Here is a 72,089-nt window from a genome sequence, read left to right as displayed (position 1 = left end):
TAGTAGAGAATGACTGGGTGCTTCTTAAGAAGGAGATAGATTGTGCCACCTTTTAAATTGTGTGCTTTTTAATCAATTCCAGAAGATATTGAGTGAGGTTTCATATGTGATTTTTGGTTATTTTTGTTTAGCGTGACTTAACTAAAACATTTCATTTCTTTGTCACATCAAAATGTCAATTAAAATGTTGGCCATAAAACTCAGTTTTGTGATTTCTGAGCCCACACCTAGAGGTGGCATGCTTTAAACTATAATTTCCTGTTTTCCCTATAGTCTGTCTTGCTTTCCTTTACCCGATTCCCTCTACCTCCTCTTTTCTCACCAATAAATCCTTATCTCAAAAGATGAGATTCACATCATTATCAAATGATGAGTTCAACAGCCTTCTGCCTCTTTGTCCTCTGCCTGTGTGTGGTGAAGAAGCAAGAAGGTGCCTTTGGGTGCCTGTGTAATGATCTCAGATTTCCCAATATCCAGAACTGTAAGCTCTAAATTCTGTTTGTTGTAAATTTTCAGTCTCAGGAAGTCTGTTATAGACCAGAATGAAGAAGACAGATATTGGTGCAGGGAGCTGAAGTGTTATGAAACAATTGATAATGTGGAAAGAGCATGGCAAATAAGTATTGAAAGAAGTTGGAAGAACATAGGTGGCGGGGGATCAAGCCCATATTATCACAAATACAGCAATATGTGCATTTATTATGAGAACCCTGACTAAGAGGAGAACTATGAAATTATCAGTAACTTATGGGAGATGAATTGAAATGTTATGAGTAAAATATTTGTAGACATATATGTTCTGTATGCATTCTGGTAAAATCTGAGGTAGAAATGAGAAACAAGATGTTGGAAGCCAGATATAAGTCCAATCTTATGAAGAGCAAATAACACCAGTAAATCGTCAGTATAGAAGAACAGGACAAAGATTATACAAGAAAGATTAAATATAGTTAGAAATGATCTCAGTGTTGGAGTATGTGATTAGCATGCAAGACGGTCCAGGTTTAACACTTAAAAAAAGCAGAATGAATAAAAAAATAGAAATATAAGGTGAATTCACCTTTATAATGTTTTCTATTTATCAATGATGAGCATACATCAAAAATAGAAACCCTTGGCCTAGTTGACAACAGTGAATTATGTGAAGTATGTAAGAATATCTTCAGATGTATGTAAGAACTCATGTAAGAAAATTTGATACAGATTTAAAATAATTTCTTTCTAAAAATGAAAACATATCTTACTTCTTAATTGATTCTCTGAGCCAATCTTACCTTACTTTCAAATCAGACATTACATGAAAAAAATCTGCAAACAAACATCTCTTATCTTACAGAGGCAACTATTATCATATGAAATCCAGCAAAATACTGTAGCATGCAGGGCCTACTTGTTGGAGTTTATATCCTGCCCAGTGTCCACAACTGGTAAGCTCCGAAAGAAAATCACACAGAGAGTCTATATAAGGTTATAAAATCATTGGCCCATTAGCTCAGGCTTCTTATTAGCTCTTGTAGCTCTTGTAGCTTATATTAACCCATTAGTCACATGGCTCAGTACCTTTTTCAGTGGGGCAGGTCACATCCTGCTTCTTCAGTGATCTGGGTAGAACTGCTAGGAATGGGCTTCCTTCTTCCCAGAATTCTCCTGTTCTCATTGTGCCACCTCTATTTCCTGTCTGGTTTTCCTGCCTATACTTCATGCCTGGCTACCAACCAATCAGCGTTTATTTAAAACATAATTGACAGATATAGAATTGTTCTCCCGCACCAAAATACAATAGAATTTTTGATCATCTTTAGCTGGGTACTATCTAGATGTGGTAAGCCAGCTCAACAGGTTAAAACCAATGAACATACATTACATCAGCTCACTAAAAAGAAAATTTTATATCTATCAGCTGATTATATCCATCAGTCAAGAAGGTACTTTGACCAAATGCAAAATTCAAGCCTGATTTTAAAATCCAGCATATAGGGAAAGTGGGAAAAATGCTTCAGTTTGGCAAAAAGCATATGCAAACAACATGCAGGTGACATCTTTTAAAGTATTGAATGACAAGAGCAAAGCAAGGATCCCCCTTCTCATTACACTTACTCAACACCCAACTTGAAGTTGTGGGTAATAAAAATGGTAAAAAGTGCAAATAATATATATATATATATATATATATATATATATATATATATATATATAAAGCAATAACTAAAAAGAAGATGATTTCTCATAGATAATATGATGCGGTATACAGAATATCCAGAAGAGTTCACAATAAAGTTGCCTTGAACTAATATGAATATAAGAAAATTTCCCATTATAAGATTAAAACAAAAATGTTCTTTTATACCAACAAGGAATAAGTGAGTGGTATTTCAGATGTAAAGCACATTATTATTTACATGAATACCAATAAAAACAGTTAAGTGATAACATAATAAAATGTGTACAGGTTTGCTAATGTAAAGAAGACTGTAAATTTCTGATAGAAGACATTAAAGAGTATGTACATAATGAGTTCAATGACCGAGAAAAAAGTTCCCAGCCCAGGAAGGATGCCTTTGCACTCTCAGTCTAATGCTGAAAGTCTTGGGGAGTTGCTGGAATTGAGTCCTTTATGAAGAGCTGAAGAGCTGGCCTCTAATGTCAGCAGGTGCCAACAGCAATAGAAGCCATCACTGTGAAAAGTATGACTGACACTTTGTGTGCTGCCTCCATCCCACTTCTTCATGGAGCAGTTTACCCCATAGATAATCCCATCCTTATTCAGAGCAGGGGCTTCCTCACTGACCTGTCAGCCCTACTTGAAAAACTCTCCATAGCCAGAATCTTCTGTCTAGTTATGTTGTCAGTTCAGATCAACTATCTCACTTGCTCCTACAATTTGATCATTATAGATTCACTATAACCTTAACAAAACACTTCCAATTTTTTTGAGAATAAGAAACCAAAGTTTATATGAAAGAAAAATGATACAGAAGAACTAGTATATAGCATTAAAGGAGAAAATAGAATACTGACACTTCAAACTTAATAAAAAAGATACATCAATTAATGACACATGGTTGATGGAGACTTGAAATCAGTGGAGAACAACAGGATTCAAACACACGTTACCTAAATAGGATTAAGTAACCTTTGACCAAGTAGCAAAGACATTGTAATAGATGAAAAGGTAGGTTTTTATCTTTGTAAATATCCCTGGAGACACGTGTATCCACATTCATATATATTTAAAAATTGATGTATAACTAATTCTTTAAAATATGAACTCAAAGAAAAACATGAAAGAAAAATCACAGATGACATCTATGCATCTACTGCCACAGCTAATACATTTATTCTCTTCAGGTACCCTTAATGTATATAAACCCAGGAAAAGGGTATTTTAAAGTCTATTTCATAAATTATTAAAATTGTTTAAGTAAAGCCTAGATGATATTTGATCCCTTGAATCAAATATTTTAAAGAGACTATAAACATCTATAATACTGAAGGCAATGTTCATTTAGAACGAAACTCCTTAATTCATCATATGATTTTAATTAAGCTATCAAATTAAATGCTAACTACATTAATCTTAATATTCCTGAACATGTTCAGAAAAAGTAATAAATGAAACTTTATTTTTTAAAACACTCAACGATATTAAACACCCCAAATGAGATGTTGTATGTTAATAAGGTATTTTGATATAGGCATTATTTTTAAAACAAATTTATGTCAATTAATTTAATTAAATGGTTTATATGTATATCAAAAGAACATTGATCCTATAATTCGTGATCCTAGAGAAGCTAAATAAGAAGGTGAACCAAAAGAAAAACATATAGCTATCCTCCTGGATATTGGAAGTAGACAAGATGGTCAAGCAAAAATTGGGAACTTGGGGGTGGGGGTGGGGTGAGGGTAAAGGGAAATGGGGAGAAAAAAGTGAGAAGGGGAGGATGGGGAGAGCTTGGGAGGGTAGGGATGGAGGAAGGGTAGATATGGGAGCAGGGAGGTATATATCTTAATTAAGGGAGCCATTTTAGGCTTGGCAAGAGATTTGACTCTAGAGGGATTCCCAGGTGTCCAGAGAGATGTCCCCAGCTAGTTCCTTGGGCAGCTGATGAGAGGGAGCCAGAAATGTCCCTATCCCATAGCCATACTGATGAATATCTTGCATATCACCATAGAACCTTCATCTGGCAATGGATGGAGATAGAGACAAAGACCCACATTGGAGCACTGGACTGAGCTCCCAAGGTCCAAATGAGGAACAGAAGGAGGGAAAACATGAGCAAGGAAGTCAGGACCGCGAGGGGTGCACCCACCCACGGAGACGTTGGGGCTGATCTAATGGGAGTTCACCAAGGCCAGCTGAACTGGGACTGATGGAGCATGTGATCAAACCAGACTCCCTGAACATGGCAGAAAGAGTGCTGACTGAGAAGCCAAGGACAATGGCACTGGGTTTTGATCCTACTGCATGTACAGGCTTTGTGGGAGCCTAGTCAGTTTGGATGCTCACCTTCCTAGACCTAGAATGAGGGGGGAGAACCTTGGACTTCCCACAGGACAGGGAACCCTGACTGCTCATATGACTGGAGAGGGAGAGGTAGGGGAAGTGGGAGGATGGGGGAGGGAAATGGGAGGAGGGGAGGAGGTGGATTTTTTAAATAATAATAATAATAAAATAGATTATCAGAAAAAAATAAACAAATGAGATTAAAAAAAACTAATCCCAATATTCAAATGATAAATTTAAGATCTTAATTAAGGCTGTAATACACAGAAAATAATAAATACACCTAATAAACATTTTTAAAACATATTCATGTTACTTTTCCTTTTCAGAATTAAAATTGTAGAAGATACAAACCCACAAATTTTAATATTCATCATGTTGGTAAGCTCACATCCAGTGCAGCATGGATACCGAACCTGGCGGGGGGTGCTGGGACTTAGACAAGGAGGCTTCTTTTCAGGTGGAAGAGCAGCAGCCTTTATTTTCTCCTGAGCTAAAGAAAGCCTTTGATACCTCTACTGCTTCTGTGGAAAACCAACAGAAAGAAAGAACACAAACATTTCTGTCAATTACAGACCACAAAAGAAGCTCTGCTGTCGGTCAGGGGTAGTGAGGGCAGCTAGATCACAACAACTCTCTCCATTTTATTTTATTACTTTGGGTGGAATACCTTGCCTGTCGTGGAAAATAGCCCTCTAATATTCCCGGTCTTAAGTGGCATCCTGCCCCCAAAGTATTGTTCGTCCATGGTTACTCAGACACATACCCCTAAACCAAGTATTCCCAGGACTGACAGTACCAACAAGCCAGATCACCACTGCAACCATCTAGCATGCACCAATTCGGTGGTAAATTAACAAAAGAAGTATTCCAACCCCTCTCATATGACGGTTGAGTCCCATAACAGGAACAGAAGCATGCAATACAGTGCCAGGAGTAACACACATAACATGATAAAAGCTAGAATATGTCAGCTGTTGAAAAGTCCAAAGATAGTCCACTTGCTCCTGAACCAGAGCCATTTGTTGGTTCAAGGTTCATATGCCCAATTGAATATGTCCATTAAGATAGATTTGAATGTCCAAAGTATTGCTGACTCTTTCAGCCAGTTGGTTGACAGTCTCAGCCATCTGCACAGTCTGGGAGAGAGCAACTCAGACAGCAGTATCTGTGCTGGCAGAAATAGCAATAATGGCAATCACAGCTGCGGTGATTCCAAGGTCTCTCTTCAGCCCATCTTCTATGATCCAACACTTGTTGCCATATTTGCTGATACTCTTGACACCCTGAGATGTCCCCCAGGCCGGGCACCGACTGGGGCAAGACAACATGCCTTTCGCCACACCCACCTATCAAAGTTCTGCTCCTGTTGCCTTCAGGCCCCAGTCACATTCTCTCTGGGTCCAAACTGCTGCATGGAGCAGAGCAGAACTCAGGGAAGCAGGCTCACTGTTTCTTCTCTGGAACCAATGAAGGGCCCCACTTTAATAATCTTTTAGAGAATTTGGGCATCGACAACCTGTCTGGCTACTTCCTGCTGAGCGGGGGTGCTGCATTCTTGGGAGTATTTTACATCAACATTTCAGGGGTTCTCAGTGATTCAAACCACATAAATTTGCAATGAATCCACAAGTTCTCATCCTCTGTGGAAACAAAAGCAGAACTTCTTTTCCAAAGTATCAAATCATTAGGCCCGTATTTTAAAGTCAAAATACCTTTCTTAGCAGTTCCCAGAATCAAATGTCTTTCTCTAGTCCAGAACACAAAAGACAACACAATCAGCATAATAACATACATCTGTACATATTTTATCTTTTTGAGGCCCTCAATTCACCCTCCTGCCTCCTCTTTATTACTTTGCTACTGGCCAGTTTTCCAGAGGGTGTCCCTCAGAGTGTCTCTGGGGATGAAGAAACACATACTCCTTTTAATCTGACTTGGCTTGTTCCCAGTGTGGAACATTTAAACCCCTCCCATAAGAAACCAAGGGCTAAATTGAGCTATTGTTTGTACAAAATCTTCAGCTATCTTCCTTGTTACTTCCGTGCCTTGTTGCTTTAAGAGTTTCAGTTACTTTTTGAGGCCTTCAATTCACCCTCCCGCCTCTTTATACTTGCTATCTATCTATCTATCTATCTATCTATCTATCTATCTATCTATCTATCTATCTATCTATCTATCTATCTCTATGTGTGTTTTGTGTGTGTGTATTTCTGAGGATGGGTGATTGAAAGAGTGAAAACACCAAGAGTGTCCCCAGAAAGTAACCTTAGAATTTTAGATTGTACTTACAATAGTGACATGGGATAGGCGTGGTTGCAACTCATAAAATCCTAGCACTGATGAAGCTGAGGCAGGAGGATTGCCAAGAATTTAGCACCAGCTAGGCTTGCGTTATTATACCCTTATACCTTATCTAAAAAAGATGAGATAGGCCAGTTTACCAAGCATAATGTTCACCTTACATTGGTATATTGAATGACTGCCCCCAGCAATATTTGATTCTGACAAGAACATGATCACAGTCAATGCCTTTGATCTCTCAACCGGGTCTTTGTATAAACTTAGAAGTCTAGCTTCCTGCAATTATCTTCCTTGGTGGAAAGGTTGTCAGTGTTAGTGTCCAGGCAAAGTGACCTCATTTGTGACATTCACAGATGCCCAAGGACAAGAGTTAAGACATGTCTGAACTTGTTGAGCCATAGATCTCAAGAGAGATAGAGAACAAGTGTGCCCTGGATTTACTCTGCCAGCAGATAGGAAAGTGCTGCCCTAAGACTGATTTACATGCTTCCCAGCAGAAAAGGGTGAGAGGTTAGGAGTGTTTGTCACGAGCTATTGCAGGCTATGAAGCAATTATAGCTTACTCTGAAAGCTGTAATTTCTTCTGTAATTTCGCTTGTACAAAAATGGCTATGACTCTCCCTGTTACCACATATTTTCATTTAATGAGTACATGTAATCTTATGATTGCATCTCAATCTTAAGGGCACACACTTCTGTGGACTGTAAAATAGATGACTTTTCATTTAGCTATGTAGCTTTGATACATAGAATATATACTGGGACATGCATCATAACTAGTTCTATTGACCCATGAAGACTACAGACATCTAAAAGCCTGCCTTGCTAACACATGATTAACTCACTTTCTCCTCAGAACAAGTTTAACTAGACTAAATACTTTTTAATTGTAAAGAAAACTTTACAATTGACACAAGGTTAGAGTCACAGATGTCTAACAAAGGTTACTAAGAAAAAGCATGGCAGTTTTTTACTTGCCAGTCTGTGAATAATGGATCTGTGTCTCAAAGTTGTCATTGGGCACTGTGCATGCCCCCATCTTGTCGAGGTTGTCTCCAATGGCCTTTGACCTTTGTATTGCCATGGTGTGTGGCTCATCTCCTTATCACTTCAAGGCTACTGTGGAGAAGAGTTTTTAGAATAGAAAAAGAATCTAAAAGAAGCATGGTGAAGTTAGAGGTAGGGCAGGATTATTAGAGTAGAAACAGACCAATAAAGAACACAGGAAATGAAGAGCATGCACCTGTCTGTGTGAAGTTATTATAGAAATTCTTTATATCCTCTTTGCTCCTGAGAAGCATTTCAACTTTGGAACCCTAGGTAGGAGCTGGAATTGGTCTCTCAGCCTCTACAGGGTTAACACCTACATGAAAGATAATAATATGTCCTTGTGATCTTATAAACTCTGGGTATTTTAGAAAATTGTGTCTCCACCTAGGGTCAGAGTTACAAGTCAGATACCATTATTTTGAATAAAACTAACTGATGTTACTTGAAGATCAAGATATAGGCTTCTCAGCTCCTCTCCAGCACCAGGTCTGCCTGCATGCCACCATGTTGCACCATGATTATAATGGGCTAAAACCTCTGAAAAGTAAGCCACCCCAATTAAATGTTTAATGTTTTTCCATTATAAGAGTTTCTATGATCATTGTGCCACTTCATAGCAATGGAAATCCTAATTAAGATACGGTCCTAAGAAGAAGTTGATGAATTATACTATTGAATTTATTAGCCATTGTGATGGGTTTGATTTTTTTCTTTTATTCATTTTCAGTAGATAAGAAAACATTTATATGTGAAATATATTTGGAATATTACACCAGAGTTAAAATCAGGAATACTGTATTCCTAGGAAGTAAAGACAACAAATGAGGGGAGTGAATATTTTAATCAACAAAAAATCTACGTGTATTATCATATTTGACTAAACTGATTATGTGTTTTCTCCTTGTGCCAATACCATCTGTACTTTATGCACTGTTTTGTTTGATGCTTACAGTATTTGAAGCAATTTTGTATCTTTTAACTCTAGCCTCTCTTCTGGAAATTCCTATAACCTCATGTGGAGAATCTTGCTTGCACAGCAGGAATGGATATATTCTAAAGAGAAACTGTGCTACATTTTAGCTACCAGATTATGAAAACAATGGGCCATCAAGAACTTGAAATTTCCAAGGAATCTCGGGCAAGGAGAAGAGGAAGCCTAAATCCTGCCCAGCCAGGGCTGAAACCTCTTCTCTAGGAAGGAGATTTGTGGCTTGTCAGACTTTCTTAAAGAAGGGACAAAGATAGCAAATAGCCAGCAGGTGTGCTACTCTATTTAAACTTCAGCTCTTCAGGTTCATGAAGATGGACTTGCAGGGTATTACTGGATCTTTTTCCTTTTTCACAATGGGGTACACTGAACAAATCTTGTTTTTCTGTTTTCTTTTATTGTTAATCAAGGACAGGTGTCCAAACCTGACTCACTGGGGCACATGGTGTGTCCCTCAACCTGGGCACATGGCCAGTTCTAATCCTTAGGAAGGCTGGCCTTTGACAGCTAGATGACTATAACTCTTACTTTGGTTCCTCATTTGATCTGTGTTATTAACTCAGATTTTAGGTTGAGGAAGTAAATGAACAGTTATATTACAGAGGAAATTAGATAACAATATAGCATTCTTTCGAATGTTCTTTTAACAAAATTGTATTTTCCCATTTTCTAAATAATTAATAAAATGATTAGATAGAAATCAGAATATTGCAGGTCTTGTATCTATAGCTAAGTATGACCTTAGTTTTAATATTTATGAAGGGACATAGGGCTCTATCTGGCTTTACTGTGATAGACTCTACTTCGTTTTTGAGTGGAAAAATACTAATTTCTGTACATATTCAAGTATTTTCTTTAAAAAGCATTATTACTAAAAATATAAATATTTAAAAATTCTGAATAAGAATACTACAAAAAAACTTTAAAAATCAAGAAAGATATGATTTTAAGATATAAAACACCATAAGCCGGTATATTATTCTGGGTTTCTATTGCTGTGAAGAGGCACTATGATCACAACAACTCTCATATAGGAAAACTTTAAACTAGGGCTAGCTTACAGTCTCAGAGGTTTAGTCCATTGTCATCATGGTGGGGGCATTCAGGCAGATAGGGTGATGGAGAAGGAGAGAGAGTTGTACATCTTGATCCACAGGCAGCAGAAGCAATGTATGTCACAGTGAACACAGTGTGAGCAAAGAAGATCTCAAAGCCAACCCCAAAGTGACACACTTCCTCCAACAGGTCCACACCTACTCCAACAATGTCACATCTCCTAATAGTGTCACTCACTATAGGGGCCATTTCCTCAAATCAGCAAGTGAGGCCTAGTGCCACATACTTTTAATACTGAATTTTGGAGTCAGGGACAAGCAGATTTCTGTCAGTTTGAGGTCAGCCTAGTCTACATAGTAAGTTGCAGGACAGCCAGGGCTACACAGTGAGACTCTGTCTCAAAGAAATCAAAGCGGGGACAGATATAAAATACCATGAATATTATTATTAGAGATTTATGTGTTTGTATCATTTGGGTAAGACAATCTTTGGTATACCTAAGATAAGTAAACAGAATTTAAGCTCTAAGTTGTAAAACATCTGATAAGGTTGCAGAGCTTTTTCCTGACTGTACCTTAACATTTTTAATATCAGCAGCAGCAGCAGCAGAAATCCAATTGATTGGAGCCTTTTTTTTTTTACTTTTTTTAAGGAAAAAGAATAGTTTTATTGTAACAAATAAGTGCCCCTGAATGCAGCTTATTTTGGGAGATTTGAAATAAGTTTGGCAATTTAAAAATTATATTTTTTTGTAAAAATTATGCTGAATGAAAAAATTCCATAATATAATACAAACACTTTAATATTTTGTCCTTAACTGTATAAATATTTATAATTGTCCATGGTTATTACAAATTAAAAGTTAAGAGAACTCACCCTAGTATTTCCATATTTCATGCATTCTGCCCCTGTCTTTCTCTGTCTTCTATACCTTCACTTTACCTCCTCTCTGCATTCTCATTCTTAGAAATCTTCATTTCAGGTTTCCTTTACTGTTTCCATTTATGACAGAACACATGCAATATATGATATATATGTACATCACATATATAGTGAACATGTATACAATATAAAGTTATTAAATGATAAAGAAACTATCAATTCCTATTACTTACTGTAGAGTGAATGGAACCAGCAGACATAATCTTGAATTAAGTCTAACAGATTTTTTCTATTTTTCTTATACTGAACATAAGTTTCTTTCATACAACATATTAGGATTACAGGTTCCATACTCCAGCTCTGCCCAGACCCTCCTCACCTTCCCTCACATCCAAATTCACACCAAATTTTCTCTCTCGTTAGAACAAATATTCATCAAAAATATTAAGCTAAACTAAACTAAAGGAAACCAGAAAAAGACAAAATCCCCAAACAAATAGAAGAATAAGAGCCAAAGACAAATCACAAGAAATACATAAAGACTAAGGAACACATCATATGCTTGCACACAGAAATCTCATAGAAACACAAAACTAGAAACCATATATATATATATATGTATATATATATAAAACATATACTTTAAAAATTAATAAAAAAGCCCTAACACAGCATTATGACACAAACAATGCATCTCTGAGAAAGCCATCAACTTTGTTGCATTGGCTATCTACTGTAGGTCATGGGACCTGACTTTAACAATGGTTTATCTACCCAGTGAGACTCCAATGTAGAAAACTAAATTTTTATTTGCAAGTGGTTTTCAACTGGAGATAGTTTGTGGTTTAGGTATAGGGTTAGTCATAAATTTAAGTCATTTGAAGGATGTAAAGTAGTTTCAAGTAAGATCAGAGCTTTGGGCAAGCAAACAGTCCTAACAAAGGTGGTTAATGATAGGATATAAGGTCATCAACAATTTAATTTCATTAATGCCAAGATTAGCATTATTTTGTTGTTCAGGAATATACTGAGAGAAATAATTAGTATCTTTATTTAAAAGATACATGATTACAGTATGGTTTAATAAATGTATTGTAGAAATATTTAGTTACTTGTACTTGATAGTCACTGTTTTGGGAGATGGTTATCACTTACTGCTTCAAAACAGGCAGAATTTACTGACCTTCCACAAGCCTAAAATCAAAATGTTAATGTCTACTATGGGAAAATCATCTGTTCCCTGTTGCTTGTATTTTAAATAAATGCTGATTGGGCAGTAGCCAGGCAGGAAGTACAGGCAGGGTGACCAGGTAGGAAGTAGATATGGGGCAATGAAAATTTTGGGAAGAGGGAAGTTTCACATTACCGCCATCACCCAGATGCAGAAGAAGCAAGATGTGACTGCCTAGCCCAAAAATGTACCAAGCCATGTGGATAAAACAGACAATTATTATGGGCTAATATAAGAGTTAATAACTACCTGAGCTAATAGGCCAATCAGTTTATAATTAATGTAGACCAATGTGTATTTTTTTGGGGGGGGTGAACAACAAAGGGATCAGGCAGGACAGAAACTTCTCTCAAGAGAATGGCATGCCAGGACTAGAGGGCAGGCCTCAAGGTCCCCGCCAGGGAAAGCGGGCCCCTGCTGCTGGGGCTGCAGTCTCTGCTGTGATCTGCTGGACCTGCTCTGCCTGCGCCCTACTTCCCTTAGTCCCTGGCTCATTGGGGCATCCAGGAGTTCCTGTGTAGGTGCCGAGAAGTTTCATCGGGACGGGTGAGTGTGTGCTATCCTGGGGCGGACTGTCCAGGTAGAGAGCACAAACACCCCTCCCCCAGCTCCTGCTGCAGGGCTTGCTCTCCTACACACCCGCCCCCACCCCCACCCCCAAACCTGCCTTGTCTGCAAGGTCCTTAGCTGTGGAACAGTTTCCTGCCATTTCACTAAGGCTACCAACCCAGAGCAGTGAGTCCCTGACCAGAGGGCAGGCCTCAAGGTCCCCGCCAGGGAAAGCGGGCCCCTGCTGCTGGGGCTGCAGTCTCTGCTGTGATCTGCTGGACCTGCTCTGCCTGCGCCCTACTTCCCTTAGTCCCTGGCTCATTGGGGCATCCAGGAGTTCCTGTGTAGGTGCCGAGAAGTTTCATCGGGACGGGTGAGTGTGTGCTATCCTGGGGCGGACTGTCCAGGTAGAGAGCACAAACACCCCTCCCCCAGCTCCTGCTGCAGGGCTTGCTCTCCTACACACCCGCCCCCACCCCCACCCCCAAACCTGCCTTGTCTGCAAGGTCCTTAGCTGTGGAACAGTTTCCTGCCATTTCACTAAGGCTACCAACCCAGAGCAGTGAGTCCCTGACCAGAGGGCAGGCCTCAAGGTCCCCACCAGGGAAAGCGGGCCCCTGCTGTTGGGGCTGCAGTCTCTGCTGTGATCTGCTGGACCTGCTCTGCCTGTGCCCTACTTCCCTTAGTCCCTGGCTCATTGGGGCATCCAGGAGTTCCTGTGTAGGTGCCGAGAAGTTTCATCGGGACAGGTGAGTGTGTGCTATCCTGGGGCGGACTGTCCTGGTAGAGAGCACAAACACCCCTCCCCCAGCTCCTGCTGCAGGGCTTGCTCTCCTACACACCCGCCCCCACCCCCACCCCCAAACCTGCCTTGTCTGCAAGGTCCTTAGCTGTGGAACAGTTTCCTGCCATTTCACTAAGGCTACCAACCCAGAGCAGTGAGTCCCTGACTAGAGGGCAGGCCTCAAGGTCCCCGCCAGGGAAAGCGGGCCCCTGCTGCTGGGGCTGCAGTCTCTGCTGTGATCTGCTGGACCTGCTCTGCCTGCGCCCTACTTCCATTAGTCCCTGGCTCATTGGGGCATCCAGGAGTTCCTGTGTAGGTGCCAAGATGTTTCATCGGGACGGGTGAGTGTGTACTATCCTGGGGCGGACGGTCCCGGTAGAGAGCACAAACGCCCCTACACTAAGGCTACCCAACCAGAGCAGCGGGCAGGCCTCAGCAACCCCCGAAAGGGAGCGCAGGCACCTCCAGCTTGTACTGCAGTGTCGCCTGTGTTCTACTGGACCCCGCCCGACCCCTTGCCTTCGGCCTTCTTTACGCGGGTCATTGGAATACCACGCATCCATGTTTTGGTGTTGAGGAGTTCACCTGGAAGGGAACGGTTCCTGCCCCTACACTGAGGAGATACACCTAGAGAGTTAGTCACAGCAAAGACTGGTCCAAGACATCAGGCCTCTCCTGGCTCCATTTGAAGGAAAAGATGGGCAGGCGCCAATGCAAGAATTCCCCCAACAACTTGAAAGGCAACGTGACATCACCAGGATCCAGGAATCCCGAAATGAGAAGTCTAAACCCTAATACAGAAGAATTAGAAGAATTCGACTCAAAAGTGAATTTTATGAAAATAATAGAGGACCTTAAACAGGAGGTGAAAAACTGCCACAACCAATTAGAGATTACAAACAAAAAGGTAGAGGAAATGAATAAATATCTCAAAGATACCCAAGAAAACCAAGAGAAACAAGAAAAAGTAATCAAACAGGTAAGGGAAACGGTTCAAGACTTGAAGAACGAAGTGGAAGTAATAAAGAAAACACAAACCGAGGGAAGGATGGAGATGGAAAATTTGAATAAACGAACAGGAACCACAGAGACAAGTACCACCAACAGATTACAAGAGATAGAAGAAAGAATCTCAGACACTGAAGATACCATAGAGAAAATAAACACTCTCATCAAAGAAAACAGCATAACCAACAAATTCTCATCACAAAACATTCAGGAAATCTGGGACACAATAAAAAGACCAAACCTAAGAATAATAGGGATAGAAGAAGGAGAAGAAGTACAGCTCAATGGTCCAGAAAATATATTTAATAAAATTATAGAAGAAAACTTTCCCAACCTTAAGAAAGATATTCCTTTGAAGGTCCAAGAAGCATACAGAACACCAAATCGACTGGATCAAAAAAAAAACATCTCCTCGTCATATAATAATCAAAACACAAAACATACAGAATAAAGAAAGAATATTAAGAGCTGCAAAGGAAAAAGGTCAAGTTACCTATAAAGGTAAACCTATCAGACTTACACCTGATTTCTCTATGGAAACCATGAAAGCCAAAAGGTCCTGGATAGATATACTGCAGAAACTACGAGACCATGGATGCAAGCCCAGACTACTATACCCAGCCAAGCTTTCGTTCACTATAAATGGAGAAAACAAAGTTTTCCAGGATAAAAACAAATTTAAACAATACGTAGCCACAAATCCAGCCCTTCAGAAAGTAATTGATGGAAAATCACAAACCAAGGAGTCCAACAATGCCCACAATAACTCAGACATCTAAAGACCCTTCACCAGCACAACTTGAAGAAGGGAAACACACAAACTCTACTACCAAAGGAAAGAAAGAAAGAAAGAAAGAAAGAAAGAAAGGAAAAATGACCGGAGTTAACAACCACTGGTCATTAATATCACTTAATATCAATGGACTCAACTCACCTATAAAGAGGCACAGGCTAAGAGATTGGATACGAAAACAGGATCCAACATTCTGCTGCTTACAAGAAACACACCTCAACCACAAAGACAGACATCTACTCAGAGTAAAGGGCTGGGAAAAGGTTTATCAAGCAAACGGACCTAAGAAACAAGCAGGTGTGGCCATACTAATTTCTAAGAAAGTTGACTTCAAACTAAAATCAATCAAAAGAGATGGAGATGGACATTTTTTACTCATAACAGGAACAATTCACCAGGATGAAATCTCAATCCTGAATATATATGCCCCTAATATAAAAGCACCCACTTATGTAAAAGAAACGTTACTAAAACTCAAGGCAGTCATCAAACCACACACACTAATAGTAGGAGATTTCAACACTCCTCTCTCACCAATGGACAGGTCATTCAAACAGAAACCTAACAGAGAAATAAGAGGATTAAGGGAGGTAATGAATCAAATGGACTTAACAGACATCTATAGAACATTCCACCCAAATAGGAAAGAATATACCTTCTTCTCTGCAGCTCATGGAACCTTCTCGAAAATAGACCACATACTCGGTAACAAAGCAAACTTACACAGTTACAAAAAAATATCGGTAACCACCTGTGTCTTATCAGATCACCATGGATTAAAGTTAGAATTCAACAACAATGCTATCCCCAGAAAGCCTATGAACTCATGGAAACTGGACAGTCAACTACTGAACCTCACCTGGATCAAGGAAGAAATAAAGAAAGAAATTAAAGTCTTTCTTGAATTCAATGAAAACGAAGACTCAACATACTCAAACCTATGGGACACTATGAAAGCAGTGCTAAGAGGAAAATTCATAGCATTAAGTGCCCACTTAAAGAAAACGGAGAAAGCACACATTGGAGACTTAATAGCCCACCTGAAAGCTTTAGAAAAAAAAGAAGCAGACTCACCTAGGAGAAGTAGAAGACTGGAAATAATCAAATTGAGGGCTGAAATCAACAAAATAGAAACACAGAAAACAATCCAAAGAATCAATGAAACAAAAAGCTGGTTCATGGAGAAAATCAATAAGATTGATAAACCCCTATCCAAACTAATCAAACGGCGGAGAGAGAATACGCAAATTAACAAAATCAGAAACGAAAAGGGAGACATAACCACAGACTCAGAGGAAATTCAGAGAATCATTAGATCTTACTACAAAAATCTGTATGCCACAAAATTGGAAAATGTTATAGAAATGGACACTTTTCTAGATAAGTACCATATACCAAAGTTAAACCAGGACCAGGTGAACAATCTAAATAGACCTGTTAGTCGCGAAGAATTAGAAGTTGTTATAAAAAACCTCCCCACCAAAAAAAGCCCAGGTCCAGATGGCTTCAATGCAGAATTCTACCAGAACTTCCAAGAAGACCTAATACCTATACTCCTTAATGTATTTCACAATATTGAAACAGAGAAGTCATTGCCAAATTCCTTTTATGAAGCTGAAGTTACTCTGATACCAAAACCACACAAAGACACTACCAAGAAAGAGAACTACAGGCCAATCTCACTCATGAACATCGACGCAAAAATACTCAATAAAATACTGGCAAACCGAATCCAAGAACACATCAGAAAATTTATCCATTATGATCAAGTAGGCTTCATCCCAGAGATGCAGGGCTGGTTCAACATACGAAAATCTATCAATGTAATCCATCATATAAATAAACTGAAAGAAAAAAACCATATGATCATTTCATTAGATGCTGAAAAAGCATTTGACAAAATTCAACATCCCTTTATGATAAAGGTCTTAGAGAGATTAGGAATACAAGGGTCGTTCCTAACTATAATAAAAGCTATTTATAGCAAGCCGTCAGCTAACATCAAATTAAATGGAGAGAAACTCAAAGCTATTCCACTAAAATCAGGAACACGACAAGGTTGTCCACTCTCTCCATACCTCTTTAATATAGTGCTTGAAATTCTAGCAATAGCAATAAGACAACATAAGGGGATCAAAGGGATTCAAATCGGAAAGGAAGAAGTTAAACTTTCATTATTTGCAGACGATATGATAGTGTACATAAGCGACCCCAAAAACTCCAGCAAAGAACTCCTTCAGCTGATAAACACCTTTAGTAGCGTTGCAGGATACAAGATCAATTCCAAAAAATCAGTTGCCCTCCTATACACAAAGGATAAGGAAGCAGAGATGGAAATCAGAGAAGCATCACCCTTCACGATAGCCACAAATAGCATAAAATATCTTGGGGTAACCCTAACCAAGGAAGTAAAGGATCTATTTGACAAGAACTTTAAGTCAATGAAGAAAGAAATTGAGGAGGATACCAGAAAATGGAAGGATCTCCCTTGCTCTTGGATAGGGAGGATCAACATAGTAAAAATGGCAATTCTACCAAGGGCAATTTATAGATTCAATGCAATCCCCATTAAAATCCCATCAAAATTCTTCACAGATCTTGAGAGGACAATAATCAACTTTATATGGAGAAACAAAAAACCCAGGATAGCCAAAACAATCTTATATAATAAAGGATCGTCTGGAGGCATTACCATCCCTGACCTCAAACTCTATTACAGAGCCTCAGTATTGAAAACAGTTTGGTATTGGCATAAAAACAGAGAAGTCGACCAATGGAACCGAGTAGAAGACCCTGATTTTAACCCACAAACTTATGAACACCTAATTTTTGATAAAGGAGCTAAAAGTATTCAATGGAAAAAAGAGAGCATCTTCAACAAATGGTGCTGGCAGAACTGGTTGTCAACGTGTAGAAGAATGAAAATAGATCCATATCTATCACCATGCACAAAACTCAAGTCCAAATGGATTAAAGACCTCAATATTAGTCTGAACACACTGAACCTGATAGAAGAAAAAGTTGGAAGTACTCTACAACATATGGGTACAGGAGATCACTTCCTACGTTTATCCCCAGCAGCACAGACATTAAGGGCAACATTGAATAAATGGGACCTCCTGAAACTGAGTAGCTTCTGTAAAGCAAAGGACACTGTCACTAAGACAAAAAGGCAACCCACTGACTGGGAGAAGATCTTCACCAACCCTGCAACAGACAAAGGTCTGATCACCAAAATATATAAAGAACTCAAGAAACTAAACTTTAAAATGCTAATGAACCCAATAAAAAAATGGGGCACTGATCTGAACAGAGAATTCTCAACAGAAGAAATTCAAATGGCCAAAAGACACCCAAGGTCATGCTCAACCTACTTAGCGATAAGGGAAATGCAAATTAAAACAACTTTGAGATACCATCTTACACCTGTCAGAATGGCTAAAATCAAGAACACCAATGATAGCCTTTGCTGGAGAGGTTGTGGAGAAAGAGGCACACTCATTCATTGCTGGTGGGAATGCAAACTTGTGCAACCACTTTGGAAATCAGTGTGGCGATTTCTCAGGAAATTTGGGATCAACCTACCCCAAGATCCAGTAATACCACTATTGGGAATATACCCAAGAGATGCCACATCAAATGACAAAAGTATCTGTTCAACTATGTTCATAGCAGCATTGTTTGTAATAGCCAAAACCTGGAAACAACCTAGATGCCCTTCAATGGAGGAATGGATGAAGAAAGTGTGGAATATATACATATTAGAGTACTACTCAGCAGTAAAAAACAATGACTTCTCGAATTTTGCGTGCAAATGGATGGAAATAGAAAACACTATCCTGAGTGAGGTATCCCAGACTCAAAAAGAGGAACATGGGATGTACTCACTCATAATCGGTTTCTAACCATAAAATAAAAGACATTAAGCATATAATGTGTGATCCTATAGAAGCTAAATAAGAAAGTGAACCCAAAGAAAATCATATAGTCATCCGCATGGAGAGGGGGAAGTAGACAAGATTCCAGGGCAAAAACTGGGAACTTGCGGGTGAGGTGGCATGGGGCAAAGGGGAAATGGGATGAGAAATATGAGAAGGGGAGGATGGGAGGAGCTCGGAGGATTGGGATGGTTGGGATATAGGAAGGATGGATACGGGAGCAGCGAAGTATATATCCTATCTAAGGGAGCCATCTTAGGGTTGGCAAGAGACTTGACTCTTGAGGGGTTCGCAGGTGTCCAGGAATATGTCCCCAGCTGGTACCTTGGGCAACTAAGGAGAGGGAACCTGAAATGACCCTATCCTATACTGATGGATCGAGGTAGAGACAGAGTCTCAATTTGGAGCAACAGTCTGAGCTCTTAAGGTCCAAATGAGGAGCAGAAGGAGGGAGAACATGAGCAAAAAATCAGGACCACGAGGGATGCACCCACCCACTGTGACAGTGGAACTGATTTATTGGGAGCCCACCAAGGCCAGCTGGTCTGGGACTGAATAAGCATGGGTTGATTCCGGACTCTCTGAGCATGGCGGTCAATGAAGACTGATGAGAAGCCAAGGACAATGGCACTAGGTTTCGATCCTAATACATGAACTGGCTTTGTGGGAGCTTAGCCTGTTTGGACGCTCACCTTTCTGGACGTAGATAGAAGGACCTTGGTCTTCCCGCAGGGCAGGGAATTTGGACTGCTCTTCAGTATCGAGAGGGAGGGGGAATGGAGTGGGGGGAGGAGAAGAGGAGTGGGGATAGGGGGAGGGAAGTGGGGGGAGGGCAATATTTGGGAGGAGGGGAGGGAAATGGGAAATGGGGAGCAGGTGGAAATTTTAATTAAAAAAGAATAAAAAAAAAAAAAAGAGAATGGCATGCCAATGTAGGGCTTACCAAATCCACTTAAAAGCCTGAGAGAGCTTGGGAAGTTATTATATATAGAGAAAAGAATAAATTAAGCACTTCTTGATAGCAGTACCTTTTCAGGTGGGTTCTTCTTGCTAGAGGCAAGTGCTTTTATTTAAGAGAGGCTTCCTGACTCAGCTTTAGTTGTAGAAATTTGCAGCTTTTTTAAGAGGTCCTGCCATGAAACACTTAAATGATGTTGATGAAAAGCTGACCACATGCTTTTTGGCGGTGGCAGGGACCTTGAAACTCCATAGAATTGTGGCAGTAAATATGGTTCCAGCCAGAACTTCAGTCATGAATCTAGGCTCTCAGAAAGCTAAGGAATGGGTTAAATTCAGCCATCAAAGCCATGGCTTTAATCCTACCATATCACTTAGCAAATTAAAGATTCATGTGGTCAGAAAAAGAGAGGTATATAGTAAAGATAGATTCAAAGATGAAGAAAATCTTTAAATGGTTTACTGAGTGTTTAATAACATATGTAGGCTTGTGGAAAAAAAGATAAAGTCCTTTAAAAAAAGAAAAAAATAGAGAAGTTTGGTATGGTTGCACATACTTTAAATTGCAATAGTTGGGAAGCAGAGGCAAACAGATCTCTGTGAGTTCAAGGTGTGGTGGCACACACCTTTAATTCCAGTACTTGGGAAGCAGGGGAAGGCAGATCTCTGTAAGTTTAAGGACAGCCAGGTATACAGAGTGAGTTCTAGATCAGCCAAAGTTACACAGAGAAACTCTGTCTCAAAAAGTCATAAATTAAAAATAAAAATAACAGAAATAGAGTTTAAAATGCACAGCGAATCTATATACTATAGGTTGTTGTTTTGTCTTCAAATTGTTTGATGGCTGAGGAGGGATCAAAATCTTGTAAAAGACATTTGTTTATAAATGCTGCCGAATTAACCCAAGATAGGTATTTTGAAAATACCTTGATTTTAAAATTGAAGTCAAAAATATGTTACTTTGGAGAAGAGGTTTTTCTTTTGTTTCCACAGGAAATAATGTATTGTGGATTCATTCTGCATTAAGAAAAATAAGGTTTGACCAAGGAAGATCCCCTGAGAATTCTCCAATAAAAGAAATGGCCCAGATGTCTGAGTTCTACATCCAAATCAGTTCAAAGGCTACTCCCTGAGATGGTCAAGCTTCACAGAATGCTCCAGTTAGGACTTGATCATAATTCTAAATTTTATTTAGATTCACATAAGATTATCAGTGCCCCCAATCATCAGGAAGTATCCAGAGAAATCTATGCCTATATTCCCAAAAAATACATTATAGATGTCTGCCTTTGTTTAGAATGTTTTTTGCAGGTTGCTATGGATAATGGTCAGTAGAAAAGCTAAACAAAGGAGATTTGATTCAGAGTTCTTGTTATAAAAAGAAAAGTGGAAGTGTTGTGGGACAATGGTCTGTACCCTGTCAGTTGTATTTTAAATAAACACTAATTGGCCAGTAACCAGGCAGGAAGTATAGGCGGGGCGACCAAGTAGGAAGAAGAGGTGGGGCAATGAGAATTCTTAGGAGAGGGAAATTTCAGTCTGTAGCCATCACCCAGATGCAGAGGAAGCAAGATGTGACTGCCTTGCCAAAAATTGTACTAAGCCATGTGGCTAACACAGACAATTATTATGGGCTAATATAAATTATAAGAGTTAAAAAGAAGCCTGAACTAATAGGCTAATCAGTTTATAAATTATGTAGACTTCTGTGTGTTTCTTTGCAGCTGAATGGAAAAGGGATCTGGGAGGACAGAAACTTCTGTCAACAAATGCCCACACTGACCATGAAGATGCTTACTACATTCTCAAATTTCATGCCTTAATTTGGTAAAGTGAGGTTTTCTCATCTTAAACAGATTCCTCTAATTAAAAGCAAACTGACTCACAAGCACTTACAACTTACCTTGTCATCTACTGCAGAAGACACCAAGACATTTCTGAGCAGATAGCCAAAGATGACACTGGAGCTAATGCAATTGCTAATTTGGAAGCATTAGCCTCTACTTCATAACCATCCAATTCTCTGAATGAAACACATCCCCAGTCTGTCTCTTCCTCTATTAATGAACCTACTCTTCTATTCCTTGTCTCATCCATAGGTTCTCCAGCTAGAATAAAAGGGAAGAAATCTTCGAAGACTCCTGGTGTATTTGAAGTAACCCTATTATTCCTTTTCTGCTAGAGACCAGGCACCCCTTCAGCATCATGATAAGCTCCATGTGAGAGAGGAATGTATTCCACCTTACTCAAAACTTAGCTCTACTCCATCACATTGTAACAGGCTGTCTCTATCACCAAACTTCAATGTTATATCTTCTCTCAAGCTGTCATCCAAGGAGTTCTCAGATCATCTCCCTTCCTACTACTGTGCCTGAGATCATCTTCCACAAGACTGGATGTTTGCTTTCCATCTTCATAGTGACTCTGCTATACTCTCACACTGATAGACATATTCTTAGATTTTTTTTGTTGCATTCAAAAAAGCTGTATGCAAATGGAAATACAAAGAACATTTTGACATCAGACATGGAGATGAAGAGTTTTGAGTTTGTCCAGTGGGTTTCCAGTCTTGTTTTCATCCAGTATTTCCTCATTATACTCTCTTGCCTATGTTTTGGAATTCTAATGTATATCCTGTGCCATTGTGTGCTGAAAAAAATGTAATCTGTTTTTTTTATTTTGATTTTTTAAGGGATTACAATTAAGAGATTTTATGAGTCTCAGAAGAGACTTTGAACATTAGATTTTTAAACATTTTTGAGACTGTGATAGATTGTGGGAACTTTTGAAGATGGGCTGAAACCATTTTTGCATTATGATGTGCTTATGTTCTTCATCTCTTGACCTCTGCAAATCAAAAAAAGGTATGCCTTTCCATTTCCCATCTATTCACACTGCAGTGAAAAAATGAGATGTTACATGGAAAATTACTGTTTTTCAAGTGTCCCACCTTAATATTCTCAAAACTATTTCAAAACAGACATTTAAAACTATCTATTACCCTGTCTGTGAACTCTATGTACTTTGATATTATCCTCCAGGAAAATACATACACACACACAAATAAAAAAAAGAAACAGACAGACAAGAGAGAGACAGATTCAGAAAGAAAGAGAGAGTGAGACAAAGAGAGATAGAGGGACAGAGAAAAGCAATAAGTTTGTAATTAAAAAGAAAAATAAAATATATAATTTTGTAAATAATATTAAACCCAAAGCCGCTTGCTTTTCTATGATTTTCCCCATCCTGTAGTTCTCTCATTTGCATATTAATGTGTATACTAGCTTTTAAAATCTTTATTCTTCCCAGATAATTCATTTGATCAATTAAACTTCAATGAATAAAGGTGAGATTTCCCTTTGTTTTTCCTAGCTCCAGAAATGTTTATCTTTTTTAATGTCTGCTAAGTCTTGCTTTAGTTCTGTTGTGCTATTCGTGTGCTGTTATCTAAGAAGAGTTAGGATCTGTCTTACTACAGATTACAGAGAGTGAGGCAACATTGACTATAGATAGAGGGGCCACAGTGTTGTGTTTTATGAATTAGACAAAGATTTCTCCTCAAAGTACAGCTCTGTTGATTCAAAACAAACAAACAAACAAACAAACAAAGATACAACTAAAGAGAAAGCAAAACAAATTCTCTCACCTCAGTGGATATAAGACAATTTATTTTGTAGCTAAATGTAAGTGACCAAGACCCAGGAATGATTGAGCTTCATGCAAATATTTTGTTCTAATATGGTAGCAGTTCAGAGACATTTTCATAGTCAAAGAAAAATTAAAATTATTAATCAATTCCTTTTCAACACATTGGCAGAAACTTGACTGAGGCTGTGGCCATCAGGGTGAGAGAATCTCTGTTTTGGGCCTCAGATGCTATCTGATGACATTTTTTAACCTTTGAGTTGGTAGAAGGTAGAGGTTTGTGTATATTTTCTTAAATACTTCTCTCATAGTTAGACAGTTGTTAGCACAAATACAGAAGAAGATTAAATATCTTTTTAGGGGCTAAGATAGCCCAAGATAACTTGAGACACACAGAATTCCAACTCTCCAAAAGGATTTTGAGTTCTAATAAGTCAGCCTTGTAGGAAGTTTAGTGTAGGTTCAGCCTCCCCCCAGCCCAAAACATAGTTAATAGTTTCCTCTTATCCTTTAGTCTATCCCTGCATCAGTACTGAACAGAGGCTTTCAGTCTCATTTCTCACTCAAAGTTCTTTTCTCAGAAATATTTATTTATAATCACATGTTTAAGGAGAGTTGTCAATCAAATGTGTGTCTGTTGATTAACCAGTGTTTTTTGCAAGGTATTTTTTTGATGTTTTCCTTTTTCTTTCTTTCTCCTTGTTTTCCTGTGCTGTCATTTACCAAATTTGTACCATTGAAATTTTGAGTAAGAAGACTTAGTAGCACAGTCCTTTTTTCCATATATTCAGGGCCTTGGGAATGCTTCCCCAGCCCTCAATAGTATTTTTTTGTGGACACTGGCATGCTGTGTACAGTGGAACCAGGATGGAAGTCAAAAGCTGCTGCACTCCAGCTTTTGGAGTGGGTTGAGTCCCAGAGGCCACTTTAAACAATAGTTGTGCAAATAACCAGACCAAATGCTGGTAAGAAGCAAGTACAAGCATCCTCTGCTGATAGTCAAGTTCCTTCCTTACTCCCTGGTAATCTACACTCTTTTCCTAGAAAAGTGGTTATCTATCTTATAGACAAATATCTGAATCATCTCCTAAAGTAAGTGTGGAGAGAAAGTATTCTTGCATTCAACTCAAAGGTCTTCATCCACAGATTTCAAAAGAATGTAGTTAAAAATATTATTCTCATAAGGATTAGTTGAGGTTTTATGGATTATTTCAATGTCCTATTTGTTGTAATTTCTTAAAGTTTTCTTCCAATCCAGCCATCTTCTCAAATGGGGAACATTTAAGTTACTTATTAACTCATAGTCCATTGTAAGCAGTAATCACTTAGATAAATGCTCATTTTTCTCCTAACTACTTTATAGAAAAGTATCCAGCTTCCCCTCATATCCTCTTTCAAACCTTCGTTCTGATGGTTTTCCTTCATTCTGGTGTGTTGTAGGAGGAGTGGGCCGCATCCCACCTGCTGGCTAGTTTAAACCCACAAATAACAACACAGAAATTGTATTAATTAAATTGTTGCCTGGCCCATTATATCTAGCCTCTTCTTGGCCAACTCTCACATCCTGATCTAACCCATTTCTACCAATCTGTGTAACACTATGAGGTCATGGATTATTGGGAAAGATTCTAACTAGCGTCAGTCTCAGCCATAACCTTCGTGGCATCTGCCACACTGCCCTTCTTCCAAGCATTCAGTTCTGTCCTCCCCAACTACCTAAGTACTGCCGTATCAAAAAGCCAAGGCAGTTTCTTTAATAACCATTGACAGCAATACATAGACAAAAGAACCTCCTACACAATTTCCTCCTTTTTTCTGTTTAAACAAAAAGGAAGGCTTTAATTTTAACATAGTAAAATTACATATAACAAAACAGTTATCAAGCAAGAATTACAGTTACAATATTTATATTTACTTTATCTTTTATCATAACTAAGGAAAACTACATCTATAAATTCTTCAACTTCATCAAAGACTCCAGAAGGAGATAATATTACTTAAGTAAACAGAAAGTGCATTATGAGCAACTGCCAAAACTCTAGAAAAGACAGAGACATCTCACTTCCTGGACAGTCACCCAAAGTTCTTTTGTACTGTTGGGGCATCCATCTTCGGTCTTTAGGTCCATATTATCCAAAAGACAATTCCATGAAGCAGGAAATTTTAAAGACAGTTCAGTCACTTTATTTTGAGTCCTGCAGAATGTCTCACAGACTCTTTCATGAAGCAGGAATCCTGCAGGACCATCTCACATTTATGCAAGTTCAGCAGTCCTCTCTCTGTGGTTTCTTCATGTCCAGTTTATGCAGCAGTCCAGACAAGAACATTTTCTTGCCCAAATTGCTAACCAACTCAATAAGAAGCCTCTTCAATGCGCACTTTCCTCTTGAAGTAGATTGGTGCTGCCAGGAGCAGATGTGTCTCATTGTCATTAAAAGTCCTAATTTATTAAAACATTTTAAATGCCATATTCTGTAGTCTTTGAAAGATACGAAGAATGCCTGTCTAACTGAAATATCTCTATATATCTAGAAAATCTAACTAACATGATTACAGCTTGACTATTATTGATGATTATCCATTAACAAGCTATATTTCCTAATTTTACATTGCATTTTTAAATGAACTACACAATAACAATACCTTAATCAGGATCAGAAATACATATACATATAGCAAAATTGACCTTAAATTTATATCAACAAAGCAAAATTTATACCAATGTAAATTATTCATATCTATATTTTATCCCCCTTTAAATGTAAAAGAACATTTATAAAAATATTTGGGAATATAGGCATAGCTTTTTTCTCTCCAATCTGCTCAGTGCTCTATGGGGGCACTGTTAATCAGTTCTTTCATGGTATATCCTGGGTGCTATGTTTATCTCAGTCAGCAGTTGGGTGAAGAAACTTTTGAGGATATTTACAGCAACCTTTCAGGAAGTTGTGGTCTATCATACCATATTGGTCTAGAAGCAATCCACAGGGTCTCATCCTCTGTGAAAACAAAAGGAGAACTTCTTTTTCAAAGCATCACATCCTTAGATTCAAATTCTGAAGTCATAATACTCTTATAATATACATGCTGGTTTGGCTTAGCAGCCCATACAATGAACCATCTCTCTGAACTTAGCTCCTTCACAGTCAAAAAATTTAAAAAAAAAAAACACAATAATACACAGAATCCAGGCTCTCTGTGAATTTTTCATCTTTACACGGCTTTATTTTAACCTCTATTTCTTTTATTTTTAATATTTGGCTTTTTGAGACAGGGTTTCTGTGTATCTTTGTCCTGGAACTCACTCTGTAACCAGGCTGTCCTTGAACTCACAGAGATCTGCCTGTCTCTGCCTCCCCAGTGCTGGGATTAAAGGTATATGTTACCACACCATAAACTCACAGAGATCCCTCTACCTCTGCCTCCCAAGTATTGGGATTAAAGGTGTATACAACTACTCTCTTTTTTATTTTTTATTTTAAGGACTTTAACCTTTTTCTTTTCTCTCCCAAGCCAGTATATATAAAGATTTATTTATTTATTATGTATACAACATTCCTTCCACGTATGCTTGCATGCTAGAAGAGGGTACCAGATCTCATTATAGATGGCTGTGAGCCACCATGTGATTGCTGGAAATTGAACTCAGGACCTCTGGAAGAGCAGTCAGTGCTCTGAACCTCTGAGCCATCTCTCTATCCCTGCCAGCATATATTCTTTAAAACACAGTAAACTATTCAGAGGTTTTCTTCATCTGAATTTTTCTTTACTGTATATCTCTCTTTTTTTTTTCTGACCACGAGTCTTTAATTTACCAAGCAATATGGGTAGGATTAAAACCGTGGCTTTGATGGCTGGATCCAGCCTATTCCTTAGCTTTCTGCGATTCCAGCCTCATGGCAGAGGTACCAACCAGAGCCATGTTTATTTACACAACTCTATGACATTTTAAGGTCCCTGCCAGCAATTATGCTGCAGCAGTGTGCTTATGAACCACACTAAAATGCTCCATAGTTAGATTGCTTGCCTGAAAGAGTTAGAATTTGCCCTAGCAGGATGGACCAGAAAGCCGGCATTTTAAAAGGGCACAGCTTTTTTCTGCTACAGCTGAAAACCGAAAAGCATGTGGTCAGTTTTTTTATGAACACTACTGATGGAGGTGGGTCTTGTATTAATATGTTGCTTTCATTGGTTAATTAATAAAGAAACTGCCTAGGCCCATTTGATAGGCCAACCCTTAGGTGGGTGGAGTAAACAGAACAGAATGCTGGGAGAAAGAAGCCGAATCAGTGAGTCACCATGATTCTCTCACTCAAGACAGACGCAGGTTAAGATCTTTCCTGGTACGCCAGCTCGTGGTGCTACACAGAATATTAGAAATGGGCTAGATCAATATGTAAGAGCTAGCCAATAAGAGGCTGGAACTAAAGGGCCAGGCAGTGTTTAAAAGAATACAGTTTCCATGTAATTATTTTGGGGCCTAAGCCATGCGGGTGGCCGGGTGCCGGGGACGCAGCCCTGCCGCTCACACTTCAACAGAGTGGCACCCAACGTGCTAATGAACTCCACGTAAAACCTGAGAGGGCTTAAAAAGGACACAGAGAATTTAAGACAGCTTTTTGCTGTTTGTGGGTTGCGTGCGGCAAAGAAATTGTCCTAACTCAGCAACAGGAAAAAACTGACTGTTTTAAAATGCTGGCTTTCTGGGCTGTGCCGCCATCGCGATCTCTGTCTGGCTCCTGCTGGAGACAGAGCTTTTGAATGGAGCATTTGGAGTAAAGTGCTATGGATTGCTTGCCGGCAATGTGGACTGCTGTGTGCCTGGAACTGTGTGTGGCTCAGGGGCACCAAATGGCTCTGAGGCAGGAGGGCTCAGCTCCGCCATGCTGAACTGTGCTGGTCTCAGGCAGGAACTACCATAATTACCATAATAACAGCGCAGTTAAGGTTTGGACTGAGCAGGACACAGGCGGTACCGCATTATCTGTGCATGGTGCAACTTAAGTTTTTAAGAAGTGCTTAACATTTTAAGAAATGCTCCTGGATAGTAAAAAAATTACAGATTCACAATAGAACTGATTCAGACACTGTTGGATGAATGTACGTAGGCTTGAAAGAGAGAAAAAATATATATAAAGAATAAAGTTAATGTCTTAAAAAAAGGTAAAGTCTTTAAAGAGACAGAGTACAGATAGTTATAGATTAAAAGAAATAAAGAAAAATAAGCCACGTAAAAATGGAAAATTCACAGAGAGTCTAGATTATGTACACTGTGTTTTCTTTAAAATTTTTGACTGTAAAGGAGCTAAGTAAAGAGAGACATTTCATTATATGGGCTGCCAAGCTAGACCAGAATGGATATCATAAGGGTATTATGACTTCAGAATTTGGGACTAAGGATATGATGCTTTGGAGAGGGTCTTCTTTTGTTTTCACAGAGGATGAGGCTCTTTGGATTGTTTCTATCCCAATATGGTATGATAGACCACGCCCTCCCAAAAGGTTGCTGTGAACACCCTCAAAAAATTACTTCACTCAACTGCCAACTGAAATGACCCTGGCACACAGGTTATACCATGAAAGACCTAATTAACGACACCCCCATTCAGCAGGAAGCAGTTTGGAGAGAAAAAACTGCGCCCATGTTCCCAAATATTGTTTATATTCTTTATAAATGTTCTTTTACATTTAAAGGGGGATATGATATAGATATGAATAATTTGCATTGATGTGGATTTTAAGGTCAATTTTGTTATATGTATATGTATTTCTGATCTTGATTAAGGTATTGTGATTGTGTAGTTCATTTAAAAATGTAATGTATAATTAGGAAATATAGGTTGCTAATGGATAATCATCAATAATAGTCAACCTAGTAGTTAGATTTTCTAGATTTATAGAGATATATTTCAATTAGATAGGCATTCTTCATACTTTTCAAAGACTGCAGAATATGGCATTTTAATGTTTTAATAACTTAGGGCTTTTCATGACAATGAGACACGTCTACTCCTGGCAGCACCAATCTACTTCAAGAGGAAGATGGGCATCGAAGAGGATCCTTATGGAGTTTGATAGCCATTTGGGCAAGAAACTGCTCTTGCCTGGACTGTTGTATAAACTGGACACAGAGAACCCACAGAAAGAGGACTGCTGAACTTGCCTAAAGGTGAGACGGTTTTTCAGGATTCCTGACTCATAAAAGAGTCTGCGAGACATTCTGCAGGACACAGCAAAAAGTGGCTGAACTGTCTTTGGAATTTCCTGCTTGATGAAAATGTCTGCTGGATACTATGGGCCTGAAGGCTGAAGATGGATGCCCCAACAGTACAAAAGAACTTTGGGTGACTGTCCAGGCAGTGAGATGTCTCTGTCATTTCTAGAGTTTTGGATCTCTTGTTTGCTTAGGTAATATTATATCCTTCTGGAGTCCTTGATGGAGTTGAAGAATGGTTAGTTATAGTTATAGTTTTCCTTAGTTATGATAAAAGATAAAATAGATATAAATATTGTAACTGTAATTTTTGCTTGATAACTGTTTTGCTATATATAATCTTACTATGTTAAAGTGAAAGCCTTTCTTTTTTGTTTAAACAGAAAAAGGGGAAATGATGGAGGTGGGTCTTGTATTAATCTGTTGCTTTCATTGGTTAATTAATAAAGAAACTGCCTTGGTCCATTTGATAGGCCAACCCTTAGGTGGGTGGAGTAAACAGAACAGAATGCTGGGAGAAAGAAGCCAGAATACTCCTATTCTCATTGCCCCACCTCTACTTCCTGTCTGGTTTTCCCACCTATATGTTCTGCCTGGCTATAGGCCAATCAGCATTTATTTAAAATGTAATTGACAGAATATAGAATTGTCCTGCACCACTGATGATTTTCTTTTAGTTTCCTCATCCATGTGTAGACTTCTTCTATTTGTAATTCCACACTCTTGGGCCTTGTACATATCCCTAGAATGTCTTTTCTTTTGCCTGCTGAAATAACTTCCCTCACCATAATGGTTCATAGAGCCAGTGCTTGTGGTGGAGGAAGCACAGCAAGGGTAGAGAGAGCCTCAAACAATCTCCTTCTACCAGTCATGTCCCAGGCTCAGATCATTATGAAAAGAGGAAACTGAGGCAGACTGTTGCTTAAGAAAAAGATCTATTAGAGCAGATAGGCAGGCACACAACAGTGCTGTGGGAGTTGGAGCAGAGTTCACACACTCAGCATATATTCTTGCCAGGAGCAGTATAGACTGCAGTATCACCTAACTTGCATTTGCATTCTAGGTGCTTGGCATTGGTGCTTGGCTTTTCCCCTTATGTCTAGTTATGATATATCCTTGAGAAAGACTGACTGAGATTCCCACTCACAGACAGTGACTTAGATTTGTGTGTGTCTCTGTGTGTGTGTGTGTCTGTGTTTGTGTCTGTGTTTGTGCTTGTAATAATTATGGAATTGTTTGAGAGTTTGGAGTAAATTCAAATATGAAAACATCCAAGTCTCAGTGTTCAGTGGCTGGATTGAAATTTCTTGCTACCTCTCTTATCTCCCTTTCTCATATTGTTCACACTACTCATCCAGAAAGGATTGAGAAGGGAATACTATAGCCTGATATTTTCAGGTCTAAAATGAAGAAGCAACAGGATCATTCATCTCATCCTTGCTCCAGCAATCTCTTTTGTTGTTGCAGCAAATGTATGTTGATTTTTTAAGCACAATTTTACATTGATGCAAGAGAAACTTGAATAGTTACCTTTGAAAGGAAGTCAAGAAATCTTAGTTGAACTGTGGGGAGCCAGACAGACTTTCTCAGAGGCTTTGAGGCAAGGAGAAAAAAAAACTTCAGTTTTGTGTCCTTGTTCAAGAGTGGATTTGGCAAGGCCAGTTTAGGGCTGGAGCCAGTGCTTTCTCATAGGAGTCAAGGTTTCTGGGATCCTGACTCTTCCTCCTGGACTGTAGTCATCAGTCTATAGTCAGCTGTGTCTGAGGTATCCCACATCTTCTTTGCCAATATTGTCTGACTTAGATCCCTTCTGACCTTAGACATTTCCCCCTGTAAATAGTTATTTGATGGTGTACTGTTAGTAAACTTGATATACATAAGTGATCAGGTTATAGAAGACCTCCTGGTCCCAGGTATTGTGTTTGGGGTCTTATTTCTCATTTTCTATATTTGTCATCCCTGGTCCTTCCACTCAACAACTTACCTTTTAGGACCTTTATTCTTGGCAGTTAGGGATACTGAATGTTTAAGTATGGGTATGGAAATGCCAGAAATACACAATGAATCAATGGCCATTTATACACAAAAGACATCTGTCCAAGTAAATAATGGGATTAAAAGACCTTTCAAGATATATTTTTATTTTATGTGGATAAATATTTTCCATATATGTTTTTATGTGTACCACTCGATTGCCTGGTGCTCCCAGAGGTCAAAAGAGGGCACTGAATATCCTAAAACTAAAGTCACATTAGTCCCAAATTACCATGTTGACGCTGACAATCAAACCTGGGATCTCTGTAAGAACAACCAATGTTCTTAACCATTTAACTGATCAACAACCCCTAAAAGATTCTTATTACAAGGTTTGAGGAATGTAAATCATTTATTACGTTGAGAAAATACTTTCTTACTCTACTGATTTCATCTTTCTAAGGCAAGTTCAGATAGAATCTTTCTGTAAAGACTTGCTTAATAATCCATCACTCATATTCCATATTCTAACCCTTTGAACAACTTCCCTACTTTTAAACATTCCTGTTTCTTATCATATTGTATTGTCACTTCTCAGTGGTTTGTGGATATCTTGGTTACATAGCATGTGTATATGTGTGCATATATATTTCTAAATATAACCTGCTCAGTTTGTAAAGTATTATTTGTATGTATGTCTTTAGGGCTGACTAATCCAAAATTGGTTGTGGAAATCCAATTGGTGTGTTCTTCCATTGAAAAGAATATTTCTCTTTCTCTCATTATTCCTTATTTGCCTATAATTTTAGGGCTGAGGCCTCATCAGCTTTCCCTTGTTCACTTTGGCATGCATACTGGTTTCATTCTTAGCTCATGCTTAGGAAGTCATATTGGTGTGAATTTATGGGTATAACTTTTGACATTATGGGGAGAAACAATCTCAAAGCAAACTCTAACTCTTAGGTCTTACAATCTTTCTAACTCCCCTTCTACAAAGTTCTTTGAGCCTCAGGTTTGGGAATGTTTTGTAGATGTATCCATTGGGTCTTGGCTCCAAAACTTTGCATCTTGATTGATGGTGGGTGTTCTTTGTTGATTTTATCTGATGCCAAGAGCAAGCTCCTTGATGAGGGGTGAGGAAGGCATTAGGTTTTGGAATATGGGAAAATGTTTAAATTGTTTCTAGGTATTATGATGTTTTAATAAAGTACTGGTTGTAGGTTCTTCTCAAATAAGCATGACTTCTCAAGCACTGAATTATTAGCTAGATTTCTGGTACCAGTAATGGTTTCTTTCCTGCATTATAGTCCAACTAGAGAGCTGTGATTACTGCCCAGGTATGCATGTCACTACCACACTCAGGGTTATCGTACCATGCTGGTTGTTGCTGTGGTCCATAGACATCACAAGTGGGTAGGACTGTTGGTTGCCTCCTTCCTTTGGAAGCCTTCATTATGACTTCTGGTACCAGAAAAGAGGGTATATTCATGACAGTTCCAGATATGGGCCAGATGGCCCTGTTTCTTAAGTGCATGGTATGTATGTTAAGTAATAGTGTTTTAACTTTGGGTAAGTTCATCTCAAGGGGGAAAACAAGGGAAATAGTAATGAGCTGTATGTTTGAGAGTCTCAAGGATAACTTTGTCCAAGAAGTCAAAAGACAACATTTTTGCTTGTTTTTGGGGATTTTATTACATGGTTTTTGACTTTTTAAGAGAACATTATCAGCCTAGGTTATAAAAGTTTATTAACATTATATATGAGTATTTATGAAAAGAATTACATGTATTATAGGGTTTTTTTTAAATAGTGAGTAGTATGATTCTTTATGACTTTTAAAGACGTCCTTTCTGTAATTTCACCCCTCTTTCTTCTTTTTCCCTTTTCTTTTTTTCCCTTTCTCTTTTCCCCTTTCTCTTTTCCCTTTCTAGAAAACCCTCCATTTCCCTATTTCTCCCATGAAATCATTTGTACACTGCTATTCCGCTTTGTCACCCCCTTTCTCTTCTGTGTTTATCCCCTTCTCCATCCCTCAAGACCCCTTATCTATTTACCTGATAAGACCATATTTATCTTGCTATTCCCCTACTCTGTTGCTCACCAGACCATTTTCCTGACAATAGATCTGTTTTACTTTCCTGGTTTCTGCAGTTACTTTAGGATATTTCTCTCATTTGAAGATATGGATCTATCTAGGAGCCTCTCATGGGAAAGAACATGCGACATTTTCTTTCTGAGTCAGGATTACCTCATTCAATATGATCTTTTATAGTTCTATTAGTTAACCAACAAATTTCATGGTTTCATTTTTCTTTAGCTGAATATATTCCATAGTGTATATGTACTGCATTTTCATCATATATACATTGGTTGAAGGATATTTACAATGTTTTTATTTCTTAACTATTATGAATAGAGAGGCAAAGAAAATGGCTGTACACCTTTTCTCAAAAAGAAAAATCTTGACTAAATTCATCCTTCTAGTAAGTCTAATTTCTTCTCTCTACAAAATATTTTATGAGCTATGTTTTTTTCTTGAATATGTAGATATTATGTAAAAACATATCTAGGGTTTATCTATGATGACATGGTAAATGCACGTTTGATGGAGAATTCTCCTCTGTACGGTGTGAATATGTTTTATTATTATTGGTTAATAAAGAAGCTGCATTGGCCCTATAGCAGGGTACAAAATAGCCAGGCTGGAAATGTGATATATATAGAGAGAGTAGACAGAGTCAGCGAGACGTCATATAGATAGATGTCAGAATGTTACAGGTTATCCACAAGCCTTGTGGCAATACATAGAATAAGAGAAATTGGATAATTTAAGATGTGTTAGTTAATAAGAAGCCTGAGCTAATAGGACAAGCAATTTTTTAATTAATACAATTTCCATGTGGTTATTTTCGGTCTGGGCAGTTGGGAATGAACAAATAGTCTCTGACTACAAAAATTTATTTTCAAACAGAGACATGGTGTTTTCTGAAGTAACTGAACCATTTGTCATCCCCACAGTGTATGTTAATTGGTCATATGCCATGGTCATCGCTTATACCTGTAGTTGTTTGAATGAACTTAAAATGATCTTACATTGTGTTTGAGTTTGCATCATTTTGAGGATAATTTGAGTGCATTTTCATGCTCTTATTAATTTTTAACATACATTTTCTTATGAAATTTATTTTTAAATATTATACCAGTTTTCTTATTGGTTATTTTTCTATTTTTGTTTATTCCAGATTTCCTTATGTGTTTTAAGTCTTTGGCTAGATACCTTCATGAAAAACATTCTATTGATCTGCAGCTTGAAATTTCCTTTTCTTCACTGTTTCTCTCACCATACATTGCAATGTTCATGTTTTAATGAAATATATTTAGTTCTTTACATCTATTTAAATCTAATGATTTCATTGTTTAATTTTAATCAACCAATTAATGAGTTAGTTTACTAAACATCTCTTGCTGTGTTTTGGCATGATTTTTTAAGAAATCAGTAATTCTCACAAAAAGTGTCTGTGATCTACTTTTATTTAATATTTGCCTTTGTATGATAAATGAGGATCCTCTTATTGTTCATTACACCTACCTATATTTCAGGCACCATTTACTGAAAATTCTTTTTTTTTCCTGCTGATATTTATGGACAGTTTTGTCAAAGATTAAGGATATGAATAAGGCTGCTTTTGGACTTCTTTCTACTGTAAAACACTGCAAAGAGAAATGAAAAAGCATCTAAATGAATAGAGACCTACTACTTGTTCATAAGTTGCAAAACTCGGTTTTGAACCATAAATTTAAGTATGTTTGTATTGATTCCAGAGCCAATGAAAATTCTAAGCTTCAAAATTAAATTTTGTTCATCTATTTTCTCTTTCGATTGAAAATAGAGTCTTTTCACACAATATGCCCTGATTAGGGGACCCACAACACACACCCACACCCACAGACCCCCCCCCACACACACAGAGAGAGAGAGAGACAGAGAGACAGAGAGAGATGGAGAGAGAGATACTTGAGACAGTTCCTTTTCATTTCCCATCCCATCTAGGTTCATTTCTTCATGTATCTCATTAGAAAAGAATAAACTACTTCTAAGGGATAATAATAAAGATTGACAAAATAAAATATAGTAGGATAAAACAAAAACTATCATTTCAGATTTGGACAGTACAGACAAAGAGAATAAAAAGAGCCCAGGAGATGGCACAACAATCAGAGATCCACTATTCACATACCCAGAAATCCCATAAACAGTAAACTGGAAGCCACAATATATATTTAGAAGACATTGCCTGAATCTCATGCTTTCATATGAACTTTGATGATGATTTAGAAATCCTTGTTTTTTTTTTATGTAGTCCATTACTTCTGGCTTTTACAATCTTCTTGATTCCACTTTCACAGTGCTTTTAGCATAGGAATTTGAAGGAGACATGTCATTTAAGGCTGAATTATTCAAAGTTTCTCACTCTGAATAATGGCTGGCTCTTGTTCTCTGTATTTGTTTTCATCTTTAGCAGAAGGAAGCTTCTATGATGATTGCTAAGGAAGGCACTGATCTATGAGTATAACAACATGCCATTTCAAACCATGTTATTACCGTGTACTTTTTTAGACCACCAATATTTAGTTTTATCCGAGGTCCCTGTAGACCAGGGCAGGGCAAGGCAAAGGTTCCTCCATCTTGTATTTGTTCTGAAACCATAAAAGTTTAACTAGAATTTGATCTCCCTGATTGAGAATCCTATGGGTAATTACCCAACTTTTTGTAGGAACTAAAGTTTAGTATGTCCTAGCCTGCTTGTGCATAACGTCCTACAGCTGACAGCTTATTCTAGCTAAAGTCATATTGCTTATTTATGTGAAGCCTACCTATTACCCCATGAAAGTGATGAGAGAGATGCCATGACATAGTCTTCCCTTCGTAACTACATGTTTTGAACATTCTGAGCCATACCTAGATCTCTGAATATTTAGATATGATTCCCACTGGCTGAAATAAAGACATTAAATTGACTATAAACTACATATGAATCATCACTGGCTTCAAAGGGTTTGTGGCTGTACCTGGTAGCTTGCCAATTACCTTCCTATACCAAAGACAATAGAATGTAGGGTTGAAGGCTCTATGTAGGCACCAGCTTGACTTTTCCATGTTCAATGAGTTGTGCAGGCATTTTCTTCAGCAAGGCAACCTTGCTGTCAAATTGTGGAGAATTACTGAGAGTCTTAGAAACAGCTTGGGTTGTTTGGGGATTCCCATGTTACCCCTTTGGACAACAGTTTAATTAGATATCATCTAATTCTAGTACTAGGAATTTCATTTGATTTTATGTTCAGGAAGTTCTCATCTATGCCAATGTACTCAAGATTATTACCCAGTTTTCTTTATCAGGTTGAGTGTATCTGGTTTTATATTGAGGTATTTGATCCATTTAAAGTTGAGTTTTGTGAAAGGTGATAAGCATGGATTTATTCAGATTCTTTTACATTTAGTCAACCAGTTTGATCAGCACCATTTGAAGAATATGGCATTATTTCCAGTGTATGTTCCTACCTTCTTGTAGGGATATAGCCCCACCCATTGGGGGTGTGTTCGCCTCGGGCTAATGTTTACGGATAAATCTGCCAGGCGTGAGCCCAGCAGCCCCTTTTTTCTCTTGCTCCGCTGTGCTCTGCGGGAACCTGTGGTCCTGTAAGTCTATTTTCTTATTAAAGCTTTATATATTTATATAATCTGTCTGTATTTATGCCTGCAGGCCAGAAGAGGACACCAGACCTCATTACAGATGGTTGTAAGTCACCATGTGGTTGCTGGGAATTGAACTCAGAACCTTTGGAAGAGCAGGCAATGCTCTTAACTGCTGAGCCATCTCTCCAGCCCCTGGTTGTGGCCTGGCTAGCTCAGTCGGTAGAGCATGAGACTCTTAATCTCAGGGTCATGGGTTCGAGCCCCACGTTGGGCGCCAAAATGTGGTGGCGCAAATGAATCAGACAGATTATATAAATATATAAAGCTTTAATAAGGAAATAGACTTACAGGACCACAGGTTCCCGCGGAGCACAGCAAAACAAGAGAAAAAAAGGGCTGCTGGGCTCATGCCCGGCAGATTTATCCGTAAACATTAGCCCAACGCAAACACGCCCCCAATGGGTGGGGCTATATCCCTACACCTTCTTTACAAAAAATCAGGTACCAATAGCTGTATAAATTTATATCAGCCATCAATTCAATTCCTTAGCAGCATATCTGTTTTTATGTTAATTACATTCTGCATTTTAAAATTATTATGGTTTTGTAGTATTCCTTGAAATTGGGAATTGTTTTTAGTGATACTTTGTAAAGTTTTTTCCTTTTAAGGTCTGTGAAGAATTTTCTTAGAATTTTGATGGGGATTGCATTGAATTTGTAAATTGCTTTTATATGATGGCCATGTTTAATATGTTAATCCTATCAATCTAAGAACATGTGAGATCTTTCCATCTTCTGATATCTTCTTCAGCTATTTTCTCCAATATCTTAAAGTTTTTATCATACACAACTTTTATTTATTGCTTAGAGCTACCTCAAGATATTCATTCTATATGATTTGAGACTGTAAAAGATGTTGTTATCCTGGATTCATTCTCAGTTTGTCATTTGTATGTAGAGAACAACTGATGTTTGTGCATTAATTTTGTATCCAACTACATTGCTGAAAGTGTTTATCATCTGTAGTTTCCTTGATACATTTTTTAGGGTCACTTATGTAAACTACTGTATAATCTGCAATAAACTTTTGTCTTCTTCTTATTCAGTTTATAACCCTTTGACCTCCTTCAGTTGTTGACCTATCCTTGCATTTCTGAGATGTATCCAGATGACCATGGCAGATGATATGTTGGTGAATTTGGTTTGTGAGTATTATACTGAGCATTTTTACATGTATGTTCATAAGAGAAATTGGTTTATCATTCTTTTTCTTTGTTAGGTCTTTATGTGGTTTGGGTGTCAGGGTAACTGTTTCCACATAAAATCTGTGATTAAAGGTGTGTACCACCATTGCCTGGCTTCTGTGGCTAACTATTGTGGTTGCTGGGATTAAAGGTGTATGCAACCACTGCCTGACCTGGGTGACTGACTAGTATGGTTGCTTTGCACTGAGCTTCTGACAAAATTTGTTTATTAAAACAAAAAATAATATACCACTATAGTCCTGTTTTTTTCAATCCAAGGAGATTTTAACTTTAGTAGACTGATAGGTAAAAGTGGTCTTTTATCCTGTTACCTAGTATTATTTTGCAAGGCAAACTGAAAATTTTAATTAATTAAATAGTATGCATGCACGCTGAAATAGTCTCATTTCAGCTGTACAAAATGTGATTTAATATCAGAAACATACACAGAGTCACACCCCAAAACAACTTAATTTAGTATGTGGAGGTTAGGGGTGACCATTATCTAACATAGGTAAAAAGTGAGACTCAGATTGAGGACTGTTCAGATGGTCTTTCTTTGTGTAACTTCTCTACCTACTGTACTTCTGCTTCCATGTCTCATGGACTCCTACTTCTGGACCTTTCCCTTCTCTCATCTCTTCAGTTATAATGACTATTTTGGAACAGTATGGTAAAGTTTTAATTTTTTAAATAACCACATTTATGCACATTTATTCTTAAATATGCAAAGAGTAGTGCTCTTAATTTCATTCTTCAACATACCTAGTCATGTTTGGACACCTTAAAACTAATACTGAAAACATATGGATAATTTTGATATGCAAATGCAAGGCACTAATTCCAGAGATGAAATTTCCAAAGAATCTTGAATGTTCAAGGCATCAAAAAAATTACAGTCTATAGAGTTTCTAAAAAATAACCAACTCCATGATAACCTATGGCAAAGAGAGTGTATTTGATAAAATTTTAGACAAAGAGTTACAAAGAATAATCATAAAAATATGCAATAATAAAACAAAAGCTGGTTCTTTGAGAAAAAACATCAAGATAGATAAACCATATCTAAACTAATCAAAAAGCAGAGAAAGAACATCCAAATTAAGAAAATCAAAAATGAAAAGGGGGACATAACAACACATACTGAACAAATCCAAAGAATCATTAGGTCATACTACAAAAACCTGTACTCCCCAAAATTGGAAAATATAAAAGAAATGAAAAATTTTCTAGTTATGTTCCACATGTCAAATATTCATGTCAAAACAAACATGTCAAACAAACAGGTGAATAATTTAAATAGACCAAAAACTAAAAGTAAATAGAAGCTGTCATCAAAAGCCTCCCAATAAAAAGCCCAGAGTCCAACTGTTTTAGCCCAGAATTCTTCCAGAACTTCAAAAAAGAACTAATACCTATAATGCTCAAATTGTTCTACATAATAGAAACTGAAGGAACATTGCCAAACTCTTTCTATATGGCTAGAGTTCTCTGATACCAAAACCACATAAAGACTCAACCAAGAAAGAGAATTACAGACCCATCTCCTTCACGAAAACTGATGTAAAATTACTCAATAAAATACTGGAAAGCTGAATCAAAAAACACATAAAAAATCATCCACCATGATCAAGTCAGCTTCATCCCAGACATGCAGGGATGGTCCTATATATCAAAATCTATTAATGTAATCCATATTAATAAACTGAAAATTAAAAACAATACGATCATCTCATTAGATGCTGAGAAAGCATTCGACAAAATCCAACACCACTTCATGATGAAGGTCTTGGAGATATCAGGGATACAAGAAACATATCTAAACATAATAAAATCAATATACAGCAAGCAAACAACCAATATCAAATTAAATGGACAGAAACTCAAAGCGATACCAGTAAAATCAGGAACAACACAAGGCTGTCCTCTCTCTGTATATCTATTCATCATAATTCTTGTAGTTATAGCTAGAGCAGTAAGACAATGAAAGATCAAGGGGATACAAATTGGAAAGGAAGAAGTCAAAGTTTTGCTATTCATAGACAATATGATAATATACATAAATGACTTCAAGAATTTTACCAGGAAACTTTCAGCTGAAAAACACCTTTAGTAATGTGACAGGATACTAGATCAACTAAAAAAAAATCAGTAGCCCTCCTACATACAAATAATGAAGGGACTGTGAAAGAAATCAGAGAAAACTTGCCCTTCGCATTAACTGAAACTAACATAAAATACCTTGGGGGTAATAATAATCAAAGAAGTGAAAGGCCTGTTAAACAAGAACTTTAAATTTTTGAAGAAAGAAACTGAAGAAGATACCAGAAAATTGAAAGATCTTCCATGCTCTTGAAAAGGTAGGATCAACATAATAAAAATGGCAATCCTACCCTAAACAATCCTTAGATTCAATGCAATCCCCATCAAAATCCCAACACAATTTTTCACAGACCTTGAAAGAACAATAATCACCTTCATATGGAAAAACAAAAATTCAGGATAGCCAATACAACCCTGGATAATAAAGGAATTTCAGAGGCATAACCATTGTTGATATCAAGTTCTATTATAGAGCTACAGTAATAAAAACAACTTGTTATTGGCATAAAAACAGAGATGTTGACCAATGGAATCGAATCAAAGAACCGGATATTAATCCACATACCTATGAACTCCTGATTTTTGACAAAGAAGCTAAAATTATACAATAGAAAAAAGAAAGCATCTTCAACAAATGGTGCTTTCATAACTGGGTGTTGGTATGTAGAAGAAGGCGAATAGATCCATACCTATCTTCATGCACAAAACTGAAGTCCAAATGGATTAAAGACCTCAGTGTAAATCTGACCACACTGATCCTGACCGAAGAGAAAGTGGGAAGTAGCCTTCAATGCATGGGCACAGGAGATCACTTCATAATCATAACCCCAATACCACAGACACTGAGAGCAACCATAAATAAATGTGACCTGCTGAAACTGAGAAGGTTCTCTAAAGCAAAGGACACAGTTAATAAGACAAAAACAGCCCACTGAATGGGAAAGTATTTTTACCAACTCCACTTTAGATATTAGACTTATTTCAAAAATATATATAGAACTCAAGTAATTAGACATCAAAATATCAAATAATCCAATTAAAATGGGATACAGAACTCAACAAAGAATTCTCAATAGAAGAATTTCAAATGGCTGCAAGACACGTAACGAAATGTTCAGCATCCTTAGCCATCAGGAAAATACAAATCAAAATGACCTGGAGATTCCATTTTACACCTGTAAGAATGGCTAAGATCAAAAACAGCAATCATAGCTTATGCTGCACAGGACACAGAGTAAGGGGAAAATTAAGGTTTTCCAATTTTGTGGAGTACCGGTTTTATAAGTATGACCTAATGATCCTTTGGACTGTGTTGCTATCTCTTATTATGTTCTATTTTTTATTTCTGTTTTTTTTTTTAGTTGTGTAGTATTTATTTGCCTCTTAGTTTATATAAGGCTTTGGTTATCTCCTTGACTTTCTTCAAAAACAATCTCTTTGATTCACTGATCCTTTGAAGTGTTATTTTGTTCTATTTTACTGATTTAAGTCCTGTGTAGATTAATTCTTTTTGTCTACTCTTCTTGGGTATGCTTATTTCTTTTTGTTCTAGAGCTTTCAGGTGTGTTGTTTAGTTGCAAGTATAAAATCTCTCAAATTTCATTATGTCAGCACTTAGTGTTATAAACTTTCTTCTTAGTACCAATTTCAATGTACCCCATAATTTTGGGTATGTTCTGCATTTAGTGTTTAATTTCTTTCTTATTTCTGTCTTGATTCATTTTTATTTCATAAAGAGTTGTTCTTTTTCCATGAGTTTATAATCTTTCTATTCTTTTTATTGTTGAAATCCAGCTTTAATCCCTGGTAGTCTGATAGGATGAAGGAAGTTATGGTATTTATTGAGTCTTGCTTTGTGTCTGAGTATTTGATTATTGTATGGTGAGGGGAGCACTTTTTTGATACAGTCTATTTGGTGTTCTGTAAGCTTCTTGTACCTTCATAAGGATGTACTTCTTTAGGTTGAGAAAGTTTTCTTCAATAATTTTGTTGTATATATTTTCTGTCCCTTTGAGCTGGAGTTTTTTTCCTTCTTCTATTCCTGTTATTCTTTGGTTTGATCTTTCATGGTATCCCAGATTTCCTGGTTATTTTGTGTTAAGAATTTGTTATCATTAATGTTTTCTTTGACCAATAAATCAGTTTCCTCTATAGTGTCTTCAACACCTGAGATTTTTTTCTTATATCTCTTATATTCTGTTTGTTATGCTTGCCTCTGTAGTTCTCGTCTGCTTATTCAGATTTTCCATATCCATAGTTTTTTCTGTTCGTATTTTCTTTATTGTCTCTATTTCAGTCTTCAAGTCTTAAACAGTTTGCTTCACCTGTTTGGTTGTTTTTTCTTGAGTTTTCTTTGAAAGATTTATTAATTTATTCCATTTTTTCTGTTTATCTTTTCCTTGATTTCTTTATGGGAATTTTTCATTTCCTCTTTAATGGTCTCCATCATCTTCATAAGGTTATGTTTAAAGTCATTTTCTTCTGCTTCTTCTGAGTTAGCATGACAAGTCATCCTGTTGTGTGACCACTGGGTTCTGGTGTACCATGTTGCTTTTTAGATTGCTGGATGAATTCTTGCATTGATGCCTACTCATCTTTTCCTTTGGTTGATGCTGGCAGTGTCTTTGTGTCATGGTCCAATCCTTGAAGTAGCTATCTGTGTCTTTGGGAATTGTTCTTTGTCTACTCTGTACTGTCCATATCTGTGTCTCAAGGAGCCTCTGTGGTCTCTTTTAGCCTGCTCTCTTGGTCTTCTCTCCTGGTTTGCTCTCTTGGCTCACTCTGTGCAGTCATAGCTTGTGCTTTAGAGATCCTCTCTTGGCCTTCTCTCTTGGTCCTCTTAGCAGGAAACTCTCCTGCCTGTGGGCTGGCTAGATATGCTGAGGCAGGTAGGGGTAGGGACCCGTGGTTTTGCCCCTCTAAGGAGGTCCTAGAGAGTGGGGTGTCCCAGCAGGCAGTTGGTCACTTACCTCTTGGTCCTTTCAATATTTTAACAAGCTGTGTTTTAGAGTTCCACTGTGGTTACAAGAGGTGAAATAAGTTTGGGGCTGGGATGTGGCTTGTAGCTTGTGGGCAAGGGGTTCGGTGGATGAGGGTGGTTATTGGGACAGCCATTCCTGCAGGAAACTCTCCTGCTAGCTGGCTAAATAAGCCACAGCAGTTGAAGTAGGACCCCAGGGTTTTGCCCTACTATGTAGGTTCTAGAATGTGGGGTGTCCAGCCGCATGGCTGGTCACTCACCCCTTCGTCCTCTCTGTATTGTAGCAAGCTGTTTTTCAGAGTTCCACCAAGGTTGCAGGAGAATAGGTGAGTTTGGGGCCAGGATTTAGCTTGTAGCTTGTGGGATCTGGTGGACAGGAGTGGGTATTGGGGCAGCCTACATGCAAGAAGCTCTCTTGGGGGCTGGCTAGAAAAGCTGATACAGTTGCAGAAGGGACCTGGGGTTTTGCCCAACTGTGGAAGTCATAGAGAGTGGGGTGTCCCGCCTGGTGACTGGTCACTCTCCTATTGGTCCCTTCTGTATGATAGATAGCAAGTTGTGCTTTCCTGGATTTAACATTTTCTATGACCAATGTATCCATTTCTTACATTGTATTTTCAATGCCTGAGAGAGATTCTCTATTTCATATCCCATATTCTGTTGATAAAGCATTCTTCAGTAGTTCCTATTCATTTTTCATTTCCTAAATTCCCTGAGTTTGGACTTTCTTTATCGCTTCTATTTCCGTTTTCAGGTCTTGAACAGTTTTATTCTTTTCCTTCAGTTTTTTGTTTATAGTTTCTTGGCATTCTTTAAGGGATTCATTCATTTTGTCCAATTGCTTGTTTGTGTTTTCCAGACTTTTCTTTGAGGATTTATTAATTTCCTTTTAGAGAACTCTATCATATTCTTACAGTTAGTTTTTAAATTATTTTTCTTATGCTACAGCTATGTTGAAATATTCATGGCATGCTGTGGTAGGATTGCTGGACTCTTATGGAGACATATTGCCCTGATTGCTATTGATTTTATTTTTATTCTGGCGTCTAGTCATCTGGGTTTGGGGTGATTGTAGGTCTAGATGCAGATTCTGGTTTTGCGTGTTTTAGGAGGGTGTTTTGTTCCTTGGTTTTTGTTTCCTGTCTGGATTTTAATAGGTTGTTGGAAGCTAAGGGAAGGAGTATACAGAGGTCACTGGCCTGTGAGATCCTCAAGAATCATGGATGGGGGTTAGAGAGTAAGCTCCCCTGGTGTTCTGTTGTAGGGCTAGAGATTATCCTGGGGATTCAAGCTGGGGGAATAGAGAGAGTGGGGGAAGGTCTTGGAGTGTGTGGCCTATCTGGTCTTTTGGTAGGCACGGACTGTGTTTGAACAAAAAATATCTGCCTGATTTGGGGGTTGAGACACAGTAATCATGGAGCCTGGGAGGATTAACTTCTATTGGAAGCTGGAGAGTAGGGAAGTTCTGAGGGTGAATGGCCTAACTTGTCTCATGAAGTACTTGGCCTGTGTTTGAAGAGGGGGTGTCTGCCTGAATCCAAAATGTAGTATTTTTAAATAAAAAGAAAAAAGAAAAGGAGAAGGGAATGACTGGCAAAAAGTTTAATGTTATTCTACTGGCCTAACATTTTTGAAAACCTTGGCTTGATCTCCATTGCCCTTCCGTTAGTTGAGTAAATTCCTTAACTATATTGGTTTCTTGTAGCTGTTAATATAAATTATTACAAACAGTAGCTCAAAACAATAAAAAACATCATTTTCAGGTGCAGCTACAATTCCAACTCTAAAATTTATATTTTTAATAACTCCTTGAGAATTTAACATAATGTATTTTGATCATATTATCAACCTCAATTTTCCACAGGTCATGCTCTATGTCCTTAACTCCCTATTAAACTAACGCTGAGGTGCTGTCTTCTCTTTCTGTTTCTCTTCCTTTTCCTTATACTTCTTTTCCCCCATTGAGTCAGGTTTGGGTTACCTAATTATTTGTGGGAGTGGGACTGAATTGAAGTTGGTTTCCCTCCCCAGTTCCTGTGGCACTTCAGCTAGTGACTCCTCCTGCTATGCTATAATTTTGTCTGGTTAGAGCTAGTATAAGACTCATACTTTTTCAATTTTTTTGGAAATGTTTATTCTTACCACAGGTAATCCAGGTGTTTATTTGAGTAATGAATATTCTTATAAACTGTATTACCCCCAGGCTATGCTATGTTTTTGATGTTCCTATTATTGCTGTGGTGGTTCTCTTCTTCCTCTTTCTTCTTCTTCTTCTTCTTCTTCTTCTTCTTCTTCTTCTTCTTCTTCTTCTTCTTCTTCTTCTTCTTCTTCTTCCTCTTCCTCTTCCTCTTCCTCTTCCTCTTCCTCTTCCTCTTCCTCTTCCTCTTCCTCTTCCTCTTCTTCTTCTTCTTCTTCTTCTTCTTCTTCTTCTTCTTCTTCTTCTTCCTTCTTTCTTTCCAAGTTTAAATCCTATTTGAAAAAGTCTGGTTTTGTTTGATACATTTTATTTAAAGACGTTCTTCCAAATGTCTTAAGAGGGTTTAAAATGATCCAGGTCCCATCCAGCTTTAGCATTGGGTTGAGGGTATAGAGATGTTAGGACTCCAAGACAGGACCTCCAAAATGGCAGTGCTGATGGTAATATTTTATGGAGATTGTCTAAGTCTTAGCCAGGTTTGGCCATGCTAAAAGACTTGTCCCCCCCCCCCCAGAAAACAGTAACTGAAGCATTTCTCAGAAAGCCATTAAGTACTCCTCAGTGCAGTAATCATATGTGAATGCTCTTGACCATGGCTGACCTGTCTCTTCTTTATGACCAAGTCCCCAGGCTAACCCAACTCAATATCTCAGAATCAAAGTTTAGTGGACATGGAAAAGATTAAGTTAAGTGAAGATACATAAGTTCGGAAAGGGAAAAACAATATTATCTCTCTCATATGCAGATCTTACCTATAATGTATACATGTATATATGTAAAGGGGTGTAGCTAAAGTCTAAAGAAAGGAACTTTTGAAAAGACTGGGATTAATGTAGGAAACAACCTGAAAAATTGACAAATGAGATGACATGAAATAAAAAATTCTTTTGTCTTGTGAAGAAAATAAGCACCATAATGAAAGATAACCTACATAATAAGAGAAAAGTCTTTGTCAGCTTATTCATATTGAGAATGTATAAAAATTCCAAAATTAAATACTCCAACTACCTCTTTCAGCATATAAGTGAGCTAATTGGCTGAACAGAGAGACTCAAAAGGAGAAACAAAATAGGAAATGAAGTTTAAAATTTAATTCTTTTAATTAATTAATTTATATTTAAAAACCTATCTTTTCTCAATTTATATACCAATCCCAGTTCCCACTTTCTCCACTCCTCCCACTCTCTCTTCCTTCTCCCCATCCCTCCCCCCATTCACTCCTCAGAGAGGGTAAGGCTTCCCATGGGGAGTTACCAAAGTCTAGCACATTGCTTTGAGGCAGGACCAAGGCCCTCACCACTGTATTTAGGCTGAGCAAGGTATTCCTCCAAAGAGAATGGCTTCCATAAAGCCCCCACAAGCGATAGGGATAAATTCTGGTCTCAGTGGCTCCACAGTTTGCCCCAGACATAAAACTGTCACCCACATGTAGAGGGCCTAGCTTGGTCATATGCTGGTTATCTTGTTATCAGGCAGGAGGTGGTGAGCTCCCATTAGATCAGGTAAGCTGTTTTTGAAGGTATCCCCATTATGGTCTTGACCTCTTCGCTCTCATTCTCATTCCTCCTACTCCTCAAGTGGACTTTGACAGCTCAGTCCAATGCTCCATGGTTGATCTCTGCATCTGCTTCCATCAGTTGCTGGATGAAGATTCAATGGTGACATTTAATGTAGTCATCAATCTAACTACAGGGCAAGGCCAGTTCAGGGACCTTCTCCACTATTGCTTAGGGCATTATCTGTGGTCATCTTTGTGGATTTCTGGGAATTTCACTAGTACCAGGTTTCTTGCTAGCCCCATAATGACTCCCATGTATATAATATTTTTAAATCAAATCTACTCTACCATTTTTCATCTTCAATTCTAATCCCCTTCTTACATTTTTCATCCAATATCATGTACTGCCTTAATTAAAAAAAATATGCTCTGAGTCCATTTAGTTCAGCGTCTATATGCATTGATGTGGGATGATGGGTAGCTTCTCGTAGCCCACATATTGACAATATTGTCTCTCCCACAGCAACCATCAACTGCTAATAGCTTCTCACAAGGAGATAGGACTTTATGAGTCCAAGCCCAGATCCTGATCCATGCTGGCTCAATTTTATCCAGGGTTGCACGCACGTGTTGTCCCAGCCATTTCAACTTCATGTGTACACTGTTATAGCTACGAAATATTGCACACTGAAGACAACTCCTTTTCTGATTTTTTTCCTTTTTTGTATTTTTTTATTAATTTTTTAATTAAAAATTTCCGCCTCCTTCCCGCCTCCCTTTTCCCTCCCCCCTCCCCCTACTCCCCACGCCCCACTCCCCTCCTCCCCTCCCTCTCCAGTCCAAAGAGAAGTCAGGGTTCCCTGCCTTGTGGGCAGTCCAAGGTCCGCCCTGCTCCGTCCAGATCTAGGAAGGTGAGCATCCAAACCGGCTAGGGTCCCACAAAGTCAGTACATGCAGTAGGGTCAAAACTCAGTGCCATTGTACTTGGCTTCTCAGCAGCCCTCATTGTCCACCATATCCAGTGAGTCCGGTTTTATCTCATGCATTTTCAGTACCAGTCCAGCTGGCCTTGGTGATCTCCTAATAGATCAGCCCCACCGTCTCAGTGGGTGGGTGCCCCCCTTGAGGTCTTGATTTCCTTGCTCATGTTCTCCCTCCTTCTGTTGCTCATTTGGACCTTGGGAGCTCAGTCTATTCTTATAGTATCCCTATGCCCTCTTATGCAATTAATGTTCCTCAGTCTTATGGGCTGGAAGTGAAATACAGAGATCCCATTTAGAGATGAGCACATTATTCAATGCTTGCTGACTAGGTCTTTGTCTCTAAATTAATCTCCATTAATTAGAATCTGCTCAACTGAGAATTGAGAGATGAATTAATAATATGTTAGTATAAAGATAAGAGGTCAGGGATCAGCTTATTACTGTGCCTATTAAGCAAAATAAAAATATTAGTCCTCTTCTATGACTGATGACCAAATAGTGGTCAAAATAAACTTAGGGATAAAAACAATTTATTTGGCTTACAATTCCCAATCACATTCCATCACTGAGTGAACTGAGGATTTTTTCTTCTAATTCATAATATTAGGGTATGAACTCTATATTGTAGAGTGGACATTAAGTTCAATCAAAATAGTTGGTTACTACCAAAATATTAGTGATGCCATTGAACTAGTAATCATATATTTCCAAAATAGTTTTTATTATAACTGAAAGAGCTCATAGCTGAGTAAGGCTGTTTCATTTCTATTCAATTATATAATGCACAGAACCTTCTATTACTGTGAAATCTAGCCAATAAAGACTATGCTTCCAAGTCAGTATCTGCTTGACTTTGCCATGTAATTATGATTCAAACGTGTACTATCTTTTCCAAAAGGATCTCACCACCAAGTTCGGAAGGATAAGCAGGATAAACGTTAGGATTTTTGGTGTGGACCCACTTAAAAAAAAAACTGGAAAAAGAGGTAGCTCATACATGGCACTGGTCTTAGCAGTGGATAATTTATGATGCTTGGGAAAACACTGTGTCTTACACAATGTAACTCCATTTAACCTGATTTTATGTGTTTTAGGATGCTTTTACAGTAGTAAGTTTCTATTTGAAAAAGATATTATATAATGTGATATGAAAATATGTTTAAATAAAAATTAAATTATAGTAAGATAGAGCATCTCTTGGGTATATTCCCAAGAGTGGTATTGCTGGATCCTGGGGTAGGTTGATCCCAAATTTCCTAAGAAACTGCCACACTGATTTCCAAAGTGGTTGCACAAGTTTGCATTCACACCAGCAACGGATGAGTGTTCCCCTTACTCCACATTCTCTCCAGCAAGGGCTATCATTGATGTTTTTGATTTTATCCATTCTGACAGAAGTAAGATGGAATCTCAAAGTTGTTTTGATTTGCATTTCCCTGATCGCTAAGGAGGTTGAGCATGACCTAAAGTGTCTTTTGGCCATTTGAACTTCTTCTGTTGAGAATTCTCTGTTCTGTTCAGTTCAATGCCCCATTTTTTAATTGGGTTAAATAGCATTTTAAGGTCTAGTTTCTTGAATTCTTTATATATTTTGGTGATCAGACCTTTGTCTGTTGCAGGGTTGGTGAAGATCTTCTCCCAGTCAGTAGGTTGCCTTTTTGTCTTAATGACAGTGTCCTTTTACAAAACTATCTGTTCAACTGTGTACATAGCAGCATTATTTGTAATAGCCAGAACCTGGAAACAACCTAGATGCCCATCAATGGAAGAATGGATAAAGAAAGTGTGGAATATGTACACATTAGAGTATTACTCAGCGGTAAAAACAATGACATCTTGAATTTTGTATGCAAATGAATGGAAATAGAAAACACTATCCTGAGTGAGGTAACCCGGATCCAAAAAGATGAAAATGGTATGTACTCACTCATAAGTGGATTCTAGCCGTAAATAAAGGACATTGAGCCTATAATCCGTGATCCTAGAGAAGCTAAATAATAAGGTGAACCCAAAGAAAACATACAGTTATCTTCCTGGATATTGGAAGGAGACAAGATTGCCAGGCAAAAATTGGCAACTTGGGGGTGGGGGTGGGATGGGGGTAAGGTGAGATGGGGAGAAAAAAGTGAGAAGGGGGCATGGGTAGAGCTTGGGGGAATGGGACGGTTGGGATGGAGGAAGGGTGAATATGGGAGCTGGGAAGTATATATCTTAATTAAGGGAGCCATTTTAGGGTTGGCAGGAGACTTGACTCTAGAGGTGTACCCAGGTGTCCAGGGAGATGTCCCCAGCTAGATCCTTGGGCAGTCGAGGAGAGGGATCCTGAAATGGCCCTATCCTATAGCCATACTGATGAATATCTTGCATATCACCATAGAAGCTTCATCTGGCGATGGATGAAGCTAGAGACAGAGACCCACATTGGAGCACTGGACTGAGCTCCCAAGGTCCAAATGAGGAGCAGAAGGAGGGAGGACATGAGCAAGGAAGTCAGGACCGTGAGGGGTGCGCCCACCCACTGAGACGGTGGGCTGATCTAATGGGAGCTCACCAAAGCAAGCTGGACTGGGACTGATGGAGCATGTGATCAAACCAGACTTTCTGAAAGTATCGGACAAAGAGGGCTGACTGAGAAGCCAAGGACAATGGTACTGGGTTTTGATCCTACTGCATTTACTGGCTTTATGGGAGCCTAGTCTTTGTGGGATGCTCATCTTCCTAGACCTGGGTGGAGGGGGGAGGACCTTGGACTTCCCACAGGGCAGGGAAACCTGCCTGCTCTTTGGACTGGAGAGGGAGGGGGAGGGGGTGGGGCGAAGGGCAAGGGAAATGGGAGAAGGTGGAAATTTTTAAGTAAAAATAAATAAATAAATAAATAAAAATAAAATAAAAATTATAAAAAGAAATAATCTACAATACCCCCCTTCACCCAAACAAAATAAAAAATCCACAAAAATGAAATGCAAAGTTAACAAGAAAGAAAAAATATAGCAACAACAAAAAAATCTGGTAAGACAAAAAGCCAATTGAGACAAAAATTACAGAAAAAAAAACATTAAGTTTTTTTTTTTTTGTTAGTCGAATATTCCTGTGTATGGGACATGTCCTGCAGTGTAGATAATATGCCCATGGGATTCCATTGGCTGAAACTGATTTTTCCTTTTCAGTCTGTATCAATTGCAAGTAAGTTCTTATTAGGGGTGGGACCTTGTGTTCACTTCTCCCTTTCAGTGCTACAACAGTGTCTGGCTTGAATCTATTAAGACCTTGTGTGCATTGCCACAGTCTCCAGGAGTTCCTATGCACATCAGTCCTGTTATGCTTGCTCAATACTGTTTTCTTGGAGTTGTACATCACCTCTAATTCTTCCAAACTTTCAGTCTCCTCTACTGTATAGCTACCTGAGCCATGAGGATAAAGATACCCCATTTAGGAGAGTACTCCAAAGTCTCTCACTCTCTGCATGTTGTCCACAGTGGGTTTCTGTGTTAACTCCCATCGACTATAAGAAGAAACTTCCCTGATGTGTGTTGATCAATGCACTGATTTATCGATATAGCAATCATTTTACTGCTTTGTTACTACTTTAACAGAATAATAGTAACAGGTTTCCTCTAGGTATGAGATCGGTCTAATCTGATGTTCTTGGCAACTTAAGCAGTGTATGTATAGGTTCCATCTTATGAGGTAGGCCATAAATCAAATCAGAAAGTGTTCAGTAAATCCCACAATATTTGTGCCAGTATTGAACAAGTATATCTTGCAGGCAGGTAATTTCTGTAGGTTTTGGGGTTTATAGTTGGGCAACATTGCGTTTTAAATATCAATATTTTTGACTTGCTATCTCTTATTATAAAATGAAGAGGAAAATGAAGATAAAAAGTATGAAAAGAGTAAAACTATGGTCAGAAAAAAGTTCTTGGTTATCTTTCCTTTATTAGATTGGTAATGGTCACTGACATTATGGCTTTGTCCTGATCAAACCTGTTTTACTATTTTGCAGAACAGAGTCTTCTTAAATTGCTCTGCTTTGGGATCCTCATATCTCAAGGAAGATTGTTACATTGAAGTCAGAAAGATTTTCTTATTATTTGAGAGAGGGGAAAATCCAATTAAAGGACTTTAATGCACATTGTAGCTTTCCCTCAGACATATATTTTGGTTAGATTTCCCATCAGCGGATCTAGAGATCTGTGACAGCCTGAAAGGCTAGCAAAAATACTTGTCTATTAAGATAACTTCCCGTTAGTTGAAATATATTCAGAATAATGAACTATGAAACAGGCTATTGAAAGGATATTGGTTTGATTATATATTCACATATATAGTACATTATATTTCAAGCAGGAATAATAAAGACAGAGTGAAAAATCTTCTTAGTAGAAAATCTTCTAATATGGAAATAGTAACTTATTAAAGGTTACTTTTCTCATTTATAAAGTAGAATCTTGAATGTAGCTCCTAAATTTATCTTAAGATCCCTTGGTTAATTTGAAATTTCTGTGGAACTATTAGTATTCTAATTGTGACTTTTTAAGTCATCGAATACTTCTTGCTTTGTAATTTTGAACCACGAACCTGGTATTGTTCCTTTATTTATAAATTTTTTGCCGTATTTTTCCTCTAGGTCTGATCTGAAGTGACAGACAAACCATTTCCAGTATGGCTGGGTAGATGAGACTGGAGTGATACTCCACCGGGCATAGTTATCTCCTGCTTCTCGATATTTTTTGTAAAAGAATTTAACGTCATTTACAAAAAAAGGATAATCACTTGCTACTAAACTAGTACAAAAATGAGTGACAAAGTCCTCTGTGTTTATCCATTTAGCTCCACGTACAGCCTGAGGACGGTGGAGTGACACACTGTGGTCTCCTTCGTGTTCAGGAATGGTGTTGGTACAAATTGCTTTACAAAAAGGACACTGTTTCCAGCAGCCACAGAGCTGATCAGAAAGAATTTTTTCAATGTCAGGAATCATTTTATCAATGGGCTTACTTGAGAAGTCCTCTTTGACTTTCCTCTGTGCAAGATCCAAAGCTGCACTCATGGTTTCTTTGAGAAACTCAGTATCTTTTATCTCCAGGTGCTCGATGCTTATGAGGTCTCTTCTTGGAAAGATCAGGTTGCTCCCTAGATGATCACAGAACAAATCCAACCAGCGAGAAGCAGTGCTTCTTTCATCTTTAGTTACTGCTGTGGCATTTTGAATGGCAGAGAAGATGGCATTCTTGATGTCATCTAAAGTTGTTTTTAAAAAAGTCTTTATTTTTTCACCTTCTTTTTCTGAACAGTACCTTACAATGTGGTCTGTAATGTACTCCCGAAAAAATTGTTCTGGATGATGAATGTAATTCCAATACTTCTCAAAATTTTCTTCTTCTGCCAGAGAAATGAGAATGTGTTTCTCCAGGTTAGCCCTGTTTCCACTGAATGCAGGGCAGGTGGATTGTATGTCTCCAGTTACTTTACGAACCATTTCCCCCTCTACAGTGGCATAAATAGCAGAAGTGAGCTTAGGACAAAAAAAGTCAACAAACAATTTGATGGAGGTGGCACCTTGGCAGTGTATCTTAAAACTCATGAAGAAATCATTTTTCTTTCTCTCCAGATAGTTCACAGGATCATTTGCAATCTTAAATGCCTCATGCATTTCCTTGAAAATCTTTGATGCTTTCTGGAATAAGCACAAGGATAAGTCAATGATGTAGTCTCTGGTAAATGTGTATTCTTCCTCAGGGGGTACAGATTTTAGTTCCATTTCTATTATCCTCAAGGTTTGATGAAAATCATTCTGACTGTAACCACACTGTTGCTTTTGAATGTTTTTAATTGTTTCATTAAATCTTGAGTAAATATTATGAGTAACATTTTTAATGGATTCTTTATGAAAGATTTCTAAACTCAAGGGTATTAAACCATGTTGTTTTTTCATTTGGACATGTTTGTCATAGTTGATTTCAAATATTTCTCCAGAGTCCTTTTTTAGTCTTTCTATAATATTTTTCTCATTTTTGAACTGCTCCAAAAGGATATTTTCAGAATCCAAATCAATGTCAGGATCTATAACAAGAGGAACACTTGGAGTCACATTGGAGATCCAATTTGTCCAAAGTTGTTCAAATTTTTCACGCAATTCTTCATCACTTAATTCTTTATCCTTCACATCTAAAGCCAACTCTCGGCTCCTCTCTAACAGTTCATTTTCACATTGTGAAATTTGGTTCTCTAGTCTTTCTTGGGTTTGTTTAAGACTGATGAGCTCATTGCCTTTCCTTCTGGTGTCTGAAATAAGTGATTCGTTAAGCATTTGTAGCTTCTGTTCAAAATAAGCTTTCCATTGGACCAACGTTTCACTCTCTGGGTCTTCCTCAAAATACTTATCAAATTCTTGCTTGATGTTATCATATTTCATGTAAAGTGGACCCTCCAGTGTATTAGTTGTGATTGTCTTTATTTTTGAATTCTGAATCTGATTGTTCAACTGGTTCTGTAATTCCAGAACATAACTCCTCAACTCCCAGGTCCAGTGATTATATATAGTTTCTAGTTTGTTCATGGCTATGACTTCCTTGGTGTTCCTGAAATTGAAAATGAAATTCTCACTGACTAGGGCTTTCCACAAATCTTGAACTCGGAATTTTACATCTGAGATTTTCATGATCCTTTCTATGGATTCCTGCTGAGCAGTCTGAAGAATCACATTCTTCAATTCCTGGACATTGTAGCTATAATAAGGATTGGGTGAGGCCATTGGGGGATTGCCATCCCAGAGGTGAGCAAAATAGTAGATATGACTCTTGACATCAAATTTAATTACATCACTGAAACAGGTTATGTCTGAACATTCTTCTAACTCAGCGGCTAATGCTGTCATTTCATCCAGTCTCTGTTCCAGTCTCCTTCGTCCTTCCACAGTTTGGTCTTTAGCTGTAACTTCTCCCACATTTTGATGGACAAAGATGCAACTTGGGGAGATTTTCACTTGTTTCATTCTGAGAAAAGCCTGGACAACTATTTGAAGGACATCCTGCATCTCTGCTGGATTCTCCCCAAAAATATTGATCAGAGTCAAGTTTCCAAGGCCAGTGACAAATGTTGCCAACTCATTGTCCCAGTTCTGGGAATTGTTTTTGAGTTCTGGAGCCCGAAGTCCTTCTGTGTCTACAATGAGCATAAAATCAAAGCCAAGCTCCTCTGTGAATGTCTCTTCCACCTTTAGGAGCTGCATGTAGGCCCCCTTGGTACACCTGCCTGCACTGGTTGTGAACTGCAGCCCAAACAGGGCATTTAGTAGGGTGGACTTCCCTGAGCTCTGTAGGCCAAGGATAGAGAGAACAAATAACCTTTTGTCTCCAACTTTCTCTGAGATCTTGTCAAAAACAGCTGTCACCCACTTTAGAGGCACATATGAAGCATCCCCATCCATCAGCTCAATGGGAAGACCAGCTACCATCAGGTCTGCAGCAATCTGGGGGAGGCAGAGAATAATGCTGTCTCTAGGGGAGAAAGTTTCTTCCAGAGCTTCATAGATCTGGGCAACTTCTCGGAGTAGGTGCTCAATGCCAAATGTACAGTCATAAATCTCTGTGGTGATGGCTTCTATCTGATTCTGCTGGTCAATCAAGAAGTTGCTTTCACACTTTCTGTGTCCTGTTTTTTCTAATAACCACAAAGACCTTTGTTTCTCCTGTAATTTTTCTAAATGTTCTTTAGTTAAGTTATGTAAAAGCAGACTCAACCAGGTCAAGATGTACTCTTTGGAAGGAGTTTCTGCATTTTCTTGAAGAGTTTTAAGGAAAGAGCACATTGCATTATTGAGAGGAAAGGCTTTTTCTAATTGTTGAAGGCGGATTTTTTGTTTCTCTCCCTCAATATCACTTTTATGTTGTTCAATACTCCGATTTCCTTTTTCTGTCAGATGATAGAGTTCTTTGTCCTTCTTACACCAAATGTGCCAGAGATTTCCCTGAAGTGGTAGTAAGTTTTCTTTTATCTTTGATAATGTCTGTTTTGCTAGTAGGGCCATTATAATCTCAGCCTTTTCTTTAGCTTTCTTGCAGTCTTTCTGGTCTTCATCAACCAGGAATCCTTGTTTTCGAGCCATCTGTGAACAGTCTTCTAAGCTCAAAGAAGTTCCAGAGCGTTTTAGTAAATGTTTTATGTAATTTGTGAGTTCTTCTGTTAATTCTGCCTCAGTTCTATTCCTGATGCCAATTCTTACTCTTCTACCAGAATTATTGACCGAGACAATTTTTTTATCATCCAACAAACATAATAGAGGTATTGAAGACTGACTCAAGTGTCTGACAATATTCTGGTTTTCTTTATTGTCATCAGAAGAAGACATAAGGACCACAATGACAGAAGAGACATCCTGCAGGAAGCTGAGTTGTTGCTTATGGTCCTTGGCATCTCCATGAAGATTGGTGAAGGCCACACACTTATCAAATGTGTCCTCACCTTGACCCCCAGGACAGAACCAGGAGATCTCCACAACTCCCTGCATCAGGAGACAAAATTTGCTGCTTCCTCTGCAGTGCCTATGAAAAAACACATCATGTTTACGTTTGCTGAGGATTGAGTTCATGATCTGAGATTTGGAAGCAGAGAAGCCTTTTCCAACTCTAATGAAGGACACAATGGGGGTAGAGACACAGTACATCTGCTGATTCCTGTGACTGTAGCTCTTTTCTTGTGATGATTTACTTGACTCTTGCCAGCTTCTCCTGATTTGTCGGAAAGACCAGAGAGAGAATTCCATTTGAGAAGTGTTGGGATTTGGCACTATAAGAGGGAGTGCAAATTGACAAATGGAAAGTTTGGACAAAATGTATTGCCTGGCAAGATCATCTGCACAGTGAAAAAGGGCCATCTGGATGTCCATTGGGTGAATGCGTGGCTGGGACTCTGTGTCTAGAGGATCAGGAGGTTCATCTTTTTCATCAGATAACTCTTCGAATGGATCAAAAGTATCAATTTCCTCATAACACGGACCTACTAAATTTTCAGGTTCATCACTTTCAGCCTTTTTGACAATCAAATTTCTGAACCCACAGTCTAGCATCAGTAGCTTTTGTAGGAAATAGAAGGGAAGTTCCTGTTCAGATGCTGGTTGGGAGTTGTGTACAGAAGTCTTGCAGATCAGATGGTAGTCAGCTTTGCTCATCATTTTTGGGTAGTGATGTTCTAGGCCTAAACGTTGTAGTAAACCTAAGAAAGGTCCTTTTTCTATCATTTCCTCTTTGCTGTTTTCATCATGTTGCTTGTTACAAGTCTCTTTGTTTTCGTGGTTGAGCCACTGCAATTGTTCTTTCACCTCATCCATCGTCAAAGGAGAGATGTTGTGTTTACAATTCCCGTCAGTGTGTAATCTCATGTCAGTCTCCTGATTCTCGGAATCATGATTTGTTCCAGATTTTGTGAGAACATTTGAAACTTTTGGAGACAAAAGCTGTTCTATATACTTCTTTGTTAATGCTAAGAATTCTGTTTTCTCTTCTAGAGAAATGGCTGTGTTTCCAACTGTGGTATTCAAAGTTTTGAGCACTAGGAATGCCTGTGCCCCATCTGGGCAGACAGTTTTGAGCTCCTGATAAATGTGTAGGACAGTTTGAATTTCATCCAAGAGGAAGTTTAACTCAGCACATCCCAGGAGAGCCTGGAAATCATGGCTTTCCAGCACATTGCCTGAACCATCTGAAATAGAGATAAGTAACAACTGCAGGTCAGGCTGCTCTGCTTCTCTAAGGTAGTTCGAGAAGGTACCAAATGCCGTGGTGACTTTACATGTGGCTTTTCTTTGAGCTTCTTCCACTGTTTGTGGAGATTTCTTTTTCATACTCCCTTCTAGGTTTTTTTGTATTTCCGTTAAGGTCTGAAGAAATTCAGAAAATGAGGAGATTTTTTTTTGTTCTCCCTCTGATTCTAACTGGTGTATCCACTCCATGCTAGATGGGGCCTTCAGAAAGTTTGTCAGTTTGTACACACAAACATCTATCACTTTCTTAAGTTTCACATCACCATCATAACCTGCGTGGACTTTAATATTCTTCTGTAAAAGTCTAGTTTCCTGAATTATACTGAAGAATTCTTCATCCTGAATCTGAGTAGGAAGGCCAGACAGCACAGCATAGTTTTCCCTCAGGCATTTAGCCACCTGAAAAGGGTTCTTAAAATCATTTTTGTGACTTCTGAGGATGATTCTCCAAACAGGCACCAGCCTAATTGCCTTATCAATAACAGACCATGTTTTGTTGTTGGCAAGTAGACCAGCTGTCCACTGGAAAATTCCATTTGCTTCTGATGGTCCACCTATCTTGGAAACAGATAGTTGGACGTTGATTTGGAGCTGTTGATTAAGTGTATTCTGGTATGGTCTTACATAATGTGATTCTGACATTTTCATCCTTGCCTCAACTTCACCTTCAAAGCCACGGGAGCTCTCTGTTATGTAACAATCTAAAGCCTCTGCTGTCCACTGCTTCACAAAATCTAGCTGATCACTTTGGAAACCTTCTGAAATGGCCTTCCAGCAGTAAATTCCCCCAAGATGCAGAGGGCCTTGATTAGCATGAGAACCAAATCTGTTGAAAAAGTTTTCAGTACTGTTTCTCAGTAGTAGGAATCTGTCTGCTCCATTAGTGTATTCCAGTTGTTCCTCAATGCTTTTCAGTTCCTTGAGAGCAGCCTGGGAGAGCTGGAGCTGATCAATTCGAAAGTGGAAGGAAGCTAGTGGCACGTACCTGTACTTGACTGAAGAGAAATAAGAGTGCTCTGAATTTGATTGCTGTGTGTCCATAGATTCGGATTGTTTGCTTTGATCTTTACCACATTCTTGACTAAATCCCAAGTGTTCACTCTTGGCTGATATCATTGTTCTAAATCCCAGCTTCTCCACTGTTTCAGTGAACAGAGATTCTGCTTGAGCAGACATGAATTCTTTTGCGTCCATCATTTTTCCTTGCTCAGGGGCAAAGAGAAAGAATTCCTTGGGGACCCTGAGTAGCTCTTCTCTCTTTGCTAATTGGTCCTTTCCCTTTCTTGTCTTATAAATTCCTTGCAGAGCCAGCCCTCCAGATGCCCATTTTACTAGATCCCTATCTGGGAGGTTTCTACTGTAGGAAAGTTTTTGCTCCATATGGTTGAGATGTCTTTCCATTGCTTCAGTGACATCTTTTAGGGGTACTTCCGGCTTTGGCCAGCACTCTTCAGGAATCTCCATTGCTTGTCTCAGCTCTGCTTCTTTTTTCTTAACTTCTTCATCTTCTCTGTGCTTCCCTTCTGACTGTAAGGCCCTCAGTTCCTGCAGTGCCTGTTCTGCCTGCTGCTGTCTGCTCTCTATCATCTCCCCTGGAGTCTCCTGGAACTCTGCAAAATTGTTCGGCTGTGAGATATCAAGCAGCTTCTCCAGAGCCTTTTCTTCCCATGTGTGCTGTGTCTGGGACTTCAGCTTCTGGAGGTCTTTTTCTTCTAAGTATAGTAAGTCCGTGGCACAGGTCACACCCAGGTCTTCCCGAAGCTTATGCAACCAGGAGTCAACAGACAACCCCACTTCTGTCAGCATCTCCTGGAGATCTAGCTGCCTTCTGCTTCTTGACTGAACACGCTTTGCTGTTGCCATGGCTCTGTGAAGAACAGATACCCATTTATTCTGTGTCCAAATGTAAGACACTTGATTCATATGACCCAAATTTAAGTGTTTTTTTTAGGAGGCTGGTGTTGAAGGCTTCTCATGCTTTCTTCTAATTGTCTAATTTATGTTTATTTAAAACTTTTGTCCTATCATTTTCTGTTTACTGTAAATAATTTATATTTCTAGCTGCAATTAAGAAGTTCAATCTAATAGACCGGCTTCAAGTATTTATTTCCTTCTACATTGACTCGAGCTAAAACCACTAATGGTTAAATTTGAAAACATTATTAGATGACAACCAACATTTTATTTGACAAAAAAGTAATTTCCTTATGCTGATTAACATTTCTGTATTTGTTTCTATAAAAACTATGTGGATTATTTCAATTTATATTTTCCTAAATACAAATCAAATTATGTAATATTGTGTTGGTCTCTAAACATTATAAATAAATTTTGGTTTTATGCTTGCCATTTGCTTTTAACATTTCCTCTTGCCCTAGGATATTGTGTTAGAATATTTCTATTGATATGATAAAACACCATGATCAAGGCAACTTACTAAAAATGTCTAATTTGGGTCTTGTGATGTCACATGGTTAGTGTCTGTCACCATCATGGCCTGGAGGATGATAGTAGTCAAGAAGGTGTGGTTCTGGAACAGTTGATGAGAGCTCTTGTCTTAAGACAAAACCACAATAAAGAGAGAGGGATAGGGAATGGAAATGGTTGGGATGTTTTGAAGCCTCCAAGCTCATACCTAGTGACAAACCTTCTCTAACAAGTCCAAAATAACCAATCCTTCTCAAGAATTTCCACCACTGTGGCACAAACATTCAAATATGAGCCTATGGGTAGCATTTTCATTTAAACCACTGTCTTATAATTCCAGTCCCATAAATGTATAATGTAAAATATTTAATATAATTTCAAATGGTCTCATCATCTTTAATTCCCAACACTGTTTAAAAATCCAAATTCAAAAGACTCTTCTGAGACTAAAGACAATTTCTGAATTGTAACTTTGTAAAACCACAAAGCAAATTACATGCTTCCAACTTCTACGGGCAAAGAATATAAATACCGTTCCATAGAGGAGGAAAGGGGGCATAGTGGGAGAATACTGGACCAATGTAAGACCAAAATACAGCAGCACACACTGCAAATTTCATAGCTCCATGTCAAATGGTAGATGTTAGATGGCTTCATTCTTCTAGCTTTGCTGGTGACAACATACATCGTTGTCTCAGCACTACTGTAAATCTCTGGCTCTCCTTGTCAAATATTTCACGAATCTTGCATCTCCAACATCTAGAGCTCTTTTATTCAACTTAAGCACCACTTTTACAGTTATACACAATGCCCTTTCAGAATCTCCGTGTTGCTAAGATTTTCTTGCTACATGCCTACAAGGCTCTCCAGTCCCTTGCAGAATTGTTCTACAGCCCATTTGTTCCTACATCCTTCATGATTCTAAAGCCCCAACCTGGTGGACAACATTTCCAAGCTTGACTTCCAACTTGGGGTGAATTTTTGCATGCTTAAATCACATTAGTAGAGGCTTTGATTTGTTGTTGTTCTTTGTGAGAAGGAAATTTCCTTAGTCCCCCTCCCCAATGTGGATTTTTAATTTTTTTGTCCTGCCCTCTGGTCACCCCTTTTTGTTCCATTTGGATCAGGCATTTCTTTACATTTCTCACCTCTGTCAACACAAGCTGAGGCTATAACATTAAATTCCCATGTGTTCATTTTCACTTCAAACTGTACATCTTGTATTGCTTTTTACCTTCTTGTTCTTTTTCATTGTAGACCAGCATAAGAATGATCATTAATAACAACACAGCAACACCAATATCAGGTACTCTTGAACTTTTAACTGCTGATGAAATTGCCGAAATATGTTTCACTTTGGTCTCAGGAAGATTCTTAGGACAAGGGCAGACTGTAGCTACACTCTTCTCTAGTACATTATAAGAATTGTCTCTAGCCCACTTAATAATATCCTCCTTCCTGAAAATTCTTGACTTGGACCTCCATAGTTCGCATTTTTCTCAAGACTATTATCTTCCACATCCATAGCAGGATTTCCTGTTATTCTGCACTTAGAGTGGCTAACAACTTTCCTATTGCAAAGTCCCAAATCCTACTACCTCCCTCCATATTAAAGCACGCTCAAACTTTTCATAGTAATATACCACCTTTGGAATTAACTTCTGTTTTAGTAACTTTTATATTCCTCTGATAAACACTGTGACCAAGGAAACTTGTTTAAGAAAGCATTTAATTTGGCGTGTATGATTTAAGAGGGTTAGAATACATTCCATGATTCCATGACCACCATGATAGAGAACATTGAAGGAGGTAGGAGCAGTCGCTGATATCTCACCTCTTGAGACATAACTATAAGACAAAAACAGAGATATAGAGATATATATGTATATATATATGTATATATATACATGTAGGTAGATAGATAGATAGAAGGACAGACAGATGGACAGGCGGCAGACAGATAGATAGACATTGAGAATGGAGGGAGTCATTTGACATCCCAAAACCTGGCCTGAGTAACACACTTTTTCTAATAAGGCCACACCTCCTAATCCTTCCTAAAGTATTCTACCACCTAGAGACCAAATAGTCTAATGTATAGACTTGTTTGATCCATTATCATTCAAGCCACCACAGACATGTAATTTTCCTATTACTTGAACAGCATTATCCATGTATTTATATGTAGGTCCATATACACTGTTGTACCTAGTATGTTATGGCTGCTACTCTACTGTGTTCACATGATGGAGGAAGGTCATTTGTCAATAAACAAACTGCCTTGGCCCATTTGATAGGCCATCCCATAGGTGGGTGGAGTAGACAGAATAGAATGCTGGGAGGAAGAGGAAGTGAGATCAGATGCAAGGCAGCTCCTCTCAGAGACAGACGCCATGCTCTCCTCTCCAGAGCAGACGCGATGAAACTCCAACCCAGGATGGACGTAGGCTAGAATCTTCCCGGTAAGCGCACCTGGGGTGCTACATACATAAACAGAAATGGGCCAAGCAGTGTTTAAAAGAATAGAGTTTGTGTGTCGTTATTTTGGGGCATAAGCTAGCCAGGCAACCATGAGCCGGGCTGTGGGAAGAGGCCCGCAGCCCCTACTACATTCACACACACACCAACACACACACACACACACACACACACACACACACACACAGTCTCCACGCAATATCTCGGAACAATAGCTGAGATGAGATTGTATGTTTCAATAACATATGTTGTTCATATTTTCCTTTCTCCCATGACTCGTGTGCTATCTCTACTTTATCTTTACTCTTTAAGTTCATTGTTCCACTTTCTGCTAATTTTCTTTCTTCTGTTTTCCCCAGTGTTGCTCCAGTACTAAAAACATATACGATTTCTGTTAATTTCATCCCCAAATACAATTTAATTTAGTATAGGTTGTTGTACAGGACCATTATTCCACCAGATGTCAAAAAGGGAGGCTCAGTCTGTGGACTATTCCAAAAGGATTTCTTTGAGTTAATCCGATGCTGTCTCTGTGCTTTCATATCTCCCTCTTACTTCACAAAGCATCTATGTTTTCCTCATCTCTTCAGCTAGAATAACTGTTTTGGAGTATAATGAGAATCTTTTCCTTTTATAGGAGCCACAATTTCACAAGTTCCTTCATTAAATATGGAATCTACAGTGAATGCTATCTTGTTTCTATATTCTCCAGAAGTTACTGGAATTGAAGGGTGAGTTTTAAAATCTGTTTTTTTTAAAAAAAAAAACTTGGCCTATAGATCAATTCTGGTTGTTTATGTCATTAGTACTTCACTCCCAGAGTCCTGCTTCAGTCATAATTTTATCTTGAATATGTAAACTCATCTTTGAGCTAGTTTAATTTCAGGGAATAGAAATAAGACACAAACTCTACAGTATAGTCAAGCTTGATTATTCTTTCACTGGATTGCCTCATCCCACCATAATAGAAAGAGAGAAAACTATCTTGCTGCAATTTCATATGTCATGACTTGCTGAAATCCCTGGGAAGCCTGCTGTTTTCTGGAGAGAAATTGAAGGCAAGTGGATTAGGGAGAGAGGGGAGGTCAGGGGAGGGACTGTGTTTTGCAGAGCCTGTGGGAAGACTTGTCTTTTGGATACATTGCTGTCAGTTCTGTTAAATATTGTGAAACCATGGTGATTCTCCCTAAAAATGGGATTAGTTCCTAAAACATTGAGCAGTGTAACATCTCCTGCAGGGGCAATGCAATGTCCTTTCCATTTTCTCACACCATGAGACCTTAAAGTCATAACATTCTCTCTTCATTCTAACAGTCAAATTTACATAGATTCAATCTTACAAAATTACTTGATAACAGACCATATAGAAATTTTTATAGAGGATAGGCACTGAGCAGGAAGGCAGCATGCACCACCCTTACCAGACAAGCAGGTCTGGGTGTGGGTGAAGTCCAGGTTCAGGAATCTTTAGCAACTTTATCTAATGGTTGGGAATGCCAGATATTTGCCCTTGGATGCTGACTCTTTCCTAGGTGGTGTGACCTGTTTCAGAGTGCTTCTTTGTCAGCTTCTACTTGCCCTTTTTGTGACCTTGATGTGCATATTATCATTATCTTTGTCTATGGAATTTGCCAACTATGTAAAAACTAGAAACCTCATGGAGAAACCCCTTGTTCTTCTTCTCCCTGCTTCTTCACACAAAGGAATAAAGAACATGTAGTGGTAACATACAGGAGCTGATTTACCCTCAGATCCAATCATCCAGGTTTTGCCTGCCATAGTGAATCTTTCTGGACCCTGAGAGGTTTAATGGGATTAACCCCCAAATAAACCTTGATATTAATATAAAAATATTCAGCTGGAAACCAAAAAAATGAATGAATGCCAAGATAGAATAACAAAGCTTGTACACAAGATAGGTTTGAAAGGTTGAAACATGTCTTAATATATTACAGGGCACCTTTGACAAACATATATCCAGCACTATATCAATGAGGACAAACTAATAGTACTTACTTTAAAAACAGGTTTGAGACAAGGAAGTCCATTTTCTGACCTCTTAATCATACAGTCCTTAAGGTTCTAGGTAGATTAACTAGGCATCAGAAATAAATAAAGGTGAACAAATAAGGAAGGAAAAAATCCAAGTATCACCATTTGAGGATGATGTGATCCTATACATTAAATACTCTAAAGCCTGCATCATAAAACTGTTATAATTGACAAATACTTTCATCACACTATCAGTATACAATATAAATGTTATAAGTATCACGATCTTTTCAAGTACTAATAATGAACTTGAAAAGAAAGAAACTGATAAAAAATCATTTCATTCACAATAAATGAATGAATAATAAAAAATATGGAATAAAACTGTTTTACTGGCATTTGGACCCCACTTCTCACACTGGGTCACCTTAATACATGGGGAATCTTGATATGAGATGTTGTATTGATATTCATGGGAGACTTGCCCTTTCCTGAACAGAAATGAAGGAGGAGTGGACTGAGAGAGGAGACAGGAGGGAGGAAGTTGGAAGAGAAGAAGGAGGCGAAAGTGTAGCTGGGTTTTAAAATGAATAAATAAATTAACAAAACCAAAAATATAGAATATACATATGATATGGTTCATTCTGTAAAAATAATTAAATTGTTTGCTGGAAAATAAATGAATAAAGAAATTACCATATTAAATAAAATATACCAGGCTGTGACAAATGCGACATTTGTTTTCTTTCATGGAGTTTTCATGTTCCATAAATAGATAAAATCCTTTATATGTAAATATATAGCTTATATGATGTTAAAGCAGAAGCAGACTGTGTGAATGACCTAGAGAGATGGCTCAGAGGTTATGAGTACTTGGTCTTGCAGAAGACCTGCTGTTGGCTCCTAGTAACCACATAGCAGCATACATTTATCTGTAATGACAGTTTTAGTGGACCGTGTGCCTTCTGGCCTCCACAACCACCAGGCACGCATGCTGTGCACAAGCATTCATGCTGGCAAAATATGGGTGCACATAACTAGCAATAATAAACATAGAAATCTGTGTTGAGAATGAATGGGACAAAGAGGTGGGAGGTGCAAAGGAATATGTTATAGAGAGTAAATATATTAGGCAGGGCCCTGCCATTTAGTAAAGCTACTCTATTAACTTGTTTCTTCTATATTTTTGCTCTTAACCACAACCATATAAGATTTTGGCACAGGTCTCCGAGAGACAGACTCCCTTCTTTTTCTGCATCAGGAGACAGTCTGACTGTATGCATTTACTTTGGACTGCCAATCAGTCACTGGCATAGAACCTACTTCTTCCTCTAAAATATATGAGAAGGGATGATCTTTTTATCTTGTCTGCCTTATACTGACTTAGCATCTTTGCTGTATGTGGCGATAAAAATGGCTCCAGCAGTACCTCCGCCATGAGGCTGGAAAGCTAAGGAATGGGCTGGATCTAGCTGGCAAAGCCACGGCTTTAATCCTACCCATACTGCTCAGTAATTTAAAAGCTCGTGTGGTCAGAAAAAGAGAGATATACAGTAAAGAGAGATTCAAAGACAAAGAAAACCTTTAAATGATTTACAGTGTGTTTAAAAATATATGCAGGCTAAAAGTTAAAGTTCTTAAAAGTAAAAAAAGGAGGAAAGAATGTAGCTGGGTTTGGTAGTACACACCTTTAATCCCAACACTTGGGAGGCAGAGGGAGATTGACCTCTGTGACTTCAAGGTGTGGTAGCACACACCTTTAATCCCTATGCCTGGAAGGCAGAGACAGAAGGATCTCTGAGAGTTCAAGGACAGCCTGGTCGACAGAGTTATTCCAGGTCAAAGATATACAGAGAACCTGTCTCAAAAAGCAAAAAATAAAAGTAAAAATAGAGGTTAAAATAAAGCCGCACAACGATGGAAAATACAATAAGAATCTTGATACTATATACTATTATGCTCTGTTTGAAGTGTTTGAATGCTGAGGAAGGAGCAACAGATGCTAAAAGATATTTGTTTATAAATGCTGCTGAACTAATCAAACATAGATATTTTGAAAATACCTTGACTTCAGAATTTGGATCTAAGGATATGATACTTTGGAAAAGAGTTTCTTCTTTTGTTTTCACAGAGGATGAGACCCTGTGGATTACTTCTATCACAATATGGTATGATAGACTATGTCCTCCCAAAAGATTGCTGTGAACACCCTCAAAAAATTACTTTGCTCAACTGCCAACTGAGAAGAACCTAGCAGACAGGTTATCCCATAAAAGACCTGAATAACAGTACCTCCATTCAGCAGGAAGCAGTTTGGAGAGAAATAACCGTGCCCATATTCCCAAATACTGTTTATAAATGTTCTTTTACATTTAGAGGGGAATATGATATAAATATGAATAATTTGCATCGGTATGGATTTGACTTTATTGATATAAATTTAAGGGCAATTTTGTTATATGTATATGTATTTCTGATATTGATTAAGGTATTGTGATTGTGTAGTTCATTTAAAAATGTAATCTATATAGGTTGTTAATGGATAATCATCTATAATAGTCAAGTTTGTAGTCATGTTAGTTAGATTTTCTAGATGTGCATGGGTATATTTTAGATAGGCATTCTTCATATCTTTCAAAGGTTAGAGAATATGGCATTTTAAATATTTTAATAACATAGGGTTTTTCATGACAGCTGTCCTGCTGTCTGTCTTTCTATGACATTAGTAACTTTTCTAATAAATATATAAAAAGCACAGAGCCCTTTGATTCCTAATATGAAACCTTTTGAATATGGGTAAACTATGTGATATACTTGAATTGAAATATCTTTATGAAATTTATTACCATCTATAATGTATATGTGTAATTTTAAGAAATTATTAAGAGACTATGACAGCATTTTAAGAGTAGGGAGACAAAGCACAATGGCTTAATGGGTCAAAGATAGTAACAGAACACATCTGTGGGAAAAATATGATGGGTATTGAGAGGGTAGGGTAGAGGAGGAAATATATGAATGGATAACTAAACTGAAGACCCTTCAAAATGTCATTAGGAAATCTACTACTGTAGGTGCTTTTTAAGAATAGATATGTACACATATTTTAAAAGAGTTAACATTTATTTATTATATAAATGTGCACATATTCTATTAGACACCATAGGCTGAAAAATAAAAAGCATGATGGAAAATACTGTATTACCCATCTTGGAGTTGTTGGCTAGTGGGGACCTACAGACATAAAACATAGCAAACTATGGTCAATGCTCTTTTTTCTATTCTAGAATTTGTTGTCAATTATCATTTCTGAAGACACTGCATACTTGTGTCTTAGAATACGACTAGATGAAGCCGGTACTTCCTTGAGAACTTCATCCCTACTTGTTAGGTTACAGAGTGCTGGAAGGTGCTAAACATGCTATTTGAGAGGAAAGTCTGATCAGAATGGCTTCAAGGACTGACTTATTTAGGATGATCAGGGAATGGAGAAAGCACAGACACACAGAAAGAAAGGCTAAAATCAAGTAGACTATTATTCACTGCTGGAAGGTGTTTGGGTTAACACTTCACCCCAGCCCCTGGCATACATATATTCAAAAAGTTTTGAATGTTTGGGTTTAGGCTTCACCCCAGGTCCTAGCATCCATATACCCAAAAAATCTGGAATGTTTGGGTAGAAGTCCCATTCCCTGGGAGTTGCCTCAATCCAGATTCCACCTTCAAGAAGCCTGCCCAACGATGACCCCCTCCTCAGAGATTCTCAAGACCACTTCCACATGGTATCTAAACAGCAACCCATAGAACAAACATGTCGTTTCCAGTGTTCTTACTGGGGTTCTGGAACCCCACCTGGGAGTGCTGGTATCCATTAAACTTGGGCTTTTTCTAATTCAGCTTGATTTGGTATGATTTATTATTGCATTGGCAGAGAGGTTTATTGGGGTGCAAAAACTTTTCATCTGTAGGTCCCACTGAGAGGCTGTTTTTCCCACTTGCCCAGGAACACATGTTGAGCAAACACCCTGCCTTGTACCTGCTCTCCGCCAGGCTAAAATTGGCTTCATCTGGGTAAGTTCCGATTTTTAAGTCATTGCCTTTAGAGGTCCAGGACCTCATATGATTTTGGTTTTTCTGCAAAGACACAGCCATGCCAGGCTCCTGACCTGACCAGGACAAGGCCCTGCTTTGTCCCAAGGGGTACCATCATCAGGAGATGTCCTTTAAAGGAATTTCTCGCACCTCTCTCTCTCTCTCTCTCTCTCTCTCTCTCTCTCTCTCTCTCTCTCTCTCTCTCTCTCTCTTTTGACCCAAAAGTCTACCACAGTGGACACTTTGTATTAAGCTTTTGGTTTGGCATAGAGTTGTGAGATTGGCACCTGCAATTTGAAACCAGATCCTCAAATGCCTTGGGCTGCCTTTTACAAATTCTTTCTCAATTGGAACTGATCGATATCATCTGTCACCAAAGGTTAGTCTATCTCTGCTTTAAGATCTGACTTCAATATGATCTTGACAATGGAACACAGTGGCCACCTGGAGTAAATTCTTGCATTTTCCATCATCCGTGATTTTAAAAATTTTGCCTGCATGGGGACAGACAAGTAGACAGAGCTCTCATATGTCTTTGGTTTCTGGGCACTGCACTCCCAACCCACCCTCAGCAGCCAATGTCTTACAACAGGGGTTTGGTAACCACAGTCGCAGCACCTCCAGATTCCTGACTATCTGGGAATTGAGACCCTGAATATTCAGCCTTGACCATACTGCCAGAGACACTGGCCCTTCCTGCACTCCCTCAAACCCTGACTACCCAACCACATCCTATAGGGCAACATTCTTCACATTCTTCCCCTCCTCCCCTCCTTCCCACTTCCTCCCTAGCCAAAGAGAAGGTTGAAGGCCAACTTCGTCCTCCTTACCCACCCTGCTCCCGTCTGATTTCTCCTACTGCCTCTCCCTACTCTCCCATGCCCCAACCCATCTCATTGACCCCTTCTACATACTGGCCTAACCCCTCCCAATCCTTCCTTTTCTCTTCTCATACCAGGCCTCACCAACCTCCGGACATTCTCTGCTCTTTCTGAGAGGTAGCAGGAGCTGTTGGAAATGTTTGAGTCCATGTTCCCTTCTCTCTTCAGGACCTCTCACAATCAGAAAAGCAGTCGGGTTCCTTCTCTGCTAATCCTTCTGTTTATATCAAGGAGTTTTGCTATCAATTTAACCTGGCACGATCTCTATGCCATTCAGGCTTCTACTATCTCTCCTAAAGAGCAAAGTAGGCTTCAGGCAGCAGCTAGAGAGTACACAGTCCAGACCCACCTAGTGGACAATACAGTACCTGTAGGGGACTTGTCTGTGCCAGCTACAGAACCATACTGGGATTATCAACCAGGCCAGAATGGCTGGCAGAGGTAGGACATCATGGTCTGCTGCCTCCTTCAGGGCAAGAAGATGGTCTCATAAAAAGTTGTTAACTTTGAAAAACTCTGAGAGATCACACAGCAAGCTGATGAAAATCTTGCGATTTTTTTAAAACAGATTACAAGGGACCATGATTCAATATACGTGACTAAACCCTTCTAGACTGTACCTTCTGAGGTCCCTTCTCCATTCATATGCTGACAGCTTTCTCCCTGCCCCCACAACAATAAACCCTGCCCCACTCTCTTCAGGGGACAGAGTACTCCTCAAACAGCTAGTTCCTACATCTCTCAAATCACGATGGACAGGACCTCACAAGGTAATGTTTATCACCCCTTTGACTGCCAAGGTTTTGGGGCACCCATGTTGGTATCACCTCTCCAGGTTCAAGCGGGCACCTATTCAGGATTCATGGTTTGCCCAAGAGTTTTTTTAAGATGCCACAATGAAGGGCCTACCCATGTTTATCAGTACAGATGATAACAATCTATATGTTCTCCTAACAACCTGCCTTCTCAGATCTCTCAGGGAACAGATGTCTTGATGGGCCTCATAGGCCTGGGCCTGAGGCCCAATGTAACTTCCTAAGCTTAATTTGAGTTTGGTGAGGCCTAGTGTAACTTCCTGATCCTAACTTGAGTTTGGAGACCTGTCTCTGGCTACCCTACCTAGGACAGTTTCTGCCCAGCTGCAACTAATATAGCAGAATATTATTGGTCCTTGTTCCTTGCTTTGCCTTGGCCCATCCCAGGCTTCTCCACCCCCATCACAACCCTATATAAGCCCTGCTTGATATCATTAAATGAATTCCTGCTTTGACAGACTCACAACTCAGTGGGTATATTTTTTCCTGGTGTGTGTGGTAGGGGTGGTGGGGGCTGAGTTGTAACACTCACCATCCTGTTCACCTTGTGGGTCCGGTTCTGCCTCTACCCTTTCTGCCAGGGAAACTGGCAATGTCTGAGGTCTTCAGGATGGCAGTTAATCGATGCCTTTCCAGCCACACCTCCCACTAAGTGTGAGCTTACCCACTCCCAACTCTCTCCTCCCCTACATCACGCCATACCCACAGCATGTAGCCAGACTTGAGCTGGCGCCCCATACCCAAAGAGTCTGGAATGTTTGGGTTGAAGTCCCATCCCAAGTTGCCCCCTCCTCTGGGAGTTGCCTCAGTCCAGACTCCACCTCCAAGAAAGCCTGCCAAAAGATAACCCTTCCTCAGAGATGCTCAAGACCACTTTCACAGGCTATTTAAACAGCAAACCAGAGAACAAACATGTGGTTTGCAGTATTCCTTCCTGTCTCCTCACTGGGGAACTTGAACACTATCCTGGAGTGCTGGTATCCATTAAACCTGTGCTTTTTCTAATTCAGTTTGACTTAATTTGATTCGGATTTTTGTGTCAGTAGAGAGGTTTAATAGGGTAC

The 72,089-nt window shown here is 38.6% G+C and overlaps 1 protein-coding gene and 1 non-coding gene across 2 annotated transcripts; one reads left to right on the top strand and one right to left on the bottom strand.

Annotated features, from left to right (window-relative positions):
• Positions 1–37,776: 37,776 nt before the first annotated feature.
• Positions 37,777–37,849, top strand: Trnak-cuu (transfer RNA lysine (anticodon CUU)). Its single transcript has one exon. It is a non-coding gene; the product is annotated as a tRNA-Lys (tRNA).
• Positions 37,850–53,099: 15,250 nt separating this feature from the next.
• Positions 53,100–60,203, bottom strand: LOC130879945 (interferon-induced very large GTPase 1-like). Its single transcript, XM_057778761.1, has one exon. The coding sequence runs from the start codon at positions 60,201–60,203 to the stop codon at positions 53,100–53,102; it is 7,104 nt and encodes a 2,367-aa protein (XP_057634744.1).
• Between the last annotated feature and the right edge of the window lie 11,886 nt (positions 60,204–72,089).

This window comes from Chionomys nivalis, chromosome 8 (genome assembly GCF_950005125.1).
Source record: "Chionomys nivalis chromosome 8, mChiNiv1.1, whole genome shotgun sequence".
NCBI lineage: Eukaryota > Metazoa > Chordata > Mammalia > Rodentia > Cricetidae > Chionomys > Chionomys nivalis.
Note: the sequence above shows the minus strand (reverse complement) of the source record. Positions and strands in the feature narration are given on the sequence as shown.

What these genes read in the sequence shown, in the direction of transcription:
- LOC130879945 (XM_057778761.1), bottom strand. Translation starts at nt 60,203, where the DNA reads ATGGCAACAGCAAAGCGTGTTCAGTCAAGAAGCAGAAGGCAGCTAGAT.